The sequence below is a fragment of the Serinus canaria genome, chromosome 1 (assembly GCF_022539315.1).
Source record: "Serinus canaria isolate serCan28SL12 chromosome 1, serCan2020, whole genome shotgun sequence".
Taxonomy (NCBI): Eukaryota; Metazoa; Chordata; class Aves; order Passeriformes; family Fringillidae; genus Serinus; species Serinus canaria.
The window spans coordinates 103,663,409-103,735,497 of NC_066313.1; the positions used below are offsets into that span (position 1 = coordinate 103,663,409).

Sequence of the window (72,089 nt, forward strand, 5' to 3'; positions counted from 1 at the left end):
CAATATCTTGAACACAGTATTTAATGTAAATAACTACACCAAGGTACAAAGACATCTTTCTCTTGATGTTCCTCTCTATCATCTTACTCTTTTCACACCTCAATACTGAACATTATCAATAAAGATAGCAACAGGCTATAGTTCTTCACAAATTCTGTCACTAAACTCTTAAATCTGCACATTTTCAAAAGGAGTAGTTCAGGTTGGCAGCCCCAAAATCAGAGACAGAGAAGCAAATGCTCTGAGAACTGAGGACCATGAGGGGAGCTCATGCTTGAGAGTGCTGGGATTTCTCAATCCTAATGGCACAGCACAAATGTTGACCTCTTCCCATAAGAAAGTGGCATAACAAGTGTATCACACACATCTAGGTCACACATGTGTGTGTGTCTGCCCACAGACAGGGCAGTGACCCACAGGAGCCTGGAGAGGCCTTTGCCTGCAGCTGGCAGGTGGAAAAATGTGATAGCTGAAAAAGAATATGACCTTATAACGATCTGAACTTCTGCAGAAGCTAGAAAAACCCAGACAAGACAAAATTAGTATCTGGGAGACAGTAAGTTATTCCTCTGGATACGGAAGAGGTCCCTCATTTGTCAAGGCAGAGAATTTCTTTCAAAACAGTTTCCTTTTTAGAACAAATTTGATGCCAGTAGAATTTGTGAGCTGGAAAAAGGAGCAAAGTGGTTATCTTTCGCTTCCAGAGTTAAGGAACAGCTTTGAAAAGTACTGGGAAACACTTACACACTCTGCATTCATAAACATGCATGCAATAAACTCCTTTCATTTTTAAAGCCAAGCACTGCCACGTGGGAATTCCACACACTTGGTGGTTTTTATAGCTCATGAAAACATCTGTATTTCCCTCCTTTGTGCACAGATGATTTGAGTCTCACCCAGAATACTGAATAGCGTAGCTATATTGAGTGTAACTCCCTGCTATTGCTGTGCTGCCATGGGATGATCCTCACAGTGGATCCTGCCCAGGCTGGAGCACACAAACACAGCCAGCAAGGATGCCTGGCATCAAAAAAGATAAAAGGATGTCTGGTTTATGAACAATCAGTTTGGAGACAAATGGAGGTTGGAAAAAACGTAAAATCAGTTACCTGGAACAGCAACCAAGCCATGAGGCTTCAGGATCTGTGGTGATGAAAGTCACCCAAGGCTCTCCATGACCACAGATCTCACCATGAAGCAAAGCAAGGCACATACAGAAACTTAATTAGAGGGAAGGATTCACCAGCTCTCATAAAGCACAAGTTCTTCTCTACTGAGTTTTCTCAGACCCTGCTGACTCCCATCAGCCACCTGCAAAGTGTGATTGTGTCACTCTCCCCATCCCTGGGGGCTCAGGGGGCTCCTCCACGTGGATCTGACTGTGGACAGTCACACCAGGCACTCCCCAGCACACAGGGGGCTGCCAAAAGCAACTTCTGTCTTGCAAAATCATTGAATGGCTCAAAAGTAGAGCAATAATTTCAGGCGAAATAAAACATAATCCCCCAAACCTGAAATGTGCAAGACTGGTTTGGGATACTTTAGAGTAATCCAGCAGGGAGCCACTGAGAGTTTGGGATGAATACCTGAGCTGTGACTGTTCTGTCACTGTAACCAAAGCCAGAACTTGGCACCAACTGCAGAACACACTGTTTGTTGGGCTGCACCAGTCTGGAATAAGAACACCACATTCAAACCCATGAAAACTTTCCCCATCTAGAAGTATTCCATATTTTTCCTAAACTTCTTTTCCTAAAATTCTTTTTTAAAAACAAACAAACAAACAAAAAAAAAAACAAACAAAAAAACAAACAAAAAGCACGTGCTGCTTTGCTTTAGTCAAAAGCAAAGCAGCACCTGCATTGCACATCTTTAATTCCCAGGCTTTGTGGCTTAGTTTCTAAAGCAGTAATGGAACCATACTGACTTCACCTTTAAGTAAGCCTGGCAAGAGAGATTTTATTAACTTCAAGAAGGAAGAAGGGACAATGAACCAATGAATTTGTATCTTTAAAATGGAGCTTGCAAAAGCAGCAAATATATGCAAGGTTCTAAGTCTTGCCTATCTCGAAAATTACTTGAAGAGGGTTTTTTTCTTGTTTTTGTTTGGTTTCTTTGGGTTGTTTGTTTATTTTGTTTTTGTTTGGTTGGTTTTTGTGGTTTTGTTGTTGCTGTTGTTGTTGCTGTTTAATTCAATACATTACTGTTTTCTAGAGAAATAGAGTATTTACTGAAGCAGAGTGGTGCCCCTGAAAAAGGCTTTTGCAGGTCTGGTCTGGCTCTACTGTCCAACTAGAACATGTCATAATCACAGACCCTCCAGCTAAAAACTAACAAAGCCCCTTCTTTTACAACTTCACAAGGTTTCCATAAAAATTCAGGTAGCCCACTGAGTACATACTACTTTGAGTGCAGCCATTCAGACAAAACCAGCTATCAACCACCTCCTTTGAAAAAGTGCATTTACAACCAGAGATGGTGCAATAAAGAATGCACAGCACCTACCCATCACAGCATGGACTGTCCTCACCAGAAGCAGCAACACTGCGTTCCAGGAATATTTACCAGACCACAGGACAAACTATCTCTTAAAGAGCCACAGATTTAAGACACAGTTCACTGCTGCCAAAACAAGTTATCCTGAGGAATTAATCAACCAGTTTTATGCAATTCAGGCAGAGCTGCCTCCTCATGACTTCAGGCAAACAACAAACAATGGTGACCACTTGCTAGACTGGTGTCTTTTGGCTCTGCACGGTCTCCATTAGCACAATATACTTTACAGGTATCTCAGTTTTTGTATGGGTTTTTTTTTTAATGTTTCAACTGCAATGATTTCTAAAGTGAAAAAAATGCCTATGTAAAATACAAATGTCTTCTGAAACTCTGATAAAGTCAACTTAGCAAAAGGAATGCAGAATGAAATTCTTACCTGTGTTTCCTGAGTGAAGTGCAGCAGGTTTGAGTGGGAAGGCGCTGAAGGACCTTCAGTGTGTGTGACCAGAACCCAGTGAGGCACAGCTCCGGAGCTCCTGGGCTGAGGGCAGCTGCTGCCATGGAGAACACGACCCTACCAAGTGCCTGCACTCACATTTGGTCACTTCCACCTCTCCCCCCTCTCCCAGAGCAGGGCCTTTCCAAGAGGCTAAGGGCAGAGGGACTCCTGTGCTGCAGGCACTGGGTACTGCAGCCACCATCCAGGCCACAGCCCCGAGGGGATACAGCAGGCAAAGCTGCTCTCGGTAAGGACCTTCTGTCCAAGGCAAGGGAGAAGTGCTGAGACCTCACACTCTGAACATGCCATGTCCTGTTTCCACACCAGCAGCTGCAGAATATCCATCATCTGCATGGGATTCCTGCTCATTCACATGCATGGGAACAGGATTTAGACCCCAGTTCAAGATTCAGCAAATGCCTAACGATCACCAAAACAAAAACCCCAAAAGCCCTGAAACAAACCTGCTACAGCTACAGGTCCAAGTGGGAGACCAGAAACAATCACATGAAGGCCAAAAAAGTCTGTACTTTAAAAAAGTTTCCTACTACATACGAGAACAAATGCAGGATGTGATGTTTGCTTAGTTTTATTAATTTATTTTTGCAGGAATCTGCAACTTGGAGTATGCACTTTCTGGAGGTACCATGCATGCATAGCCTCTGAATGCTTTTATACAATTTCATCTCTTAGTAATAAGTTCATTCACAGCATACACAAATCTAGAATGTAGACACCATATATACAGGATTAAACAAGATCGTGTCTTCTTTTTTTTAATGAAAAAATTTAACAGGGTTTCACACAGCAGGAAGTATGGATTAGATACACTGGTGCCACCATAAATAAATAAGTTTCAAGAACACAGTTTTTTAAAATTGGTTTCAAAGATACTGGAAATCCAGGATTATAATATTGCATTAACTCCACTGATTTCTGATTATTCCAAGAAAAATATCTGCATTTATGGACATATACAGCAAGGAAAGCCCCAACTGAAGAAATGTGGCAAAACTCAGTCATGTCTGGGTTCATGTAAGACTGACTTTTTGAAACAAAAACAAATGCAGCTGCACACAGAGACAGTACTGACTGTGAGATGTGATATCTGTGCATGTCTTCCTTCCTTGTGGGATTTGGAGTCACTGCAGTACAGAGCACATCAATTTTGTGGTACCAAATTGGCTGTTGAATTCTTTATGTCCAACCATCCACTTCTCATCAGGATAGTCACGTTCACATTCTAGGGTACACCACTGGATTTCAAAAGAACTATCATCCTGATGACAAGCTTGTTTTTAACATATTTAATATTCTCACATTCTTTTTAAAAACATTCTTTATTGTTTTTATTTTGTCCCCATTTCAACTCAAGTATTTCTATTTCAGTTTCAAGGGATTTTACAATCAATATTAAATGTAGAAGTATTTAGAAATTGAAAAAGTATTTAGAAATTGAAGTGAGAGATGTATAGCTGGGAGAGATAAAAGTAACTGAGAGAAAAGCTGCGTTTAAAAATAAAAACAAACGTGATTCAGTAGCATATCATAATCCGAAAGTACTGAGACCAGCTCTTTTAAGAATTATTACACCTTTTCACCACACCTCCCATTTTTAAAGGGAAACACACACATACCACAGACACACAGATACACAATTCAATCTGATCTAAGACTACATTTTACAAAGTACTTCCTTTCCTTTTCCTTTCCCACCCCCTTCCTCTTCACCCAAACAAGACTAATAATTACATCAAATTAAAAGTAGATCCAAAGTTCAGGATTCCTTTTGGTTTACTATGTTCTGAATAATCTTCCAAAAGCCCCACTCTAAATAAACTTTTAAAGAACTACAGTAGTATCTTATAATTAAAGGGAATTCATCTTAATAGCACAGTAAATATAAAATAAGCTTTATAAAATTTCAATGAACAGTGAGATCATTTTGAATAACTGAATGTCCAAGTCAGTTACAAACTCTATCAATCTAGTAGCACAGTTGAGGGAAAGCTCAGTCATTAAGGAAAAAAGAAAATACAAGTAGTGCATTAAATCAACATCATCAGCATCCCAACATTCTCTCTCTCACTCACACACACAAGTTTTATACAATACAGTGCATTTTGTTGCCAGCTGACATTAGGGTTTTATGTGCATTCAATAAATATTCCATAAACCAATCTTTTTGGTATAATCTACAATTCAGTTGGGGTTTGAATGGCATCACCTGCTTTCAGAAGGAAAATGGATCTTCCAATAGTCAAAATACAATTACATTCTAACAAACTAGAAATATTCAAGCACCATGTCAAGTCTTTACTATTTAAGTTTGAGTATGGGCATTTACAAGTAAAAGGATACAACAGAAGGGTGTGGTGGTTTTGTTTGTTTGTACAAGCAACAAATGAGAGTAATTGAAATAACAGAGCAAAGTCACTGGTACAAAGGACTTATTTTTCAATTTAATGGCACTCACTCTTCCAATGAGTATCTTGCTGTGGTGGCAGCCCTCCTTCTCTTCCTCTGGTGAAGATGGGACTAAGATTTGCAAGTCTCCATGTAAGGTTATTGCAGTTCAGGGCATTTTTGGACTGAATGCATATTTGCACCTCCTCCTTTGAAAGTAGCATCTATTCTGTCTGAAAATGGCACAACTGTGTTTTTGCATGACACCCTACTCTCATTTGCTGACTGTCACTTCAGTTGCTATCTATCTTTTTTGTAATTCCAGCAAAAACAAATGCTTCTAGAACTTCACCAGAAGTACAAAGGAACAGAAAATTGAAATAATACAATGGCAAAGGCATCAGGATAGAAAAGCCACGAAGTTACTGGTATTGTTTGGAGTCATTCATTATACAGCTGACAACAGCAATGCTTCTGCTCATCTGTTTTCTAGTTCTCAGTTTTGTCAAACTCTCCACTGACACACACAAAATTAATATCTGGCTTTTAATTTCAGCTGACAGTAACTGACAGTGACTTTCTTACCCCCTTCCACATGTGATGAGCTCTCCTCACAGCAGTGTAAATCACTGGGAAGGCAGGAAAACTATCTCTGATGCCTTTGACTTAGTTTTGCTCATTAGTGGTGCACACTGATTGCTGGAGATCTCTTAGCTTATTTTAATTTATCATGAAGATTTAGTGCAAGAACATATTGAAAAATGCCAGATAAAATATTGGTTCCTCATCTAAGATCAACAGTTTGGTTCTTACTGTTGTCTTTATAAACCGTGGGGAAAGAAGACACCAGATTGAGCAATGCAGTCAAGATGAGTTTTTCTCCACCCACCCCTTGCAAATGCTGCTTTATTTTAAATAAAGATTCAGACATATGATTGTTCTACCACAGCTTAGCATGTTATCACACATCGAGTGAACTGTGGTAATTGACAATATGGATGTGGCTGCCATGAGCTAAGAACAACTTAAAATAGTTTCAAAATTTCACGGTAAAGTTAATAGCAAATTTTGCTTTACCAAGTCAATTACCATAATTCAGCTGAAGTGCTTGGCTGCATCTCTGAATTGTGATGAAGTTATACCATAAAAACTCAAATGCACTGTACTAGCCTCTGACCAGTACACAGAACACCCTATTCAGTCACACAGCTGTGACACAGAATCATTCAGCTGCCCAAATCCAAGGTCGATCTCAAAGTATCGAGTGCTTAATTCCAGCAGCCTGAAGCATTCAGACAGATTGAACATCACCTTTAGAATACAGTGTATCATAGGCAGATAAGTACCAGTAGGATTTTCAATTGCAAATCTTGTGTTCTTTAACCTATGACAAATATTTCCTGACCAAAATAGAAAGAATGCAGTGTGTAATTCTTCAGGATCTGGCATCTGCTATTTTGTACAGGCTGGTTTATTAATAATGTGCAAATAAACCTTTACTGAAGAGCTGATTAATCATTTTTCAGCTAACTTTGATTTGGGGCACAAAGTACCTTCTGTGCTGTAAACACCATGAATTCTTCACAAATTGGAAGCTGAAAAGGCCTAAGGAACTGGGTACAAACTCTTCTCAAACACAACCAGGGCTGAGCCCAAGTCTTCCAAATGGAATCTGGAGTAGCCTGTGTTTGGCATATCTCACTGTGCTGCTGCACAGCACAGGCTCAGAAGGTTGTACAGAAAAGCATCCTTTGAGCTTGGAAACACGACGGCCCAATGAAAGCATGCAGCAGGATTTTCATCTGCAATGTGGCAGAATTCATTCTCGGTTTATTACCAGTGTTGACACAGCCAGGTGGGCACTGTACAAGCAAACGGGATTGTAGAAAATTACCTCTGATTATACTCTCTGTAACACTCACACAGTTCCTCACTTAGTCACCTCAGGTCACTATTTCAAACAGCAATTTTTTGTAGACATAAGTTACCCTGAAAAAAAGCAGCAATTACAAATACCCTTCTCCTTGTTTTTTTTATACATTGCAAAATTTATCATTGCATTTACCTGTCTTCTTTTTCAGTAGCTTACAATCTAGAAGCACAGGGAGCCTTTGTTTTCCAGCTAGCTGTGGCCAGGTTAAGTCACCTCTGGCTCTTCAGTTTTTCTGGTTAAGTTTTTCTTCACACCATTACTACAAGTCCTATAATTTTCTTTAAAAAACCAGTAGTTTTGGGTTGGTTGTTTTTAGAGCCACTAAGCAGTAACTATAACCACAGGAATAAACACCAGTAGTTATTTGCTTTCCTGCATACATTCTTCTCAAAATTAATCCTTTTACATTTTCAGGTTTCATTTTCTGCTTTGCTCACTACAATGGGAAGGAATTTAACCCTTAATTTATTTATTTATTTTCTAGTGCAGCAGAAGCAGAAACATCCTAACACATTACCCCCACCCCTTGCAGTATGAAGATTGTTGACTGGCAAAGGCCGGGCAGGTGGACTGAAAGGTTCCCCATGTTTCCTTCTCTTACAGCTGTTGGCTTGAGAGCCTGTGTTCAACCCAGTGCAGCCCTCTCCTGAATTTCAGGTGTATCGTGGCATTTCACACTGTTCACAGCGATTTAGTGCTGGGTGATTTAGAAAGGTGCAGCTACCACAATTCCATGGGGCCCCCTCAAAGTCTTCATCTCTTGGCTGAGTCCGAGGAGTCTGTTTGGAGCTGTTTTGATGCTCTAAAGAAAAGCCAAAAGACAACATTTTATTTCAGAAGAGAAGGATTAATAATCAAGATGACACTACTGAAAGGTCTCCTAATTAAACAGTCTATCTTAAAATGAACATGGAAACCTCTTCCTAAAGCACTTCTAACTGAGTTTGTGAAATCTGAATATTTGAAGTATTTCACTTCTGTGAAGAGCCACTTAACTGTAACACCTTAAAACCAAGAAGAGAACTCATCCCTGTTAGGTCACTGATGCTGCTAAAGGTTTAATAGCTTAAAGTATACAAATTTGTTACTGGCACTGCAGCACCATCCTGTTAAGGTTTACACACAGCAGTCTATTTCCAAATCTTTAACTACAACAACCCTGCTTCACCTGAAAGGGAAAACTACTTCTAACTTAGTTGCTTCAAGCAGTCTGACAAAACATGTATTATTTCTAGCATTAATTCAGGCTGAAAAAGAACACAATCTAAAAATAAAACGACAGGCCTATTTCAAAACAAGACAATTCCTCCTCATGCCTTTGAAGTAGGGATATATGTACATGAATCAGCATTTAAGTCTGTTTTCACTCATAAAATCAGTACATATGCAAATCACACAGTAGGCCTTAACCCACAGAAACACTCAGTTTTCCATGTCTCCTGACACCACCTCAACACCTCAGGTTATCTACCATAAGTAAGGAATACTCCCAGGATGTGGAAACACATTAGAAAATGTTAATATTTATTAACACACACACCTAGAAGGTATGGCTAGGATACACACCTGCTAAACATCTGTGAACTCATGTCTAACAAAGGCCTACAATTTGTAAGTGCACACAAAGGAATTTGCAGTTGCTGCCCCACCTGCCTTAAGAAATGCAGCAGACCATGATGACAACCTTAGTGCAGATAGCACTGAATTATTCAGAGACAAACAAAGGAAATAAAAGTAACCTCTTTGCTTAGATGCAGTCTCCAGGCCAGAAGCTGCACAGTCACATCAGAAGTGCTTGACCTCAACAAATTCCTGGTAAGCCAGGCAGTGTGGGCACTCACTGTGTTCCACTGACTGGCCAGATGGCAGCACAGAGCACACCCTTGTCTGCCCACACCCGTCTGGCTGCCCACGCTTTCAACAGCTCAATATTAAACAATATTTATTATTTAACACAAAAAAAAAAAAAAAAAAAAAAAAAAAAAAAAAAAGAAAAAATTGATGCCTTCATGCAACAATCCAAGCTCTGAATACAGTACAGCAGCCCCACAACTGATCTCTAATAAGCTGGCAGACAAAACCTAGAAGCTTGTTGTACAAATCCTTACAAGGCACTATCTTCCTAACTGCCAAATAAAACAACTCATTGAGTTTTGCACATTATTTTGCTTTGAAATAACACATTAAATATGGTAGTGTAATTAAGAGAGTGTCTTCAAGCACCACAGAGTTAACAACTCCTTAATCAACTGCATGATCACCGCAATTTAAGGTGACTCCACCAGGCACACCATGGCTCACCTGGTGCTACTGCTTTCCTGGACACTACCACCTAACGCAGGGAACTCCTCCCAGTATTATCTTTCCTTTGAGCCACAAGCAGCAGTTCTAGGCCTTCTCTTTCTTTTAAATTTCCACACAGTAATAATTTTATTACATTGAGGAGTAAAACACTTACTTCAAAAGAGAAGGAAAATTTCCTAATATGAATTCAAAATTCACCTACAGAAACCTTTGTGGGGTGTTACTAGCAACCAGAACTCATTTAAAAACTTTGGAGTGTCAGGGAGATCGTAGGATTACTGATTCAGAAGAGCTGCTTCCTTTCCACTACGAAGTGCAGTGCATGCTAGTTACAGCAAGAGGAGACACAATATTATAAATCTTATCACACATAACATTTTCAGGGAAAAGAAAGCTGTTTTTTCTGTGTCAGAGCATAGGATCCCACACTGGCTATTTCAGCTCTTTTTTCTAAAAGGGAATAACTATAATCAAGGTGGTATTAATAGAACATTCATTCACAACAGTCTGACTGAGGAAAACAAGTTGTAGCCAGGATTACTGCACTTATAGAAAAATGTTCTGGTTTGAATTATAGACAGAAAAGTTAAATAACTAGAGCTGCTTCCTGTCACCATGGGAATTGTTTAAAAAAAAAAAAAAACCTCACTTAATGCAGATTTAGTGATAATGCCTGTTTGTTAACCTACCTTTTTTATATGGCTTTGGTGGCACAACAGGACCAGGCTCTATGTTATCATAGAAGTTACATGTGGCTTTCGGATCAAAGTTTCCTGTTAGAAAAGAAAAAAAAAGTGTAACTTGAAGATTATTTAAATGCCTATGCCAGTGACATGAACATCCAAAGGCTTCTTATTATGACATCGTATCTTCCCTTGTTCACAAGTTTTGTCACATATTTTTAGTTTTCTGTCAATCATAGTAATTTTTAGCAGGGCAATCCCATATTGAAAAATCAACTCCAGCTCAACATTTTGCATTGCTGTGAAAACATGTGAAATGTACATCTTCCTACAGGATACTTCCTTGATAAAAAAGGACTGTGCATCTCCTTATCTCTTTGATTCTATCTGAGACAAGTTTCTGCTACAAAAAATACTTTAAAAAAACCTTGTAAATTTCTGTTTGCCATCCTCTTGGTTGCAACTCTTTGTTCAGTTCTGTATTACCTGGCCACAGCCTTTGTCAGCAAAAAGTTAAAATTTTAAGTGAAGGATCTTCACAAAGGAGTAATTTTTTTTAATATGCTCTTGGCATCATCATTTTATGTCACCACTTTCTTGCTAATGGAATTTAACTTGACCAACAGAAGTATTAGCAAGCCAAGTTGATTAGGCTGCAACTGAAAAAACGCCCACCTTTTAGAGGTAAGTTGTCACTGCTAATATAAATTGAACTCTAAAACTCCAGACATTCACATTCAAGCACATGCCATATCAGAACCACAGGATCATTTAGGTTGGAGAAGACCTCAAAGATAATTAAGTCCAACTGCTACCCCAGCACTGCCAAGTCAATCACTAATCCAGGTCCCCAGGAGCTGCATCGATGGGTTTTTTAAATACCTCCAGGGATAGCAAACCTACCACTTCCTAGGCAGTCTGTTCCAATGCTTGACAACTCTTGCCCTGAAGACATTTTCCTAATCTCCAATCTAAACCTGCTCTGGTGCAACTTGAGGATGTTTCCTCTCATCTGCCACTTGTTACCTGGGAGAAGAGACTCCATCTCACCACAGCCTCCTTTCTAATTATTGTAAAGAGCAATGGGGCCCCCCTGAGCCTCCTTTTCTCCAGGCTAAACACAGCTGCCTCAGCCACTTCTCATGGGACTGACTCTACAGAGAGGGACAATCCCTGCCCTGGTCCTGCTGCCACACTATTGCTGATCCAGTCCAGGTGCCATTGGCCTCCCTGGCCCCTGGGAACACCTGGATCATGTTCAGCTGCTGCTGAAGAGCACCCCCAGCTCCTTTTCCTTCAGGCACATTTCCAGCCACTCCTCCCCCAGCCTATAGCTCTGCCTGGGGTTGATATGACACTTTCTGAACCTCATAAAATTGAGCTCGCTCCATTAGTCCAACCTCTGCAGAGCCTTCCTAACCTCCAGCAGACTAACATTTGTGACCATATCCAAATGATGTTTCTTAAAAAGTATCAATTCAATACCTCTAGATTGAAGGAGATCAACTTCTTTCAGTGTACAGTCAACATTTATCTGGAGTTGTCTGTTGAGGCTTCTCAATCTGGTCATTTCCTCAGGCTAGAAAGAAACATCCCAAAATAGTAATTGTGGGAAAATCAGCATCTTATTTGAAAAAGAAATAACATTGCTATATCTTTGTTAACAGCTTTACTAAAAACTGAGTATAGATAAGACACTGAAAGAAGCCCAACTGTTGGGCCCACTAGCTCTAACTCAATTGCCCTCAAAAAACATTCTATTGGTATGTGAGGAGGAAAACAAACAAGTTACTTAATATTAAAATTCATTAGTAAGATGACATAGCTGAAGTCAAGTTTATAAAACCACACACATTACTAAATTCTGTATAAATGGATGACTTCCTACCTGAGTTTGCATCAAGATAATAAAAAACAGAATACAAACTGCAGCCCACATTAACTATTACTTGCTTATAACTGAATAAGGTCAAAAGTTTATTCATTTGCATCAACCCAAGGAGCTCCAAGAAGCCCAACCTTTTAGCTCAGTATATTTAAATCATTCAATGATGAAAGAATGCAATTATTTTTAACAGCATAATCAGTTATTTAAGTGCGTATATTTGCATATCATTAAGAAACCCTAAGTTACTGGAATGGAAAGCTTTCTTAATGCTAGCAGCATCAATCACTAACATATTTTATCCTAGGATACATTCCAGCATCACAGTCACAAAATCACAGAATATTCAAGGTTGCAAGGAACCTCTGGAGATCACCTAGGACTTTGCATCCTAGAAGTTTACCAAGCCTGGCTTCCCCTTGGTGAATCTATGTGACTGCTGCTGACCACTTTTTTGTCCTTCATGTGCCTGGAAATGGTCAGCAGCATTAGCTGCTCAATCACTTTCCCAAGGATCTAAGTGAGGCTGACCAACCTGTAGTGTTCCCTGGGTCCTCCCCTTCTTGCAGACATGAGTGATATTTGCTCTCCTCTAGCCTTTGTGAACTTTCCTAAACACCATTCATGAACCAAAGATTATCTGGAGTGGCCTTACAATGACACCTGCCAGGTCTCTCAGCACTCACAGGTATCTCATCCAGGATTATGACCTCGTGTATGATTGCTTTGCCTAAGCATACCCTGACCTGATTCTCTTCCATTAAGGGTGTACCTTCTTTGCTTTATACTTTGCCCAGGCTCTCTGGGACCTGGGATTCCTGATGGACTGTAAAGACAGAACCAAGAAGTTCATTCAGTATCTCAAGCCTCTTCCATGTCCTTCATAACCATGCCCCCCAACTTGCTAAGCCCACATTTTCACTGGTCTTCCTGCTGTCACCTAGGTAGTAACAGAAGCTTTTCTTTTGGTCTTTGAAATCCTGTGCCAGATTCACTTGGTGTGGTGAATCACAGCCAGCTGGTCTCTGGCTTTCCTAACCTCATTCTGGCACACTCAGTGCCTCTGCGCTTCTCCCAGGTCCATCTTTGCCAAATGCTGCCCTGAAACAGGCGAGACATAGAACAACCACAGCAGTAAAACAGCCAACAGCCCTTCTGTGCTTTCCAGCCTACACATGTGTGCATTGTTTGTGTCAATACAGCCTGTAAGTCTGAGCTGATTTGCTTCACAACTACACATAGTGGAAGCTGTTTTTCAGCCAGATGAATTCCCTTATCAGAGCCACACACATGTTTGGGCTAGAGTCACTTGCAGGTGGAAGTCACACAGATAAGAAGAATCAACAAGGAAAATAGGTGAGTTCCAACTATTTCAGGCAACACTGCCTCTGAAAAGTAATTTGGCAAATCCTGCACATACCAAAAGAGAATTACTGTCTATGAGAAGGAACTATTCAAACAATAAAACAGCTTTTTAAAAACAAAAGGCAAACCTTCCTGCATGAACACCAAGCTCTATATGGCTAAGGCTTATTGAATAGACTTGGACATACTTTTATTGGTTGTTAAGAAACCCAGTATAAAAGCACATGCATACAAGTGCATGTGCTTCTGAAGTTTTGCTGGGAACACCAAGAAAACTGCACACATATCCATTTCATCAACTACAAGAATTAGCTAATGACAAGGACACCTAAAGTGTCCTCAAAGACTGAAGACTTTATACTCAGAATACTTTTTGAAGTATTCAAAAATACCCAGTATTTTTGAACAGTACCTTAGTTTCATCAAAACACAACAAATAAATGTGTATGTTGAATTAAAATACTAACAAATTGCTTACTGTGGGAATTGCAGTTGTACAGCTGACTCTCCGAAGCCGCCTCTGCATCAGATCATGCTCCATGCCATTGACTTCAGTCTTCAGGCGTTCAAGCTCTTCTTTCTCAAGCTTCAGTTCCTTTGCTAATCTCTCCATCCTTGCCCGTTGATGTAACAGCAAGGCTAATGTTTTACATAGAAGAAGTAGTTACTAGCATATAAAAACCTGAACACTGAATTCTTAACGTATGCATAAGATTCATGAGTGACCCTTCTGGAAAAAAAAAGGTGATCACAGACATGCAGCCAAATATCAGTGTGAAGATGCTTTCATGCCAAATGAACTACAATTTAGAACAAAGTTCTTCCAGAATAAAAACACATTTTATACAGTAACTTGAAGTTGTTATTACCATTTTGGTCAAAGCTTCTTTTTTTGCATTTGGTCTTTCTCGTCTCAAAAATACAAAGGCACCTGTACAAGGAGACAGCTTCTCAGGATAAAACAGCAACCTAGTTATACTAATACTGTACTGACAAAAAAAAAAAAAAAAAACAGAGGTAACACACACTTCAAACCTGCAGCTCAACAGCAGCTGACACACCAGCCCTGAGACATTAGCCAAATGTCAGTCCCAAATTTGTTTTTTCCACTGCTATTATAAACTGTAGTATAACTTCTAAGTAGTTTTAGCTTTTCAGGAAATATGTTAATCCTCAATACTGTAAGTTCCTAAGAGTTCAGAGGGAAAACTATGGAGCTTCAACAAAATAAATTACAGTATTCAGAAAATAAAAAGTTGAGTCAGCTCAGGTGCTTCAGATCTTAATTTTATGACAGATTGAATTCTCCAACCTCTCTCTGCTGTTGAGTCACTCCTTCATTTTCATCATAGTACTGAAATTTATGACTCTCAGTCACAAACTGCTGTTGGGCTCCCAACTGCTGTTGGGCTCCAAAGAAAAGAATTTTGACTAGCTAGAAGATAATATTCAGCTTCATAAAGAAGAGTATTTCTCAGTATTTCATCATGGTGCAAAGCTGGCCAAGTCAGTGTGATGCTTAATCCTTTCTGATCAGGCTGGTTTGACCTGATTGAAGTCTGCTAGGACAGAGAAAAATAAGACATTTGATGTGGGTATTCAGACAAACATGCTGCTCATATAACAATGTTCAAAGCAGGGACGCTGTAGAACCTGCAAAATGATACTTTATGAAAAGTCACAGCCAGAACTTGCCCTTTTCTTCATCCCATCCAAAAAGGCAAAGGAAAAGCACATACTATCCAAGAATATTAACATATGAGCTAAAAAGAATTAGAAAAATAAGTAACAAGGTGTCAACTTACTGCAAAGGAAGAATGCCCCAACCTGTTAGAAGCAGATATCACCATTCCACACAAAAATGTAGCACTGTAATTTGGATTTTGTATGGATTCACCAATTCATGGCCAACAAATAAACACCAAAGAGCCTAGCCAAGAATAACACCAGGTGTTTTAACACTACAGGCACCAGAATTATTGAACAGAACTGTTCTTACTTTTTCAAGTAGCATAAGTCATGCAAGCAGGATTAAAAGAACAGATATCAGACGGAATGATTTTCCACTATTGTTACCAAACCCTGTCTCTGTGTGATTCCTTCAACTTAACATGGTGTGACTACATTTCAGAGCTTCACATGATAATCTAGTACAATTCATCACATATGACTCATATTACAAAGAAGCAAAGTACAGAAACTAGAATGAATTTCTGGTTACACTTTTTACAATGGCTCACATTCCAGCAACAATTAAACAAACTTGTTCCTTAAATTAAGCTGTTAAACATACTCTTTTCTAGGACTCCTTTGGGGTAGTAAAGATAAAATGTTTACTCTTCTAATAACTTATTTCGATCAAGAGTTCAGAGTGCAGCAATAAAAAAAAGCTCTGGTTGGTATTGCCACAAATGCAAACACCCCAAAAAGCACATACTAATTGGTTTTATTTGGTTTGCTTTTCAGAGACACAAATCTAGTGGAAGGCACAAAGGCAAAACCAGGTCTTACATTTCAGAATATGTTTTTCACAGTTATGTGAAGCCACTTGCATTTTTCTCACATAAATGACAACCTCCACTGAAGCTGCAATAGTAACATGACAAAGCACAAGGCCTCAGTTACAGACCTACAGGAATTCATTTTAACTGAAGAATTGGGTCTACACAATTTCTAACTGGGTCTACGAGGTACAGAACAGCTTTGGTGATGAGTTAGAAGAGCTCAAAAGGCAGTAGGTGAAATAGGAAATCAAGAACTACAGAGAAGCACTATAAACTCGCATTTCAGCTAACTGAAGTAAAACAAAGGCTAGAAGGAACAACAGAGGAACAGACTCTTCCTTCCAAACAAATCCAGAAAATACCTGTTGCAGGTTATCATTCTGTCATTACCCAAATGACTGGTTTGAATGCTTGCAGATTGATTCACTTGCTTAATTTTAAATGTTTCAAATCTACAAATCTTGGAGCAGATTACTCCAAGAAAGGTAGTTTTCAGCTTAGGGTTAACTTCATCTTTTTTCTCTTTACTGAATTACCAAATTCTTCATTTATATATGGCATTAAAACTACGTTTTATCCCTGTGCAAGCAGAACAGACATCCTAAAATTTGTCTGCCAATCTCCTCGTCCTCTCTGAAAACTCAAACTGGAAGAAGTGAACTTTTGATTTATGTTCTTCAAAATAATTATTTTATTACCTTTAAAAAATATTTGCATTGACAAAGTTTTTTTAGCTGCATTCTTATATCTCTCTCTTCTTTCACCTAATATGCTTTAATCTAAACCAAATGTAGAAGCCAGTGCTTCAGGTGTTCTAAAACACTTGAATATGGAACAAATACAAAACATTATTATAAAAATCCACATGTAATTTTATGACCCAGTTCAATGAAGAATTGACAAAACTGACACACAGTACATGATCAAACTACTATCATTGTTAACTGCAGTGTTTTAAGAAAGTCCCCTAAAATTAGAAGTACGGCTACATTACGACCCTTAGAAATTCTTTATGTATTAGAGTGAAATTTGGCAGTATTTAAAAAAAATCAGAAAAAACTGTCTGATTTTTGACACAGTTTCTATTTTTTTCTGTACAGGTTCAAAAATTCTCACTAAGCAGCAAAATCAAACTGAAAATTCATTTTACAACAACCACAATTTGCAGGGTGTAACATTTACCTTGAGTGTAAGCATAGTCGTCTGATCCAGAACTAGAACTTCTCTGATACTTATGGCTTCCTTTTTCTCCTCCAGATCCTGGGATTACAGAAATAGGCTGAATAGGTTCTGGTGCTGCAGAACGCTCTTCTTGGTCCACTAAATTTAAAAGATTCTCAGTCGGTGCTCGACCTACTGTGATTTTAAAAATGGTTGGGTTTGGCTGAGATACCATTACCCGAGGAGACTGTGTTGGTGCACCTGCAGGTCCAGCTGGTTGAGTGTAGGTAATATATACTGGATTAACACTAAATGGAGGTTTGGGTTGTCCCGACATACCTCTGGATGGAGAGCTTGAAGGAGGAGTAGTGGCTGCATACAGCGGGTGCTGGTTTCGTTGAGATGGTTGATTACTTATAGGTGAAGGGCTTCTGTTCATTGCAGTCCCGGGTCTTTGCGGTGGCTCAACTGTAATTTCTATTTTATTCATGGAACCTTTGGATAAACTAGGTCCAGCAAAAGGAGGAAGGTACGATACAGAGTGACCACCTTGCTTTTGAAAAGTCTGGGATGCTTGCTGATATGGATGGGGTGGGACAGTGGAAGGACTAGGAGGCATGAAAACATGTGAACTCTGGTGACTCAGCTGAGGAGGTTGAACTTGGTGTTGAGGAGAGCCGAAGGGAGAGGGACACTGGGATGCCGGAGGTGATCGAAAAGCCGACTGAGGGATCTGGGGCTGTTTTGGAGAATACTGAGAAGGTTGGTAGTTCTGTTGATGTGGATATACAGGTAGAGGACGAGGAGTATAATGTGGAACTGGGCCCTGTGGCGATGAATGCCACTGTGTATTCTGAGGAGTCTGTCGTCCTGAAGAACTTTGAGATGTTTGTCTAATATAAATAGAGCCAGGAGTCCCATAAAGATTGCTTGGAATCTGTGGAAGAATTTGTAGAGCTCTGGGTACACTCTGTCCAGAGGGGAGGTTTTGTGATACTGTAACAGTAATGGGATTTGTACTGTACCGAGGTATGTGCATATACGTGGGAGGGCCTTGCATAGCAGACGTGTTCATTCCTGGTTGTATGGAAGATGGCTGTGGAGGTGGCTGTGGAGGAGGAGTAGCTGCATTTCTATTCTGGTCATTCACGAAAAATGGATTGTAACTAGGAGAAGCTGCCACGACGGCGGGAGCAGAATGTGGTTCCTGGACTAAGCAAATGAGCTGTTTACCTGCCGTGCGCTGCGGGTCAATGTGTCCATCGCTTGAGCTGTGTACCAGTGTACGACCACCATTAAGTTGAGCTCCATCCCCCGCGTGATAGCTGGTATGAGGATGAATACCCAGATTAATGTGCAAAAGGCTATTTCTATTCATTCTGGTGTCATCAGGGCTGTGGTACTCCATATACAAATACTTGCTGCTCTCCTGTGCGAGGGCTCGACAACAGGCATCGAGGTTGTTGTTGTTCTAGGAGCAAGAAGAGACACCTATTACTGCCACAGAGCACAGCAAAGAGCCAGTGCTCCGTGTTCAACATTCAGCTGAGGCCACAACCAGGCTCAGCCTGGACACAGCTAGGGGTAACATTTCATACACAGGTATTGTGAAATAAAGATGATACTTGCTACATGGTATGTGAGTAATACATAGCTCACATTGCAGCTGGCAAAATGTTCCGGTAACACTAGTTACACTATGACATATCAAAAAAATCAAGTCCAGTTTCAGGAAAGCAATGGTTACAACTCTCTGCATGTTCTTCAAGGAAGTCTGTACAATTAACTATTTCTAATCAACACAAATCAAAATAAATTAGATCAAAATTGCAAACTCTGAAAAAAGCAAAAAAAAAAATGCAGGTAACATTTCAATGTTTATCTGAGTGTTTACTGCTTTCACTTTCAGTTTACTGTTTACCTATTTCTCTTCACCTGGAAGTTTAAAAACCCAGCATTTTAAACCAGCTTTTATTGGCAGAGCAGTATTTAATACCTTAACAATGAAGTCAAAAGTATTGCTTGTAGAAGTCCCAGGGATTCCATAAAGAACAGTACAATTCCAACCAAGTTTAAACTGCCTTTAAGAATTTCAAGCTTAAGGCTAAAAAAGGTTTATTCATACATCAGTGAGAAACCAAATAACCCTTTCAAATGTTTGATTTGTTCTGTGGTGCCAGCAGTTGAAATTATACAGACAATAAATTATGAATCAAATGAGAAATATATTGGGGAATCCCTTTTCCCTTCTTGCCCTTTCCACTAATTTTAGCTTAATGTAGTCTGTTAAAAGAACAACTTTAGCTAATGATAGCTTTTCCAAATGAGTAAATCACTAGAAAGCATTCCAGATGGTGGATTTATGTTGTTCCCCACTTCATCATGTAACAGCCTCCATCAGCTGTGGTTCAGATTTTAATTTAAATAATAGCTAAAGAAAACAAATTTCACTTTAAGTTCAACTAAATCTGGCCCTTAGCACCCTAGCTTTGTTAAACATGTCCCAGAACTGTACCTTCTGTGACAGAGAGCACCTCCTTCCATGGCAAGTGTGTACATATTTATATATGCACATACACCCCTGCCTTCCTCAGTGTGCTAAAATTACCATTCCAAGGAATGGACATTAATAATGGCTGCATTTCTTTATTTCTTTATTTTAATCACTATCACTATATAAATTTGTATGCATATATTACATATATACACATATTGCCTTGAAATACAATTTTCCATAGCCTCTGCCTGAAAAGTCATGTTACATTTCTTTTCTCATGGACTATACCTAGTCAATCTTAATACCAGCGTGAAGATGACTTTCCCAAAATTTCATATGATTTCACTATCAGATGAACTCACATAATCTGTATCTTCTCATATGAAGAGTTACTACTAAACATGACAGCAAAGTGCAGCAGTCACTTCTCCCTGACAACCTCCCTTCATGATGAGCTCTCCTTCTAAACATCATTGATCACTGGGAATATCCAGGCATAGCACTAAAAATTTAAGACCAGAATATGTGGGAACCAGACCTTGTAATAACAACCAGCACCACAATGCCAAGGCAGAAGTCTCAAAAAAGTGAACCACTACCATCAGCCACCTGCCATCTAAACAGAACTTCTTGAACAGAGCCTTCAGTTTCCTTAAGTCACTTGGTCAGGGTGCAGCTAAAGAGAACATTTACAGGACAGGCTCTGATCTGATTTTATCAGGGTATGGAATACCTCTGTCATTTCAAATGACCCTCAATTTTTGACAGGTCTAAAGCTCCAAAGTGAGTTAAATCTAGAGCATTTGTTGCAAATGGTTATTGGAAATCAGCACACGTATCTTTAAAATATAAAGTAGTTTTGGACAAAATCTATACTTAAAAACATAACAAGTATTTGCTGTGCAAAGTTAACTAGCTATCTAGAATGCCATATATGCTTCTGCAGCATTATGGGTTCTTTACTTTTATAAATTTAAAAATGTCTATGACAAACACAGCTCATCAAAAGGCTTGTCTACTTATTACAGAAGATATGACTGTCAGGATAAGTAAAGCTTTAAATTGAAGGACTTCCCCTGCTTTACATTTGTCTGAAAGCAATTAATTTTTATTTGTACGATTTAGAAGACAAAATGCAAAAATTACAACCCCTATTCTAAGTAAACCTACTCATCTGCCAGGCACAGGCAGGACGCAAGAACAGCTTTCCAACCACAGCCATGGCCACCCAAGGCCAAACAATATCTTGCATGTTTCTATTCTATTCTTGATTCCTCCCATTAACTGAAGGTACTCCCAGATAACCACTACTTATTACATTGGTGACTTATTATTATTTCCAATTTCTGATTTGAGATGAAGGTGGAAGGATGAAATGGAAAGGAAAAGGAGTGCAGAGAAAAGAACCACCACCTGACCTAGAAAGACAGAAGTACAACTAAACCTCTAGAGAGCCATGAAAAAAGGGGGAAAACTATCAGATTGCTAAGTCCAACTCCTTATCTTGGCAGTATGAGTGACTGTTTACTAAAACTTCCTCCAATATATCTATGTTATTTATGTAGCTGTCATCAATTAACATCCTATTAGCCACTTTCTTTATTATCTATATACATACAGTCACAGGTCACACAGACAATGAAAAAACATCAGTGCAAAATAACCTCCACAAACCTAAGTGAAGAATGAAAGAATTTTTGTACCTAAAAGACAAGACAGAAATCCAAGTAGTGAAGTCTTCCAACCTTTTAAAATAAAACCAAGAGAATGAAAATCTATGCTCCACGTGTACTAATAAAAAGGGTTTTCATACTGAACTCATAGTTTGTGCCAAAATAAAATCGACTGTTCACCATACCTGAAGCATGCACTGAGACACCACGCCTTCAGGTATCTCAGGGAAACGCTGCCGGAGATCATGGAGTACCTGCACGTCGAGCTGCTGGCTGCCCTGCGCCATGCCAGATGGATGATGTTCCAGATTACCAGAGAACAGAAGTCAACAGGCCTTCCAATGATTGTGGTCTTCTGAGGCTTCTGGCATTTTCTGTAAGAAAGAAAACAATCTTTTAAGCCATCACAACTCTGTCCTTCCCAAACTGCTTGTGTAGAAAAACTACCGTAATGCTTTTTAACTACCAAGAGAGACTGCAGCTTAAACATAAGAGTGGGAATAACCACATCTCAAATGGTAATATTAAAACACTTAACATACCATGGGTATGTCTATATGGCATTGCACTGGAATGTGCTAGTTCAGGTCTTTACTCAGTCCCATTGTAGCACCACGTGTGACTTTAATTATTGTGACCTGCACAAAATAGAACTGTTATATATTTACTCCCAGTGAAATTCTGAAAGGTCTGCAGAAAAAAATGAAGGTATTACCAATTACAGATGTATTATTTACAATATGCTAGAAATAAAAGGCTGGAAAACAAAGTAGCTACTCTATTACCAGGGTTCAAACTCTTTTGTCTTTACATCACTACAAATCCAAGAAGTCAGAAGCAGTTTTTGGGAAACTGAACAAGAATTAACCAGAATTTAAAGAGCGCTTTGCATGATTAGAAAAGCATTTACATAAGATTTTTGTGAAGTACCTGTTACATTCATACTAACATAATGAGTGACAAAAACCAAACCAAACAAAATCCCCTAAACCTCCTTCCATTTCAAAATTTTTGTATTCAACAAAAATATTCTCCCTGAACTTCAATACTCAAGGACTATTGGAAGGCAAATCAGCCTGAGCCAACAAACACTTTTTGCACTTGTGGCTCATGATCACAGCAGTAACCAAAAGGCAGCTGATGTCTAAGCAAAGATTCACAAAAACTTTCCATGAGGTGCTGCATGACACAGCCCCTGTTATACATCTATCACTGCTAAACTTCAAAAACCTTTCCAACAGTACTGCTCAGTGGAATTCTTTACTGCAGAGAATGCACTGCTGTGCTCAAAAAGAAAATGAAAATCAGATGCCAGCTGAGCTGGTGTTTAATAATATATTATCTGCCCAAAGTCCCAAGTTTGAATCATGCTTATCTTGACCCCAGTGCAACTGTGGGTGGCACATGGTGCAGGTATTCAGTCAGCTTTTCATTTGTTCAACTTTCAGCAGCAGCTTCCAGCAGCACAACAGACCAGCAAACACACACATACCTCTAGGCACTAAAATTCCAACAGCTTCCTCTGAAAGTTTATTTTCCTAGGCAAGAAAAAAGAGTATGTATCTTCAAAGAAAAGTGTAAGGTTTAGGGTAAAAAAACCCCACTTTGGTTAAAGTTTTAGAGGTAAAAAAAGCAGGAGTCATGTCAAGTCCAGTCCATGATGTGTGGCTCTGCATGTGGACAGCTCTCAGCTGCCATCAGCATTCACTGAACACCACCTGTGCCCACAGAAAGGATCCCTCTCTGTCCCATCTCATGTATTCCAATACCCAGTATCACATCTGCCACGTCACACACTTTTTCAAGATAAATGAGACAAGTATAAAGAACAGTGAGATATATGAATTATCTTCCTGTGACTTAGGAAATATCACAATACGCTTATATTGTACATCACAACTCATTTCTGTTCACAGTAATGCTTTTTTAAAAAGGAAATTAAGCTTCCAGCAGAAAATTCCTGTCTACACTCACAACAGGGGATCTTTTATAAACCTATTTTTTTTGTAAATGACGAACAAACATTATACTCTGAAAGGCAGAGCATCACAAGAATACTCAAAGAAAACCTGACAGCAATCAAGCTCTATGTCTTTCTACACAACTCTCCTCATCCCAGGAGGCAAAGGCTGAAATGCAGTAATGAAGGAGTACCCTAACAGAATAAATTGCAGTTAAAACTTCTGTGGAATAGCAGATGATGGCATCTGAAACAGGAGCTAATAATTATGAAAATTTCATTTGCATGGACAAGAGCCTTTTCACCATTTCTCTCTTAAAATAAAAGTTTAAATGTAACATGGGTGACTGTAAGTGTAACATGGACTGAAGATCCATCACCAACACATTCACTGTTTTTCTACTATGATTTTAAAATAACAGAAGTTAACTTTTTGTTTTCTAACATTTCCCAAACATGTGTGGTGAGTACAGGTATCATACAAAGTAACTGGCAGTTGCTGACCAACTATGAATTTTATCAAACTTCTAAACACAATGGGTAACAAAGTTCCATTTTTATTTTGAGGAGTCGAAGCTTCCAGCCTTTACACGTGCACAGACAGCCTTAAAAAGCCTACAAGAGACTCAAAATAACTATTGGGGAGCATGAACAAACATACAATCATTCTGAAATCCTTGGATTACATTGCTAAGCTACTGTGAAAATGTGTTGGTTTTTTTTCCCCCTGTAGCCAATACCACAAAATTTTTTTCCCCCCGTAGCCAATACCACAATTTACTATTGTCATTATGTACAAGCCCAGCCTTTTGTCCTGCCTATTGTCCAGCATTTTGTTCAGCTTATTCTACTCGACCTGACTACAACTGACTGCCCATTTTCCACCCTAAGCAGGCAAGAACTGGCTGGAATACAATACTCACTTCCCATGTTGCTCCACAGCACACGGCAGGCAGAGAACCAAGTTATTAAGAGAGCCAAGGGCTTCAGCAAAGGCTACACAGCTGAGATGCTTAGACAAGAACTCCTGCTGAGCCACAACAGGCTAGGAAAGCAATCCTTCAAAGACTTTCTTACACAGTATTCATAGGCTAAGGGACACACTGAGGTGCCTTACATGATCAGCCTCGTAATTACTGAAAGTTCAATGCATCAAAACCCAACCCAACATTTTTTTAAATCAGCTTATATAGAACCATGACACTTAAGATTAAAGTTAAAAATTCAAATTGAGTTGCTTCACACAAAGGATTAACTATGCAAAAATGTGGTTTTTAACATCCCATCCCACACATACCTATTATTTAATAGGCATCAACTATAGCCTTGTAAACATGCCCAGCATCTGACCTGGCTGCAGATGCAATCATGTTGTAATCCCACCTCTAATCCTTGAGCAGCCTCTGGAACCACTGTTACCTTAAATTCAAAGGTGCCTGCCTGCAGTAGAAAATTACATTGGCTGTCATTGTTAAAAATTACAATACTGAAAATGAAGACCTAATTCCAATACAGAAAAGGAAGACAACAGATTTGTACACTAAGTTTGCATTTATTTAACCATTCAAATAAGCAAAAACAATTAACTCATCCCACAAGTGTCACAACACTTACAGCAATCCAGCTAAAACATTGGATTGCTCTTGCAGCAAAGGCAGGCAAATGATTTAATGGTAATATGACACCTTCACAAAAACTTGCTAGCTAGAAGACCTTAAAATCTCAGAAATACAAGAAACGAAACTGTTTTAATAGTGCCAAGAGCAATTTTTCCTCACAACCATCTTCAGTCACACACTCACTGAATAAACATGATTTAAGAGACACCTCAAAGATTATTTTTCCCTGCAACAGTCCAGCTAAAATAATTTTTAGGATTATATATATCTAGGCACAACTCTTCCCCCTCAGAAATTAGAATGCCTCTTTGTTAAGAGAAGTTTTCTTTATTTACACGGTTATACTTCCCACATCTTTGGGGCTGTATTGCTTCACACAGTAGGACAGACACAACAGAACTTTAAGACATTCTGTCAGCTTACACAGACTTATAAAGGTCAATGAAGCAAAATACAAGCAGTCAATGTTTAAAGCTGAGCTCAGCATGCTGCTGACATTGTTCTGAATGACTGACTATGTCAGTAATCCACAGCTTCATGGTTTGGCAAGTTGTCTTCTGATGAACAGTCATTCACTTGTGTAAAAGACCATAAAACCCCTGGATGGTAGCAAGGCAATGTGAAGCACAAAATAGAGGTATATAGCAGAATGAAACTAAAAATAAAGCTGACAAGCTATTGCTGTTGACCAATTGATCTCTTATGGTAAAGTTATACAAGCTCTCCTGACAATTCCATATCCCTGCCCATTTATCCATACAACAGTTACCCAGATGTGTCATGTGATGGCCTAGAACAGCTCCGAGTACTGAAATGGAATGTTAATCATTAAAGTCAGCATGATTAGAATACTGTCATGGATGAAAAAGGAGTGTAGAGCAACAAAATCATTCCTTCACTTGCTTGGGTTTTTTTCCCTCCAGTAGCTTAAACTTAAGCAATGATCAGTTTTGTCCATGTTTGAAACTCTTCCCACAGACTCTATAAATGAGTAATATTGTGATACAGTGTGGTGTGTCTGTATCACACAAAAACAATATATAACTCTGAGGTAACAGAAACCTGGACAGAGGAAACCCATTTCTGGCCGAACAGTGACACTGCCTAGAAACATGACTGAAGCATAAAAAGGTTGAATCTGTGATCTGTGCACAAGCATGTTAATTACACAGGTTGTTAAGAAATTCAAAAAATCATTATCAATCACTGTTACCCCTTAAGCATGTGTTTTGTGTGCCTTAGTATTTGCTTTGCTTTTCCCCCCTTTAATTACACTTTGCCATCCTTACGGGCCATCAACATTGAAATGAACCAGTGTTTAGTATACGGACAGTATGCGGGCCTTTAGAAACATTTAACCAGTGCATCAGCAGAGATGTAGGGGGTGGAAACAGAAAACAGTCACTGTTTTCTCTCTTCCATCTACATCACAGAATTATTAAGGTTGGAACAGACTTTCAAGATCAAGTGTAACCTCTGACTGAATACCACCATGCCCACTAAACTATATCACCAAGTGCCATGTCTACTCATTTTCTGAACACTTCCAGGGATGGTGACTCCAACTTTCCCTGGGCAGCCTGTTCCCATGTTTAATCACTCAGCGAATAAATTTTTCCCAATATCCAACCTGAACCTCCCTGGGCACAACTTGAGGCCAGTTCCCTTTGTTCTACCTCTACTTCTCTGGGAGAAGAGACAAACCCCCACCTGGTCACAACCTCCTTACAGGCGGGAGAAGCAAGCAATAAGGTCCCCCCTGAGGCCTCCTCTCCAGGCTAAACCTGGCTCCCCAGAGCTGCTCCTGAGAATTGTGTTCCAGACCCTTCATCATCTCCATTGCCCTTCTCTGGACATGCTCCAGCACCTCCAGTCCTTGCAATGAGGGATCCAAAACTTGAATTTTCCAACAAAACATTTCTATAGAGACGTTACTTATTTAATTGCTTTGGAAGCAAAAGGGGTGAAACTCATCCCTATCCCATACACAAATCAAACCTCCACAAAGCAGAATTTACTTTTAATAACTACATTACACTGGGAAATAGTAAAAACTGAATTATAATGAGAGGACTACTTAACTGGAACAATGATACTCCTTTTAGCGAGTAGCTAAGAGGTTCTTGGCTAGTAATTCCTCTACTAAGTAATCACAGCACAGTCTGGTTGTGATAAGACTCTCAAAGGTCACCCCAGTTCCAAAGCCCTGCTGAGGGGGCACTAGACCAGGCTGCTCAAAGCCCTGTCCAGCATGACCACTGCTAACAATGGAGCATCACCTGTTTGAGCAGACTGTTCCAGTGCCCCACCACCCTCATAAAAAATGTCTTCCTTATGTTCAATCTAACCTACTGTATTCCCACTTAAAATCATTGCCCCTCATCCTGTCATGACAGACCTTGGCAAGAAGTCTCCCCTAATCTTTCCTCTAAGCCTCTCATACACTGAGAAGCTGCATCACAGCAATAAATACTTCCAAGGAACTGCTGGTTCTCTCACCCCAGTGAGCAAGTAGAAGCAGCTCTCACTACAGAGCAAAGTTACAAAAGAGAAAGTTTCCAAGGCAGGGGGATAGCTCAGGAATGATGCTACTATGCCACAAATATCAGCTTCCAGAAGGGCTCTGCAGAACATAAGGCATAACTACAAGTTGCAAATGCAAGTGAGTCTGTACAGCTCACAGACAATCCTGAGGTTAGCACAAGTATCATGACTGAACCCAAAGCTGTAAGAGGAAGGAACTACCTTCCTTAGGAGGACATATGATCTATGATTTCTGACTGAACACCTGTGAAATAAGGCTGTGGCTGGGAAAAATCCTGCAGGGAACAGTACACTGCCAGATTTCCTAATTCATCAACTTCTGTGTTGGCCCTGATAAAAGCAGTTTAATGATGATGCAAAATTTTTTGGTAGTGATATCCTATTCTGGGAATCAAAATGAACCAGAAAGGATATAAGAAAACGTAAAACTGAGTATATACTAAAAAGCATTGGAGAAGATCTACTGTAAATCCATGGATCATAAACTTCATCTTTTTCTTAATTTTTAAGTACAGTCTGCTATTCATATTTCCAAGTTAAGCAACTAATAGAAGCTGAGGTTTATACAGGAGAGAACTGAGCTAACAAAGTGCAAAAGTACTGGACTATCGTTTCATATACAATCTGTTTGACAAAGTGAGCTTCCATCTCAGAAGTATGAGATTAAAACTTCTCAAAGAAGCAATGTCTCCAAATAACATGGACATTGAGTTATCTGCAGAGCACCAGTCTGAATCTTGACCAGCACAACAGAATTCAATACTGTTCCAGGCTGAGATGCTTAGCAGCTCCTATACAAGGTGATTCTCAGCACTAACTCCTATTCCTACATGACAAATTGATTGCTACTACTGAATCCACCGTAAAACATTTGGAACAGGCTTTGTTCTTTAGGTATATTTAGAAGTCAAAATACAAGTCTCTCCACAAGACACTTCTACAAAATGAATCACTGCAAGTACTTTTGCAGGACTTCAGATCAGTAAGAATTCACTAAAGCCAGAAGTTGCAAAAAGCCTCAAGAGAGAAATCATTTAAAAAAACCCAACCAACCAACCCACCAAATTTGGATTACTCACATTGAACTTGTAAAATTTTGGTGTTATCTACACTCATAAATCAGCTGTTACACGTTTCAATGGCTAATCACAAAATTAGCTTAAATGTGCCCCTCACTTTTCTTTACTTTTTCACTTTGACTCGGGCTTCTCCCTATTAAAAATGACTGCTCTAAACAAACAAATTGTTATCAATAAATCTGAAAGAGGCTCCATTTGCAGAGTAAAAGCTGATTGTCTAAGCCTGCAGATACTTCTATAAAAGGTACACCAATGCACTCCACACATTCAAAACTACACTATTTGAATTTTTAACCAGTTTTTTTTCTTGGGTGGCTCAGAAAACAATTTTATGAAAAAAGCCTGGCCATCCTCTCAGAGTGAGCTGAAGCTGTGCAATAACTACAGAATTTAAATTCACTTAATCATGCTGCAATCCAGCAATAGGATGAGTCATAATAACATAAAATTTGAAAAATAACATCTAATCGCTTATGCTACCACAGAAAATTTCATCTATTTGAATTAAAACTTGAAGTATTAGAACTAAGCAACTACCAAGGCAGAAAGAAGAGGACAAAAGTTCTAAATCAACTGTTTAAATATTAGGTTTCCTGCTTCTGAAATACCCGTAAGACTTTTGTGATGGCTTGCCATAGTAGTGTTGCAAGCAACAGTTTAAAATAAACAGACCAGTCAAGTTTCTCTGTTAAGTCTCTGATTAATTCTTCTATGACAAATCTTGAAAATACTCTATATTCGATACACTGAATCAAAGCTTTCTACTTTGTTGATAACTGCATATATGTAAAAGCTTTACTGGATGCAGACAAATTCTGTAACACACTCTGTCTTAAACATTTACATTTTTCTGCATCACTGAGAAAATGATCACAAAGTATATTTACAACATAAAGTAGAAGTATTCCTTTTCCTGCAGAAACAGGAGAGACTGTAATTATCACTAATTTCAAGTTAAGTGACCTGCGTATGTTTATTAGCAGCCCTTATAAGTGACAGCTCTACAAAAAGCAACATCAATTGCAGACTGTCTGCACACTGGATTCCCTACATTTCTACACCCAGTATGACCAGTTCAGAAAGGCAAAAAGGACATTGGGAAGCACAACATTCAACACTCTCTGGCCTGATGACCACCAGCCTCTCCTAACTCTGGCCATTGAAACTGGAAGAAAAAACCCTAGATTGGAAAGAAGTGGAATGACGGGATGACAGAACTACTTTTCAGGATCCCCAGCAAACACAAATTGATGGAGGACATGACTCTTCACACACACATGAAACTGAGGAGGGAAGCAGACAAGCACATATAAACAGGAACAAAAAGGAAGAAAGCTGACAGAGAAAGAAAACAATGGACAGGAGTCAATACAGAACAACAGTACAGAAAAATACGAACCATACTCACTACAATAGAGAACATCAACTTTCATTTCTAAAATTTAGAATTAAACTTTGGTGGCTTGTGTAGATTTCTTTGACATGAAGAATTGCTATAAAATACAATGAACAAGTTACACAATGTGCCTGTCTTTTCTATCATTCCAGAAGAAATTGTTAACATAAGGAAATGTAACATGGACCTCGCTGATTCTGTGGTATCTTCTGACAAGTCTTTACACAAATACCTGCTCATGGGAGTGCTGCAAGACAGTAACATGAATAGGTTACACACCACGTTATATTACTGTTACTTTTGCCTACTGCAATATAACATATTGACACATTGAGGTTATCCATGATCACACCTGTACATGAAGAGGTGCTCAACCATGTGCCATAGTCAGGAACTGTTGTGCCCAATATCCTTGGGCTGTAAAATAAAAAATTATCAGCCAACAACAAAAATACATACAGACATGCATGTGAATGAGCTATACATGTATATATACAATTGTCATATACACCCTAGATTATGCTTTTTGCATCTTTTTTCTTCTTCTTTTTGCTTTTGGGGGCAGAGAGGGAAGAATGCCTTAAAATTATATTGTTGTTTCTACAACAGACAGTTTCTGCAACATCAGACCACAATCATCTTCTATTAACATTATTTTATCTCATCTTAGCCCCAGATGGACTTTCTGGGGAGATGTGCCTTGGATACTACACGATGCAGACATTTTTAAATACTTTGTTTCTACACTACCTTCAGCATTCTCTATTAAAAAATACTAATGGGATACAAAAAAAAAAAAAAAGTCTGGTGAAAGGAAAGCTGTTTCCCCTCTTTCCATAAGCTTTCCATATGTTACATCTGTTGCAACAAGAAGCATTGGTATGTAAGGGTAGTGTTTAATCAACACTCAGATAAAGCTGTAGCTGTCCCATCTAGGGAACTGATTGAATAGCAAATCTCTATAAGGAAGTTTCAATACTATTTCAGATTCACTTGTTCTATCACGGCCAGAAATAGAAAGAGCCAAGAGAGATAATGGAAAGACCAGAATATGAATACAGTTGTTCATCCTAAAATGCATTCCTGCCAAAATTCTTGTACAGCTTCAGACCTTGAAGAGTATCCAGTATCTTGATAAAAGCTTTAGAGTATCCTCTTCCTACAGAGAGCTTCAAACCAGGTGGGTTTAACACCAGAGAAACTACAGGTAACAGCTGAAAAACTGCAGTCACCTACATTAAACCCTATCATGAACAAAATTAATTTCTGGTAGTCACAGAATTGGTTGGGTCAGAAGGGATTTTAAAGATAACCTAAATCCAAACCCACTGCCATGGGCAATGACACCTTTTCACTATATTTATACAAGCGTGTGTGCATATGTATATATGTTTGTTAATATACTTTTATTATTTATTTCCCTTGTATTTATTGCTTCTGCCAAACTAAAAATCTAGTAGCTACTTGGTAAATTCTTCTGTTCCCAACTCAGTGTAGTATCCAAAGCCTGTATATTTGAAAAAACAATCAATACTTACAGCTAGAATATTCTATTCTAATAATGGAGCAGTCTTCATACTGTCAAATAACTTTCATGCTCTTCTGTGCACACTGGGTACAGTTTTAAACTGACTTTTTTCTAACATTTATTCCAATTTCCTTATTTTTCTAAAATTAAATTGGAAGATGAATGAATTATAATCACTCATAGGTCAGCTATAGTTACATAGAAGCACAAACTCCTCCTAAAACCCACACATTAGCTCTCTCTCCAAGGCTAAGTCATGACTTTGGTAGGTTAACAAAAGCTGTGTTTGCAGTCTGGACCTTAGTTACTCAACTCAGTAAAGGCAGGTTGGAAGTATTCAGGTCATCTGTCATAACATTTGTTTATTTTTGCTGGTCTGACACCAGGCCAGAAAATTTCAAATCCAAGTGATAAGATTAACACAATTCCTGGCTGGAGCATGTGTAACTTTTTACATGCACCTGAGCATAAAAGACCAATTTTGTGATGATGGAGCTGGATGCTTTTTCACAGAGCCTGTGACTGCAACCTATAGCAAGAACATATTGAACAAACCTTTGGCTTTATAAAATCAGCCTTGTAGGATACAAAGTAGAGGGAAAGAGGTCCTTGACTACTAGGCAGTCTTTCCACAGCTGACACTGCACAGCTGGCTGATGGTGAAGTTACAAGTAAATGCCACTTTCATCAGGTAGACATACTGAAAAAAAAAAACGTATAAATCTGAATATGAGACTAAATGAATGAGGCCCATGTTCTGGAACTTTCAGGTAGTACTTGACTCTTCAAAGCATTTCACCCAAAAGTCCCTATTCACAATTTCAAAGGTATCATTTCAAGGTATTTTTACAATACCTTATTTTATTCTACATGACAAATATCCTTCCAAATATAAGTTACACATGCAAGTTAAGCACTTTAAGCAATCAGCATCTCTCTAATGCCAAATCATTTCCACACTGATTTGCCTTACTGTACTCCATTAAGGTTGGTAGGATAAATTGCACTGATTTCATTTCCCTTTTAGGAAGCTATCCTCATAATCCTCCTTTAGAAAAAGAAAAAACCAAAAGGGCTCAAGGGCAGCTTCAACCTAAAATAGTCACTCACTCATTCTTCTCTTCAAGAGGTTTGGATTATTTCACTCCACAAAACCAAAAAGATGCTGTCCAGCAGCTCAAGGTAGGTGCAGCCTCCAAAATCCACATAATTCTTTGTTTTAATAGACCTTGCTCTTCTTTCAGAATTTATCGAGTTTTGTGCGTAACTCAGTAAAGCAATAGCTAAAGAACTGTTGAAACATTCTCTACACTACACTGAGCTTGCTCTGGTATTTGTGCTGTGCTCAGGGCTCTTCACCTCCATCAGAACAGAAGATTGGAACTGACACCCACCCAGCAATTTGAGTGGCTCAGATGCACTACAAGAACGCAAAAACTTTTCTTTCACCTGTTATGCCACAGTGGTTTCCTTTGCTTGGATACTGCAGCAAAGGAAGAGATGTGGTATTAACCAACTCCCAGTTTCTTTACTGTTAAGAAGTGGGAGTGTCCATATGGTCTGTAGAAAGCAACAATGTGGAGCATGCCCAGCTCTTCAATTAGTAATTAAGAATTTCAACCTTTTCAAACCAGTCTTCTCGGTAAACTCCCTTCAGTCTTAGAGGTGCACCATGTACAGAAAACACAGAGGGGAAAAATAAGAAAAAATCAAGGTCATATCTTCCCACAAATACAGTGCAGTCTTACATACAACAGGAGGTTAGACAGCAGAAAAATCTAAAGTTTAAAATAACTTGCTGTCTCCCCCTGGCTGGCCAAGCACAACTGCCACCAGAGCATTCCCCTTAGGCCAGTAAGTGACACAAAATGCCAGCCCTGGACAAAGAAGCACAAAGTGAGAAATGTGTACATTTCTGAATAAAAAAAACTAACCAGCTTATATTAAAATAACATTGTAATCTGATGCCTTGATTCCAAAATCACAGTGCAAGTAGTCACACCCTCTGCTTCACCAAACAGCCCAATGACTCCTTCAGAATTCTCACAACATTACTGCAAACAAACTCGGCTCTAAGAATTTACACAACCCAGACTCAAGTGTGAGCTTTGGGTTCTCTCTGCTTTGAAAGGAGAGAGAGGAGAAGTAAGGAGATGAAAACCTTTGACATTTTTAGTGCTGTTTAGGCACAAGCCTTATTTGATTTGTTCTGAGTCATTCCGCCCCCACAGGATGGAAAGCAATGCTACATGTTCAGTATGTGAATGGACAGATGAGCTGAGCAATACCACAACAGACCTGTTAAGTCTGACTATAAATCATATGCAGATTTTCTGTTCCTTATAACTGCTGGAGAAATATGCAAATTAAGTAATTAGGTACCTCAGAGAAGCATGCTCTTTGATTCAGCATCAGCTTTAAAAAAACAAAGGTAATTCATACTTTAAAAAATCCCAGACAATACAAAAATAATTGGTGCTCATTTTCACGACTATTGCACACCACCATCTTTTTTTATGGTGAACCAAACTCAGTACTATTTAAAGTCTGTGGTTTTATTGGCTGAAAAATGATGAAATCTTTTTTTTAAAAACAATATTTGCTTGAGAACCACAATCAAAAGAATGTCCAGTTACCAGATTTACATGAGAATACCATCTCATCCAACCTGACTGTTTCTCTGTTTTAGCCACCTTCCAAGAAGGGCTACTGGTCTCCAGTCAGGGAATACACAAGACTTTGGATACTCAACACCCACTAATTCTTCATTACTGTCTGCACAGTTTAGCCTATGGAGCTACTCTTAATTCAAATATCTTATTATTTTGTCTAATTTTCAAACGGATTAGAAGTAAATTTCACATAATTTTAAACATTTGCAGAAGACAATGCACATGCAGCTCTGTACATACTTCCTCAAGTACACAACAATCTCTATTACTTTGATTATTTGTCAGATTTCCACACCCAACCATTCTGTTTGATAAGAGCAACTTTTTACATATTTGAGACATTAATGAACTGCACACAGCCCTCAGACAAAACAGCCTAACGAGAAAGTGCCTTTACAATAATATTTCCAAGTACATGTAAGAGTAAATACATTCCTTCTGTGGTTATACATGCTCAATTCAACTGAATCAAGTCCAAAATATATAGAAACACATAAAAAACCCCAAACAGGTGCATGATTAATCCACAGGTTCAAACACTGTAGTACTGACTTTCTACTTATTATTCATTTTATAAACTTTCAACGATATCATGAAAAAAATCATATAGGCAGGATAAAATTCTATTAAAAACTCTCAGTCTGCATTATTTATTACAAAAAGCAACACCTAAAATTCAAATTATTATTTTCAAATAAGAATCAAATATTTGAAGGAAATCTCATTACTAGAAATCAAAAGTATGTGTTTCTAATTTACAAATTTTTTCATACAACTACTTTTACCTAAAGAAAACAAACTGCCAAGTGTATTTTACATATTAAAAGCAGTTTTAAAATTAATAGCGTAAAACAAACGCATCTCTAATGAAGACTATGTAACAAACATGTTCTAGACAGGTCTGAAAGTCAGTAGAAAGACAACTCAGCAGTGAATTCTGGAATATCAGAACTACTAAGATGCTATTGAATGTTACTTCTAGAAAAAAAAATTCTGAAACAACAAAAGTGCAAAATAATTAACAGAAGAAAAAAAAACCACACCAAAAATTACAAACATATCACATTCAAATACCAAGTTTCTTACCAACTTTAACTGGGAACATGGGGGCTGCAATCTAATTCCCTTCTATGCTGAGGCACAGAAATATGCAGTTACAAGGGAAAAGCAACACTGAACATCCAAATTCATCCTTTTTTTTTGTGAAGCATACACAGTCACAACCCAAAACACCAAGGAAACAGCAACCCCAGCAAAAGAGAGGTGTTTTTGATACTGCTGTCGAACACTGAAAAAAACATTTAAAATTTTAAACAAGTGAGTATTAGACACAGAAACCCTTTAACTTCAGGAAATAAGCTGGAGTGGTGGTGGTGGGGGGAATCTTTGTCTAGGGAAATATTTATCATCATAAAATGCTCTCCAATAGCACACACTCTGGGCGCTTCCTCAAGAGAAACTGTCACAAAGGAAGTCTCATCTGGCTGTTTCATAATCACTTTAAACCAGTAGAACACAATAATTCTGAAGAAAGAATTTGCTTCTCCTTTCATTTCAATGCTTGCTCCTCCCAACACACCACCACAAATTTAGAGACCAAATAGTGACATGGACATCACTACAGCTAAACTTTGATTTGCAAACACTACTCACCCAAACTGGATCAGCTTCCTGACTCCCCACAAAACCCCCCAGTATCTTGTGTCATAGACAGAGACAAAACTTTGAGACAGAAGCAGGCAGCCAGGGTGAGAGAGAAAGAAGTGTTAAACCAAAGTGTCAGGACGAGATCTTACCACAAAGACCTCAGAGCAGACTCTTTAGGTAAGGCACAAAAACTTATTGAAAATTAGACTTGCTCATTAAGAGAGCAGTCCAAGTCACAGTCTGAGGCTGAACTCTTTAATTCCATTTGGCAGTTTTCCTGTTATTCACAGGAAGCTCATAGTTGCAAGGAACCATGCAACCAACAGCTCTGGTTGGTCACACTTTGTCCAGTGATTTAGACACTGAAAACATGTAAGATTTGTAAAAGTCTTATTTTCCATGTTAAATGATAGAAAAACCAGCATCTCCTTGAAATCCAGATGATCTATATTCAAGCAAGCCAGAAACCTATGCCTTGGAGTAGTTTTGATTGTTCTCAACTTCCTGAAAACCTGCCTTCCTGAATCTCCATTTTTTTTTTTTATTTGGAAGAACTGGGAAAAATTCTTAGCCTCGACCACAGGACAAACAAAGCCATCAAACCAGATTAGATATAAATCTCAGGGATTAGCAAATACGAAGCACGGAACAAAGAAAATAATCCAAAAGCCAAGGCAAACTATACAAAATATGAATATTGTGATTGAAAAATGTTAGAATTTTGAGATACACAGAACTGATATGAGTTTAATCCAGTATCATATAAGAATTAAAACACATCTAAAGACAAGCTCAGAATCCTCACAGATCCCTCCTGAAAAGTTATTCTGCAGAAAGACTTATTATCACAGTAATATACTCAGAAGTTACTCATCTTTGAGTATTTAATAAAGCTAACACAAATTTGATGTACTTGAATATATGTGTAATAAAAACCTATTATAATTCAACCTTGAGGTTTGCACCTTAGCAAGCTCCTTTCATGTTTAAGTAGTCTTTTTTCATAGCTAGTAAAATCATTAACCATTAAAGGAACCCAAATTAAATACTGCTTACTACAAATGCAACACAGCTGTTAATGCTTTTTAAGAATGCATTATTCAAATAATCACCAAAACACTTTCCAAATGCTTACACCAAAATACAAAAAAAAAAAAAAATCAATTTTTTCGGTAGAGTATTTGTCTACTGGATAGTCTTCTAGTGGCATTCTGCCACACTGTACATGCTATCAGGAAACCAAACAACTAAGATGCTCATAGTACAGAATATGGGATCATTAGTAGTACTGAACAAATAACCCCAAGCATCAAGTTTTTCTCCTTGCTTGACTTTTATTACAGTTTAATAAAAATTAAGATTATTTGTGATTATGTAACATGCTTACATAATTCACAAATGCTACTATACACAGAAATAACTTGCCCTACAAGTCTAAGTATACCATACACTTGCTGGGAAAACAAAACAAACAACACCCTCAACACCCATAAAACCAACTACAGTGAAAAAAACAAAGCAAAACCAAACTCAGAAAAGCAGATAAAAGAAAGCCCTAAGCAAATCTAAATGCATTCCCCTTTAGTATGTAGAGTGTTCACCTTCTGAACAGACTAACAAACCTGGGCCATAAATAGTTTAACCTAAAAAATAAGTGCAGTTTACATAAGCCTGTGGCAGTCAACCATTTTTACTGACGGCACTACAACCAACAGTGGCAAAAAAGTTCAGAGAGTAGAACTTAGGAACTAATTCAAAATACCTATAGTCCTTACTCCAAGGCTGACTAAGTAAGGCTACTGGCAAAGCTTAAACTCAAATATTCCATGAATTGTCAAGTGGATAGAGTAATCCAGGGATTATGCTCAAGAGAAATTATTCAGAGTAACCTTAAAGCAGAAATTTGCTACTGTCACAAGGACACAACTCCTCATAAGACACATCTGTTCTTTCTGGAATCTGTGTTCTAGCATATAATCAAAACATAGGAAGAAGCATATCAAAATGTCAATGTCATAACTACTTTCCTCTCACCTGAATCATAGAAATTCTAACACTTAAACCTATTTCTTTCTTTCTTTTTCTCTTCTTCTGGAGCTCACAAAAACCTTACCTTTCATAACTTTCAAAAAATGAGACATTTAGAGACTTTAGAATCTCTAAACATTCTTTAAACTTCTTTACAGGAAGCAGGACAAAACAATCTATGGTATAGATTTTAACAATATTCAGTGGGGGGGAAGCCCTTAAGCACTGCTTGGTTTTGAGCGATCTTTCTAAAACTCAATTCACAGAACAGAGTCAGACTTCTGATCCTTTCCTATCAGCTCCCCAACACCAGTCCCGATTCAGCTAGTTCTCTGTGCCATCAAGCCCATGAACTGACACCCACAGGGACCATGGCTTCACTGAGCCCATGACTGGCTACAAGAAGTTTTTTGCACCTCATCCAACCACTAGGAGAGTGAGCAGAATCTCTCTCTCTAAAGATATGGATTTCTTAAAAGGTAAGAGAAGTAGGAGCTCTTCTTCCATCTCCTCTGCATTTCCAGGACAGGAATCCTCCATCAGACTGGAGACACCAGTCCACCACTGCTGTGTTTCAACCTCTCCACAACAGACGGACATGAGAACAAACTGCACTGGGATTTCTGAAATCAAAACCCAGGAACTGAACAGTACAGATATGGACCAAGCAGCACAAGCCTCCCTGCCTTGATCACATCTTGGGTAACATATGCTCTTAGGAGAAGTGTCATAAATTTTTGCTACAACTTTTACAGAAAAAATGTCTCAGTTAAGGCAAAGCAGCTTTCAAGTGACTGAGTGTTCCTACAGAAATAGAAGTACTGTTTATCACAGTACCAGAAACGTCTGTGTTGTTGGTACTAGTGCCTCCATGAGTAACAACAACAGAGATCACTGAAGATGCCTCAGTGTCCACATTACTACAAAAAGATGTCACTCACCTGATGGAACTAAGACCATCAAGACCTGCTGCACAGAGTTGCTGAAAAGATTTTTTCTTCTCTTTGGAAAGCTTCAAGTTGTCCTCTACAGAAGCCACTTCCCTCTTACAGACCTCTTACTCCTAGATCAAGGAACTTTATTTCAACACTTAAGTGATTTTTGACTCTCTCTCTTTTTTTTTTTTTTTTGAATATAGTAGATCATGATTTCTAAAGACAGACCAAAATAGCTGATCTTACTCAGGTCTCTCTTAGGCCTAAGGCTACCTTCAGCCTCATTTACCTCAACTCCCAAATCTTGAAAGGGATTGGCAAGTAGAACATTTACTTGATTTGGAACTTTCTTTAAAGAAAAAGAAGCATTTACAGCATCTAGAGGCTGGGCTTCAAAAGCAAAGAGGCAGAGTTCATTTAAGAGAACCTACCTTCTGCCATTTATGAACTTAATTCAGCTGCAATAGATGTGGTACAAATTCTCTTCTCTGTCTGACCTCTCTTCCTTTAAACTGGATATTCCAAGAAAACAATAAGTAAAAAATGTTTGTTCCAGAAAGTGCCAATGAACTCAAACCAACACAGAAGGAAGCTGGATGTAAACAGGGATAATTCTCACTGTCACTGCTTGGTACTGAAACCAGTACACATTGAAAAGTAACAGCTCCAGTGTAAGAACAGGAGAAAGTACAAAACTGCAAACATATTCCTGAGCAATTATTCAAGAAGTACTTACTCACAATGCATGAAGCATTCATCCCAACGAGATTTGTTGTGAAACACCTGTATTAATCATTGATGCTCATGAAGTTGGAACAGCATGCTAATTTTTATAACCACACTTTCACAATGCTGCCCAAAGAGCAAAAATCACAGCATAGATAAAACACTAAACTACCTGTTCTCCTGTGCTGTCCATTTGAAACTAACTAATGAGCAGAAAAAAATCCATGGTAATGTACAAAAGCACTGACAAAAGTTTTAAAATATAATTTCGTCTAAGTGTTCTGAATTAAGCTGCAACATTTACTCAGCAATTACTGAAGTCCCATTTGCAAATCTCCAGATTACCCAGCAGCTAAAACTTGATTTTTACCAGGAAAGAACATCAAGTGACTTTTCAGGAGAATATCCAGCAAATAAATTAAAAGTTTTTAACACATTCAAATCAGCAGTGAGAAGAGGACATTTGATGTAATGCATGCTAGTAGAAATTTAACCTATTCGTATTTTTTTAGCAAATGTGAAGCAACAGAGAAATTGTAACAAATTAACCCTTTGTCTTATCTAGACATGTAATTTCTGATCCAGCATTAGCAGGATTACAGCGATTCCTTCAAGATAAACATAAGAATTCCAAGAAAAAAAAAGCAGGTACACTTTAATGCAATACTTTGCAACAGCCTAGTACCTGGCTTACTATTTCTGCAAGCTGATCTTCAAGAACATCCACATGAAAGCCAAGTTCTATATTTCTTTCATAACTTGCACAACATCTAGGCAAAAAAAAAAGGCAACAAAACCAAACCATCTTCTATTCATCAACTATTATTGATCCAATGCCCAGCACAGAAGAAGAAAACAAATCTGTAACTTTTTCAAGTGCTAAGAAAAAATGCCCCCATCTTGAGTCAAGCCAAAGTATACAAACTCCCCACTGAAGACACAGAATTACACTTGAGGATTTATACCAACGTGACAAATAACATACATAGAACAAGCAAAGCCTTTTGCCAGCCAATTTCTAATGCAGCTGTGACTGTAAACCAGGAAGAGTTGTTCAAACAGATGACCTGGGGGCAAATCACCTCAGAATATAACCAAGGAATAGAAAAATGCTTAAGCGTAAAGCTGCAAGATTAAAATACCAGCACTGCTGTGGTTCTTTTTACCAAATCTGGTAAGAAACAGTCAATACTGAATGCAGTTTATTAAATCATTCCAGTTTTTTTCCTGCCACAACACCCAAGACAAATACTGACAGTAACAGGATTTCTTTTTCTAAAAACTCTCCATTTGTCCCTAGATCAACCATGATTTCACATAAATTGATCCACTTTCCAAATTAATGTACACTTTAGCAGATATGCAATTTCATTTGAAAGAAAGTATTTCATTTTGAGCGTGGAACACGACTGAATCTGCTGAAAGGTGTTTTCCAGAAAGCACTCTAAATGATCCACCAGCAAGCCCACATGCAGGTAGGAAAACATCTGTACTTGAGCTGTGACAGCAAGGCTGCTCAACACTTACTTCCACAGCAGAATTGCCTCTCTCTCTCTTTGTGACTTTGCTATTTGCTTACAAAGCCCCCTGCTTTAAACAACTCTCTGAAAAGAGCAGTAATTTTCCTTACAAAAGAACCAGATTAGGACAAAAACCTGGTAATTCAATGCTTTTAAAACACCACTACTTTGAATTTAGGCCCTTAATAAAATAAAGCCCACCAGAAACTGAAGAACTAATGCTTCTTAAAAACACAAAAGTGTATATAACCTCAACAGAGATGGCATTTTTCATTTTTAATCTCTAGTGTTATGCTGGCTATTTTAAAACAATACTTGATAAGGGAGAAACATTCAACATAGTAATCAATGGGGTGTAAGAATATTGAAATATTATTTCCACAGTGCCATTAAGCTGAGACAGACATTGTGATCTATCTGGTATAATTAATCTTCAAAAAGAAGAAAAGAACAAGAAAAATGCCAAACAGTAAGAACTCACTGAACAACTTGAACTGTTATCAGCAATACTGTGGCATAGTCCCACCGCATTACATACTGAATTTTGTGACATGTATTTCAGCTTCTCAAGTCAATGAAAACACCCCAGTGATGTTTTTTCTGGAAGTTGTGCACGAGTCTCCTGGATACCAATACCACAGTGCCACTTCCTAAACACTGACTGATACAGCACAGAAGTTGCTGACCAACCAGCCTCCCCACACAGAAAAGGAGACACCCAGCATGGATATTCAGTACCACAGAACCACCTACACTATCACCACTTGCCTGGAGCTGGAGAGAGTGTTTTGTTTAAGTATTATGAGCACAGTTTGAAAGCCTTTCAAAGGACAACTTTGACACTTGAAGGTTTGGCAGACTACAAGAAACTATTCTAGCAGTGTTTTCAACCAACACCTTCAACATTTGCACACGTGATTCTAAACAAGTCTTTCAAAACTCATCTTTCCACTTACAGAGAGAGTTTCACATGTGAGAACTGGCATCATGCCATCACCACGCATGCAACTTCTGCAAAGCAGTTCTCAATCATCTCTCACAAAAACAAGACAGTCAATATTGCCTTTTGGACAGTATTTTAATCTATTATGCCCATACAGAAATAAGCCTAGAGAAAATTGGTACGATAGAGAAAACCAAGAGTTCCAACCTGAAAAAAAAAAGGCAATAATAAAAACTTGGCCAGAGATTTGAAAGTAAATCCGTACTATCAGTTTACTGCACTAGGTAGCACCAACATTTCTCTGTTCAGCTTTATTTTTCTGTTAAAGACAGGGACAGGAAAAGATACTGCAAACCACAAGTCACAGATATTTCTACCACGCATCTGGTAGTCAAAAGTAGCCCAAAAGGTGCTTATGGTAATGTTTTGGGCTCTGTATGAAGCCTCTCAGTTTCACACTGTTTTTCACCTGCCTATTAACCATACCACATAACAAAAATAACTTCCACTGCAAACACCTTCAGTTACACTTTCCTTGCACTTATGTGTGAGCACACAGGCACTGTACCTACTTCAGCTCACAGCAGAGGAACAGCAGCATCACAGATGCTCCCAGAGCAGAATGTGTCATAGCACAGTTGAGTTGGATGACTAAGCACACACTCAGACTTGATGTTACCCAAAATTTACTAGATTTGATCATTTACTCAATGACTCGATCACCACTAAAATACCTTTGGTGTCAAAAAAGTATATCAAAGGCTTTTGCTTGTGTTGGTGATTTTGTTGAAACACTGAAGCTATGAAAGTAGAGACTGAAAATCCTCCCAGTTGAAGACAAAATGCTTTGAAAAAGAATTCAAAAAAATATCTTAGGTTTCCTATTTATTATGAACTGCAGTACATACCCCTATAACTCCTGCCCTAACCAAGAATACTTCTCCAGGTCATACTTTGAGGATACTTATGCTGTTTACAATTGCATACAAAATGAATCATCACAGGCTTGGAACCAGGAGAAAGCCTCTACAGACCAGCACAACCAAAAACTTCATTTAAGCCCTACATAATTCTTGAGAGGGGACAGAGGAGAGCTTGCCAGATAACCCAAAGAATCACATCAATGCACTCTCCTGGATGACTTCCACTAGGATTACCTTTTACTCTGCAACTCAACAGAGAGACACCAGCACAGACATCACCAAAGCTGGCTGAGAGTCAGATGTGTTTTCACAATACCTACTCAACTTATCTAGTCTTCCTCAAGATGAAAAATCATGGAAAGAAAAAGGAGCCTCAATGAGATTCAGGAAACAAGAATGGACACAGATCTCACAACACCCTCATTACATTTACCTGCCATCATTATATGTAAAGGTTATGACACAAGATGAAAAACAAAAAACATAATAAAAGTATAATTTCATAATAAGAGTATAATTTCATAATAAGAATACATTATACTCATCTGGCTACCTGTGTTTAAAGCAAAAGATTCAAGATTAAAGGCAGGCTTAAAGGCTGATTTTATTATTCTTTACTAATGTGTGCAAAATTTGGTATGTTGGTAATTTTAAGGACAGAGGCTGTCTATATATACATTAATACAGGTTGTTAAGGCACTCTTCAGATTACTGCTGTCAACAGACACCATTCAGAAGGCAGGACAAAGTGCAAGCTTTAACAAATGTTGTGAAATACTTTATTTTTAAGAATCCTGTTCCTCTCTCTCTACAAAGAGGAAATGAATTTAACATTTCTTCTTTTTACATGAAATATGTTAACAGCAAATATACTTAAGGAGGGGCAGAAGAAAGTATTGCTTTTCTTGCAGAGCTAGAAAACAAAATTAAAGTTACCAGAACAGTGACTGGCCTCTGACCATGAAAGCTTTACCTGTAAGTTTTAAGAGCTCTGTTATACTAAGTCCTCTGGAAATCTTAGTGATCAGGTGCACCTGCTAAAGAACATAAGCCCATAAAGAAATACTACTCAATTTTGTCACAGTAAACACCAGCACTAAAAATAACAAACACATACTGACACATCAGCTGGATAGGTTGACCTGACCACTCTCAAGATTTATTTAGAATTGAAGAATAGTGTCTTCAAACCTGTTAGCACTGAGATCTTCCATAACAGTTTTATGCATGTTTACCTGAACACAGTGTCTTACTTTAAGTTTTTCCATTACTTTCCAAGTGTGGCATACCTAAGCCATTCCATTTTTTTGAACACAGGGAATCTTCACCAAAATCTGAAGTACAGATATTCCCAAACCATCTAAGCAATTGTCTTTCCTCTCCTTATTTTCTCCTTGCCAAAGCCAGGGAAACAACGGCCAATATCATGTTACAAGTTATGTTTGAACAAGGGGAAAAGCACAGCGACTGCACAGTCCTACACTAACACTGAACAGTATAAAGAAGAGCTGCATCCATCCATCATATCCACTTACATTTAAAACCCAAGTAAAAGGAAACTCGAGTTAATTTTTTTCAGAGCCAATACAAGCAGTCGATAAGATCTCAAACCCGACTGAAGCCAAGACTCTGGACAGAGCACAGCCAAGGAAGGCCTTGCTACCTTTGGGGGCCTTCTAGTTCTAGAGCCAAGGCAGCAGCAGCATCGCGCTGCAGTCACGTCCAAGGGGCTGTGGCAGCGTTTACCTGTGATTCCATTTGCTTTTTATTAATTAATTTATTTCTACGCAGCAAGAGCAGCATCAGTGGCCCAGCAGACAGCACAGCCCCTGCTCAGGGGACACCCGCAGGGGATCCCCGGGCACTCCGTCCGCCTCGCTCCGCAAAGGGCTCCAAAAACAAAGACCAAAGTTTTCCCTGCTTGGTGCGTGGGAGTGCGGCAGCAAAACAGGAGCCAGGATCAACACGAGCCGCCTCCCGTCACCACACCCGGGCCCACGCAGGGCAGGACAGCCCCTGCTCCCCGGGGTAGCCCGTCTGTTCCCCCGGGAAGGCTGCAGCCCGCTCCCACACGGGGAGGGGGAGACACCCACAGCCCGCCGGGATGGGCGAGCGGGGGTGCCACCCGAGCTTCCCTCACTGACCCCCAGCAGCGGGGCGGCCCTGCCCGCCCCCAATTCACCCCCCACACCCGTGCCTCACCACCGCCCCCCCTCACCGTGCTGCGCTGGGGGCTCGGCTCCGGCTGCGGCTCCGGCGGCTGCATTCCCGCCCCCCGGCTCTGCCCCGGGCCCCGCTGCGGGGGCCCCCCCGCTCCTCCTGAGGAAGGGGAGAGGGAGAGGCGCGTGGCCCGGCGGGCGGGCGCGGGGAGCGGCGGCTGGAGCAGGGAGCGGGGTCCCCGGGACAGCGCGGCCGGGAAGCGCTTCCGGGCTCAGTGCGGGGCGCTGGGGCCGCCGGGCGGGGCGGGGCCCCGGCTGCGCCCAACGGCATCCGACATGGCGCGGCCCGCGCGCGCCGGACCGCACGGCTCTCGCGAGACTTGGCGGAGGCAGCGGCGGCCGGGTTTGGGGGGAGCGGGGGCGCGAAGGCGCGCGGCAACGAGAGGGAGAAGGCGGAGCAAGGGCGGGGCCGGGGCGGGGCCGGCCCGGGAGAGGCGGGGCCGTGCCCGAGGGGTGGGGCCAGGCCGGTGTGAGGGGGCTCCGCGCTGGGGCTCACTCCCGTCCCTCCTCCGGCCCGGCGCTTGGCCGATTCTCAGCGCCTTTAAACGAAGCTTCCCCGTAGCCAGGGCAAGACACAGTGCTGCGTGCTAGAGGTGACTGGGCACCCTCGCCCCCGGCTTCCCCCTCTAGAGAAGCCTGAGCGTGGTTGGGCAGTGACGGGAACTGAGGTGTTACTGTCTGAGTATTGACAGCAGCGATAAAGGTGTGTGCGCACAGTGGTTGCGGCACAGTTCACAGGATCACAGAATGGGTCAGGTTGGACCACAGTGGGTCATCGGGCCCGGCCTCTCTGCTCAGGCAGGGCCATCCCAGAGCACATGGCTCGGGGCTGTGTCCAGACGGTGCTGGAATGTCTCCAGTGAAGGGGACTCCATGCTCTCCCTGGACGATCTGTTCCAGTGCCTGTTCTTACATGGCACAGGATAGCTATGAGCAGAAAAACGCTGGTGTGCTGTGCTCCTACCCAAATGTCTCATGATCCTGTGCCAGTCCAAGTAATATTTTTGGTCGTTCTGCTTGCAGCATGGACTTGAGGCTGTTTATGATTAATATGGATTGATCCAATGTGAACTTTTAATTGACATCTCTGGAGGCTGAAGTCTTCCTGTTGAGGCAGAGCCTTGTAGATGGTTTAGTGGGTGTGCACTGATTTTTCATCCACACACTGGGCCTTGAGATTACGTTTGGTTTGTACACCAGCATAAACTGGTTTATGCATCTTTTCACAAATCATAAAGACTATTATTTGTATTCTTCAGTGTTTGTGTGTGTTTGCATTTTCTTTCTTTGTTTAAACAGCATCTGTCTTGCGTAGATTTTTTTGTCTTTTTTACTTTTTTGTCTTTTTTGCAGTTTCAGAGCCACAGAAACGCCATTGCACCGATACCGATGAGAGCAGATGCAGAGCCCTGTAAGCACCTTCTGTCTCTCTCTGGTACAGGACTGGAAGTGCAGGGGAGACGTGTGTCTTGTATTGCCATTACTGACTCTCCACGTCATCTTCCGTGTGCAGAGGCCTCAGCTCCTGTGTCAGAGGTTGTGTGAAGTTAATTAAGGAATTCCTGTATTCTGATCCCCACATCGGAAACACGCCAAGCCTGACTAACATTTCTGGAGAAGCAAAACTGGAAGTAAACAGGATCTCGGTGCAACAATACTTTTATCTAAAAGAGTTTGATTCTTATCCTCTGACTGGAACTATTATCAAGATGCTGAAGTGCATTTTCCTCAGCAAAAATCCATAATTTCCAAATACGAGTGTGTGCTGTTAATGCCAATGAATAGTTCCCGTAGCTATATGTAGTCTCACTTAAAATGTAAGAAACAGCCCTTGGTACAACTGTTGATTTTGTGCACATGACAGTCTCTGTGGCCTGACTTACATGTGCTGGCCCTGGCTTCTCCAGCATTTTTTTGTGTTTTAATTCATCCTGTCATTGTTGGTTTCAGATTTTCAAATCAACATCTGAGTCACTTTGTCAGTACTCCTCTGTAAAGTCCTTGCACTACAGCTCCAGTGAGTCCTGGCAAACCACTGTAGCTTCATACAAGTGGGCTCCAAGGCTCCTTTTCACTTCAGAAGCAACCAGTGCTTTGTTTTTGTTTGGAAATGATGCTTTTCCTCTGCAATTCTCTGTAATGGACTAACAGAGGACTGTAATCCAGCAATTGCCTGACTTTTATCCCACTTTCAAAGCAGGAGTGTTCCAACAGAAATTGCAGACACTCAGAATTTTTCATCTACCCTTAGCTAGTTGTATGCTTGAGAGCAGGATTGTGAGACTGGGAAATTAATCGGTCTTGAAACTTCACAATTAATCATAGCGCAGCCGGGGCTGTGCTCAAGAGTTTAAGAAAAAAATCCTTACGGGTATTAGGTGCCTGATTACCCCAGAAATCAAAGGTTGTATATGTTCTAACTTTGCTGAGCACATCTCTGTTAATTTTATTGCTGATCCAGCTTTTCTGTCTCTTAGCCATATGACAACTACAAAAATTGATTATACGGAAAAGTAATGTTAGGAAAGCGCTTAATGCATTTTTAGCTGCTTCTAATGGGATTTAGCAGCTGGAAACAAGGAGAGCTGGCACTGAGTAATCAGGGCTGTTCTTAGACAGCTGTGTGGGAACCAGAGTATCAGGACTCTGAAATAAATCACCATTTTTTTCCTGTATTTTAAAATATGCAATACATGCAAGGAAGAATTTGAAAGCTAGCTCTCAAAACTTGCAGCTCAGATAGTTAACTCAAACTCAAATGGAATTCATTGTTAAATCCAGTTCTGTAATAACTTCTAGATGAAAATGCCCTGGGGTTCTGTGTGAATTTTTTTTTAAATTCAATGCTTATGGCAGTTGCTACTGCCCATTTTTGAAAGGCTTCAGGTCTGGATTTAAATTCCATGCTACATTAATTTTTAAGCAGAACAAAAATGTAGTTATTTCTGCTCCCCTTTTCTCTTTATGAGCCACAATCCAAGAGACCCATTTTCCTATTTTGGAAGAAAGCAATTTTATGCATGTTTGTGCCTAGGAATTGCAGTCAGAAAAACATCTTGTTAAAATGGCCCTTCCATAGGTTTTCTGTCTGAATAGTTCCTATACTCACTTAGCTCCATTTACAAATCAAAAGCATAATTTTCAACATAAACACTGTAAACTGAGTCTTGAATCCCCGTTACACCATGGTCGGTGTTTTGTCTCTGAAATGCACCAGATAAGTTTATTTGGTGATGCCTAAAGGGGAAAACAGCCCCACTATGTGGGAATGGAGTGCATCCCTTTGTCAGAGTCTTAGTAAAAAAATATATTTTTTGGTCCTAAAGTACTTTAGGTATGTAACACTATCATGAGAAAAAAAAAACCCACCCAGGAATGTGTGCCTAAAGTAAGAAGGTACCATTTTTTTCATACTGTTTTCCTTATGGAAGGAAATTACCTTGGGATAAAATCTAAGCAGTCATATATAGGTCTGTGGTAGTACTTTGGGTTAGTGTCAGGTCCTGCTGACCCCTGTGGTAGTCTGTATTCAAAAAATTGCCGAATTTAGGACCTAAGCAGGATTATTTAGGTAGAAGCCTATGGAACTGGAGCTCACAGTCAAGCATATCCTTTCTCTGATAATTTTAATTCTGCTTGCTTATTCTTTAAAAAGTCCTGTGCCATTGGTTTGTAAGTGTGCCTCAATTCTCTGTGTTTCATTACATTTAAAGAATGTATCTTTGGCCTTTCCTCAGCTTTGGGTGAATTATATGCCCTAAAAACAATTTCTAGAGCACAATTCATGTACTGGATTCCAAATTTAATCAAAACATTTTGGAATTACACATAATCCTTTGTACTTTTCCTTCTGCTAAAGCTGTTTGCAAAGCTATTGTAAAGCTGTTTTGACCCTGCTAGATACCCTGGTTATTTTTTCATTTCAAATTGGTCAGCCATGTCACTGAGGCAGCAGTAGAAAATGTTTGTTTTAACAGGGTTCATGGATCAAGAAGTTGAGCTCAAAGAAGATATCTTGGAATTTACTAGTAAACATTGCTATAGTGAAACTGAGAAGTCAAAATAAACCTCTGAGAAAATGGAAAATATTCCAAAGAGCAGTCAAAAATGTTATTGCTTTATCTTTAGGTGGAATCTTTTGCTGCCTTATGGAGATCTAAACAACTACATATTGTTAGACCCTAAGAAAGGTCACCTGACACAGTTTGGGGAACCTGTTGGTGTATGTGTAAGTGTGCATGTGTGTCCAGGAAAGGATAAAGCATTATCCCCCACTATTCCCTCTTCCCTTACTCTCCACTTCAGACATAAAACACTGTGGTCACATCTCTTTTTGTACCAGAACATTTTCAAGGGATGCTTTTTTACTCTGAAGCTCTCTGAGTGACTCCAACAGGCAGGGACAGAACTCTGCTGCTCTTTGGTAATGGTCTTCTGGCCTGGAGAACCAGGCAGACACTGGGAAGAGCCATTGAGCTGCTGCCCAGGGTGCCAGCCCCACCTCTCCGTTTGGCTTCCAGTCATCACTTTTATTTTGCAATTTCTGTAATTAAGTTTGCTGCTTTACAGATTAGTCTGTGACTTGGAAGAACTAGACTTTTTGAAGAATAGGTTCTTCAAAAGCTTGGTTAATATCTTAGGAAAATTTGAAGTGTTCCTTTGCAAAATCTCCTTAACAACTGCAGTCCTGGCATAGTTGTTGTCACTAGAGCTGTTAAGTTGGTGCTGAAAGACTGATGAATTAAATCTGTCATATAAGGGATTGGGACATAAGTGCCTTTCAGTGTTTGAATGGGATATGTAGTGTGAGGAAAGTGAAAAGACATCCTTGTGTGTATGCCTTTTATGAGCATGCATTTTTGTTGCTAGGGTTCAAAGGCTTTAGTGATAATTCAAACAGAATTTGTGATTTTTTTTTTTTTCCTGAAGTGATGTGAAGGCTGTGTTTCTCTTTTGGACTATATATATAAATATAATTGAATCCCTTGGGGGTGTTTTTCATCTCTGTTGTGAAAAACGCCAATCACTTGTTTTTAAAATTTTAAAACTTTAATAGTAATAAAATGGTTATAAAATAGTAATATAATTAGAGTAATAAAAATTTAGACAATTTGGATTAGGGCAATATGAGACAATAAAAACAAAGAGTTACAGACAGTCTGGGTACCTCTTTCTGGGCAAAATAAGCCCGAAAAAGGACCCACGTTAACAGAGGATTAACCCTTAACAACAACAGCCTGTTGCATATTCATACACCTCCTACCTGATGCATAAATTCCATTCAAACACAGGATTCTGTCTGGTCAGTGTCAGCTTCTCTCTCTGAATCCTGACGGCATCTTCATGGCTGAGCAAGGTGGGAAGAAGTTAATTTCTTCTGATAAGAGAGCAATAAATTCTCTTTCTCTGAAAGATTTAGATGTCCTGTGGCTTCTATCCCAGTGCAAGTCCTTTCTTTAAAAAAAGTACCTTACATAGCATAGTTTCTATTTTAACATAATGTTATAACCTAAAACTATATTTAACACACTACTTAAGAAAATTAATACAGCATAACTTTCTAACATAACACATATAATATTAATTTTAATATTTGCAAAAAGCCAATCATAAAATAGCCATTTTTCTCAGCTGTTAATTTTGGTGCTGTGGTCAGATGTAGTTTCTGAATACCTAGAGTTCTCCTGTGGTAGCAGAAATTTAAATGAATTACATCATTTACTCCTTCTGTGCCAGTGCTATTGTGTGGGACCAGTGTATTCTATAAAATGAGCTTCCGGTTTTATCTTAGGTGTGGCTGTCCTTCCGCAGTGCACACAATGCCCCTGCTTTGAGTCCACAGTGCCATTTATGTCTTACATAGATGCACCTAGACTGGGGAGTCTGATTTGTAAAATTGCTTTGAAGGATTTTTAAATTCTTCAGAATAAAAGAAACACATTTGCAAATTACCATAATAGAAGACTCTGTGTGTTCCTTAACTTAGGATGATTTGGTGGTTTGCAGTTCCCTCAGGATGACAGTAACATTTTTGCCTCAGTTCTTGTAATCAGATCTAATAGTATCAGGGTGTTTTTTCCAGTTCCCAGATTTTTCACTGAAGTATGACATTTGAAAAGGAGATAGTGCTTTTGAGTTGTACTGACTGCTTGTCCAAACTCATCATCACATCCTGTCAGTGGCCCAGCCAATGCTCAGTGCTGGCTGAAGAGGAACAGGGACAGATCCAGACCACCACATCACATCACAGATATGGTTGCTAGTGAAAGCAGTCAGAATGATCGGGGCAGAAAAACCCAGTCTGTAGAAACAAAATACTCATCCTTAAGGAAGTGCAAGAGAATTCTGATAGAAAGCATTACTGCCTAAGGATCAAGTGCTCCTTACACTCTTTCTTGCTTTCCTACTCATTTGTTGGGTAAGAGAGATACAAGGGGTGTTACAGCCCTGTGAGTTGTTCCAGAAGGAAGGAACAGTGTGTTTTGGCTGTGAAGTGAATACTTCCTTTTATTCTCTGTTGTTATATTCCTGGAAAGATGCACAAGTGTAATAGAAAATGATTTTCAAACCACACTCTGTGATACCACACAAAGGTACAACCCTGCAGTGGGATATGAGTGAAAACCAACCACTTACATGAGGTTTGGGCAAGGTTCCTGTTTATTATATAAAATGCAACAGATTTCATTCTGTGATTGTTTTGATTGTATTTTATAGCCTGCTATGGAAAGTTCACTTTAGCCATGCTGAAATATTTTGGGCCAGCAGTAAGAGCCTAAGTTGTGTGGGAAAGACTTTCAGCATCAGTCTATTGAGTCAGCACATACAGTATCTTTACTTAGTAAATGATGGGGCATAACCACACCAAGTTTAATCCAGCCAGCATGTAGTTTGACAATCATACAAATATAGCACTGTTGGTTCTAGTGAGGGCTCACAAACTTCATATGTATATATTATAAATCCATACATGTGGGGTTTTCTGCAGGTTTGTAGAGTCAGTGATGAAGTGTGTGCTGCTGAGTCTATAATTACTCCTGTTTCTAGCTACATGAAAGTTAATGTGAGTGTGCCCACTACACCAGAACCAGCTCTTGTGGCAGGGGCATCTGCAGAGAGGCTGCAGTGGTGTCATAGTACAGACTGGGTTAGTAGCCAGAGATTAATGTAATTTATGGCCTACATGTGTTCCTAAATAGTAATGGAGAATTTTGTCTCAAATCACTGGGCAAAGCATATAATTTCTTGGAAAGGAAGTTTTAAGGTAGAGCCCTATAATTAAATATTTAAAAGTGTCTTGCTGTTGATTTGCAGTTTATGACTGTTTTGCAAGTTTATCTTGCAATAGTTCAGAACAGCCTACAATAGTTCTATAACTCAGCAGCACCAATTTTGGAGGAAGACTGGGGTTGAAGAACACTGGTACTTCAGGGAGAGATGAGGCCAAGAAGTTTTTTAAAACTCAACTCACGCTGCAACACTTTATTGAAACAGTTCCCCTCAATTCTTGAGACACTTAACACTTAATTCTGAAGGCATCTGAGATTCCTGTTCCAAACTCTCGTCCCAAGACAATAATCAGTGAAGTACTGGACTCCCATATGTGAGTATTTTACAGGTATAAGGATAATGTAAGGCCAGGGCAGAGCACTGGACTGTTGGTGGTGGTGAACAAGGACTGTGCACAACATGACCTCAGTGATTTTGCAGCTGGGACACCATGGACTGGTGTGTGCAGCAAGGAGAGTTTGCAGAGTCACTCTCAGACATTTCTCACGGGAGTGCTGGGGACAAACAGCTTCTGTTTCCCAAGTGACACCAGGTTGTATGTGGGGTTTTTGCTGTTAGTTAACTTGCTTGCTGGGAACACTAATTTATAAGCAAGGGACTTCTCTTGTCTCCAGACAGCTGAAAAACACTGGCCCTTCTTTGTGTGTGGTGCTGGAGTCAATAGTAGTAGGTGCTTCCAAGACTTCTGGTGTGGTGAACCATAACTGAAGTGGAATGGGAAGTCAGCTGATGAAAAGAAATTACTCTTACATCTGTCTTTTTGCTGAGGTCCTTTTGCTAGCTGCTATGGATTCCTTGGTAGTAACTTTGAATCCATTAAGTATTAAGCCACACAGTATTAATACTGTGATTGTCTTTTGATCCACAGACCATCGACTTTTTCCAGTTACACAACCTAATATAAAGCTTATGAAAACAGAAAACAAATCCTGCTGTCATCAGGTGAAATTAGACTGATATTTCCTTTTTAGGAAATTCCAAATGGTCTGCAGAAAGGTTTTCCCTGAGACACTAATAATAAAGATTCAACACCTTCTGCTCTCTTTGAAAATACACACTCCTGAAATTCATTCCACCATTTTTCTCCTTAATGAATAGAAGTAAATTTTATGAAGACAAGGAAGAATTTCCTGCTGCTGGTTTTCTATGGAATACCTAAGTTTTATAAAATTGGGCAACTATTCTAACATGCATAGCTTAAGATACATTTGTTCTGTACTAATCAAGACTTTCATAGTCCAGCCTTCTGTATTTTTTTCTACACAGGTTGTCAGAGCATGAAAACGAGTTCTGATTAACCTTCTGTCAGGTACTGCAAGAATAAGAACAAGCAAAAAAAGGACAGAAAATTCCAGCAATTCTCCTGAGTTACATGACCAGACAAAATCTGGATGGGTGGGTTTTCTTCAAGCCAGTATTTTGAAAAGACAGGCAAAGTTCACAGGGGGCAGAGGAAAAAAAGGCAACCAGAAAAAAAAAAGAAAAATATGAATGCTGACTTTCAGAGAGGAATCCCTCAGGGAACTACCACCTTTTAAATGAGCCTTTAACTGGACATACAGCTTTCCACCACAGAAGCTGAACATCTTTTCCAAGCAATGCATTTTCCATTGTGTCAAATCTGTGCCAACACAATAGTAAACACAGTGAATGCAATTTAAAAAGAATAAAAGTCTTCATTATTACCATGAAATTAATGGAGAAGAGGAAATAAATACTTCATATTTCAGTCAAATAATATCAGGGAACAAAGTGAAGCAGTAAATGAATCAGGGTAAGTATATCACTTTTCACTAATTAAAAAAAATCATATTTTTCAACATCTGTGAGAATTGTTTTCTTAACAAACACTTCCAATTATATGTGAAACAAGACAGCTGCTCATTTCCAGACAGATAACTATGTATTTTTAATTTATGTTGTCACACAATCCTTTATTGCAGTGAAACACAAAGCATGTTCTTGATTTTTTTCACATCAGACAGCAGCTGACAGCAACTACTATTGTAGGTTTAAAAACTTACTCTTTTGCCTGTCTTGCCCCCAAGGAAATGTTTTGTTTCAGAATCTGCATATGCCTTTGAACATGTACCTTCAGCAATATAAGAGCTGAAATAGTGTTATTCATCCTTGGATTCAAGGATTCCACTCCAAAACTGTTACCCAAAGTTACCAGGCTGCATTGCATGTGGCTTCAAGTGAAAACATTCAGTTTTCCACTAATTGCAAAATACAGCGAAGTTTAAAGAAACAGCTGCTTTTAAAAATGGCTTTTCAAATCCCACTCACACAGGGTCTGCTACTTGTTAGCATTCAAGTCAAGGCGAAATTATCTGTGCTTCCTCTGGCACAGAAGCTAATCCTGGTGCATCGTTTGCATGGGAAGGCAGCCAGGCCCAGGCTCAGACAAAACTGTGCGCGTATCCCCGGAGCGAGCGCTTGCAGGACGCCTGGCCCTGCGCCTTCCTCAGCAACACCATCAATCTTCGGCAAGCCATCAGCATAGGGGAGGCTGAGGCTGGCCTTTACTGCTTCTATTTCCTATCTCATTGCAGTCTTTCAGCCAGAAGATGTGTCTGCCAAGGTGCACATAGAGGGAGCTGGTGTAGTTCCAGGAGTGAGTTTGTGCTATTGAATTCTGTCAGCACTGCAGCTTCACTCACGTAAAAATGTTACCAAAGACAATAACCTTGCAAGGGCTTGTAAAAGCTGTGTGATTTGCTGTTTGGTTTGGTTTTGTGTAAAGATGAGGCAGGTTTTAGGACAATTTTCAAATGGGACCAGAAATAATTATTTTTTAAGTAACTGTAGAAAAATTACATTGTGTACAGAAATTAACTCTTAAACCCATCACAGCTGGTTTTATTTTTAGATTTTTTTAAGGAGCACATTTAAACCTAATACAGCTAGAGATTTTGCACTGATTTGATGTGCACAGACTCAGACCCTTAATATCTGAGAAGAGAATCAAGAGAAAGATATACTCAGTTGAAAGAGAATAAAGCATGCAAAATCTTTCTTCCTAAAGATAATTTTTTTTCTGGCTTTCTTCTCTGTGAGTTATGAACATGAGCAGCTTTTCCTTGCTGCGTCAGTTTTGGTTGTTAATGACAGGAGCCACAGACATCAGAGAAACTTGTACTGTCAATTTGTATTTCCATTTCAGCCCTCTCAGTTGTCATTGTAAGTTGAGAGTCTTATCTAGATTTTACTATGGCATGCTAATACCCCTGTGAAACCAAGTGAAGAGGGAAGAGCAGGTCAAGGTGTCTATGGAGGTAGAATAGAAAAATTCCATAGCCATTTAACACTGGCAAAAAAGAATACAAGGATGGTTTTTCCTTAAATAGGGTGAAAAGTACCTGCATCAGTTCCACCATAGCATTTGTAATACATGTCACCAAATCCTGAAATTGGCTTAGAAATTGTGAGGAAATTTAATTTTTTTCTTGCTTGTGATTTTGCCTGTACAGTTAAATTTGTTATTTAGACATTTGATTTCCAAAACACTTTTTTTTTTTTGTTCTCCAAGTGTTCATTTAAAGCAGACAGTTCAGCGATTGCTTCCTAAACAATACAACAATTGCTTCCTAAACAATAAACAGCAGAAATGTACTTCCTAACAGATCTCCTATTGATCCTTCTTAAAGTATTTTAAGTAGATAATTAACACAGGGTCATTAAAAGTATCTTCAGTCTCTAATTGTACAGGCTATAATTTTTCATAGTAATGTGATTCATTTATCTGAAGTTGTTCAACACATATCTTTGGAACAATTTAATTTGCATGCCTGATTGGTACCGCCTTCCCTCAGTTTCCTTCATTTTGTGAGATGCTCAATTAATCACAAGTCTGAACAGACAGATTCAGGCAGACTCATGGTTTGGAGTACCCCTTGCTCACTGAAATCCTTTATAGGGCTTAGAAAGCACAGTACCCTTAGGGCTAAACCTTCAGTGCAGCAACACAGCCCTAAATTTATAGAGAGCACACCAAAAGGGAGCAATTCCATTACTCTCCAGCAAAAGGAGGCAAGCATCTGTGAAGATGGAGGGATCTGTTAGCCATGTGTATCTTTCCCCACTGCTTTACAGAAGGCTCAGGATATTGACATCCCTGTTCTCCCCATCATGGGCTTCTGTGTGTTCTCTGGAAAAACTCAGCCTCTCACTGCACCTGGGAAGCCGTGGTAATTTTATGGCCACGGTGCTGCAGGAGTCTGAAACTGTGCGGGTTTGGCTCAGCAGAATTGACTTCTGAGTAACAGCTGTATTCTGTGTTACATGAAAAGATGCAGTTTGATAATTTTCATTTGATAAAATGTTTAGTGGGTAAACTAAACATTTAGAGATTAGCACCCTTTTTCTGATAAAATTGCTAGGTGAATGCAGATGAGAAGTATTTCATTTGCTAACCTATCTACATTGTTGCTGTCTAAATGTTTTAACAGAAATACTCTTAATAAGAACATATTTCCTAAGTGACTGTCAGTTTGGTAACAATTCTAATTCAAATCATATAAAACAATGGACCATGTTCTGTATTTAGCCTGGCACGAGGCTCCAGCAGAGAATAAGGTGGACAGAGGTATTTTCATGTTGGCAATGTGCTGTCTGAATTCTGGGCTGGATTTGGTCTCCTTGCTCTAGGCCATAAAGCTCAAGGGTCTAAAGTCATAACTGTATCAAATTCAGAACACATGTAAGAAAAATAAAACTTAGCAGAGCTTGGCACTAATGTATGATGCTTTTGTCATGGGGTCAAAAGTCACTTTTGATTATAGTTTTGATAACTGCGTTGTGATGAACTGTGTTGCCCAAAGAGAAGTCCATTTGTGTATGGGAAAACAAATTGTTCCAGTCATGACTCTTCAGAAACATATTCTGTGCCAGCTCCTGCATTCCCCAGGCCTTTGATACTCACAAATCATTTCAGTAAACCTTATTCCTTCTGGCTTTATTTGATTTTTCTGTGTTGGGATGTATCATAGTGGGTAAATATTGTGCCATTTCTTTGTCCAGTGGTCATTTTCTCTCTGCTTAAAAAAAAATCAGTGAATTTGGTTTTCCTCTTCCATTAGATCATGTAGTGAAGCTTTTGGATCTTCCTCAAGCATCATAATTATACTTTTTAAAAGTTTCTTTGTCACATTAGTTGCTACACACATGTTTCTTTCCATGTTATTTCTAATCCACCCTATCAGAATGACCACAGACTGAAGTATCAATGAAGGAGATGCTGAGGAGGATTGAGAGGAACAGTAGCCAAGAAACTAGCCAGGCTTCCAGTGAAGAGACTGAAATACCAGCCTTCAATATAGAGAGACACTTCTCTTGGACATTTTTAATATTTGTAGGGCTCAAAGATTGGGGTATTTCATTTGTCATCCCCAAAAGTCTCTTGGCAACTAGATTCCCTTCTTATAATTTATATCAGTTCATGACTATTCTGACAAAGACTGAAGACGTAATAAAGAAAAAAAAAGGTTCTTTTTTACAATGTATTTTGTTCACAAGAAAGGGTGCCATGGACTGTACACCCTAGGGCATCCTATAACAAGTTGTATAAGAAATCTGTGGCATGGACAAGAAGCAAATTGAATACATTGTTTCTGTGGCTTTCTCTTCCTTTTGGCAAGGGATGTGTGAAATTCTCACCTGGTAGAGATCCAAAACGTGAGCATCATTAGCAAAAAGGTAGATGTAAATAGCAGAAGCCTTCATTTCCCAACCCAGGTTGTGCAACTTTGCTAAGTCAGAGGACTGAGTTTGTGTGAGGTCTATGATGTATAGAGAGTTATTGGAAATTTTTTACTTTCAAGTGCGGATAATACTTCTGATAGAGTCCAAAACCAAATTCAGAACACCAACATTATCACCACCAAAATAACCCAAACTTCAAGAGAATGCATCTGAGTGGCACTGTGACTTGCACACAAGTGGCTGTCAGCAGATTTGAGTCAAATTTCGTGCTCAGTTACCCAGCTGAACTTAGATATCCATCACCACTTGGACACACACCCTTCTGGGCTGGTTCCTGCCGGCAGTCCCTCCTAGTTCCAGAAGTACGCATTGGGATTGCCTCTTGTCCTAGGGAGACAGGCTGTGGATGTGGGGTGGTTCTCAGGGACTGAATCTGTAGTGATCAGCTGACTCCTTTCTGGTCCTTTCATTGATACTGCAGTCCACTGCACATGGCATCACATCCACATGATAAATCTGGAACGGAGCTGGCTTCCCTGCTATCATTAACTTTGGTTCATCACGATGTTTCAGCGGCCTGCCAAGCTCTCCAGTAGTAATGGGATAAATATAACCGGCTGAAGCAACAGCACGGGGGTAAGCAGCAACTTTATCTTGCCATTTCAACTTTACACTTTGGAAAAGGAATGACTCTTCTGAACAACTATCACAGCAGTTGCTGATATTAGCCTGAGCTGTTGATGGTGACAGGGTTTCCAAAGGAGACTTACGGCATCCCAGTGGATTCACATTTTATATATGTCAGCTTGTAAATGGTTGGAACTTCCTTTTGGCATTACAAGGGATCAGCAGTAAAGAAGCTACATAAGCCAGTTTCTCTCTTGTACTTGGTGCAATTGACTCTTCAGACAACCAGGCCCAAAGTACACATTTAATGCTTTCAGGGCTAGGTTTTTAAATTCATTTTAATGCAACAGCTTTCTTGGGTTTGCCCAGGATTTATACTGATATAAATAAAGGATACCAAATCAGGTTCCCAAAAGTGATTATCAAAGAACTCAATGCTGCAGAAGAAGGGCTAAATACTTCTCTCTAATGCTGTAAACCCAAACTCATACCAACAAATCAAAATAATTTAGTTTGACAGGAAACTATGATACTTAACACAGAATGTGTGTAGGCTCCAGCACCCACTGTGGGAAATCTCTGCTGACTACACTTGTGGCACTGAGAGCAAAATGCGTCCCCTGTATCCTTAAGAGACCAGCAGCCTTGGAACAGCAAATTTGCCTCAGTCTGCAGTCTGTATGTTAAATGAATGAAATTTTATCATATTTCCTCCAAGGGTGCAGATGGCTGGGTAGATGTAGGGTGTACCTGTGCTGCTTGTTAGTCGCTCAAGGATGACACCTTCTATGTTATGCTTGCTGTCGTTGTACATTAATCTACTTTACAGTTTTATGTCAAATACTTTTTTGAAATCCAAGTAGATTATATCCATTAATCACTTTGCCCAGTCTGTGTTCCTTGTGATCTCATCTCTTATTAATATCTTTAGGATCTTGCCTACCACCAAGGTCAAACTGGTCTATAATTTCCTAGCTCCACCCCAGGCCTTTTTAAAGAAGGTTGTGTTTGTGTTATGGCGTCCTTCAGTAGCTGCTTCATTTTCAGAAGGCTACTAAGAATCTTTCACTTGTTTTGTATGGTTTTGATTTTCAAACTTTCTAGAAATACTGAAAATGTTGCTTTTAGTTGCTTTAGTTGGCCCTTTTGGTGTTAAACCTGGACTCTTCACTGCTAAAATCTTTTCACATTTGGCATCGTCTTCTTTCTACACAGAAAGTAGCTCACTTCAGTTTTCATTCACCTCTTTGTAGTGTAAGGTTTCTAAATGCAAATCAAAAAGGCTTCATCCTTTTCTTATTTTCTTTCTGCTTCTGTGAACATGACGATTCTTTTTATGGTCAAAGTGTGGCCAACATACAGGATTGCTTGGGCTATACAAATATCCTTGATTAGATTCTGGTTTTCAGGGGTGGAAATTAAAAAAAAAAAAAATACGACCCAGCTTGTACTTGTATTAATAACTGTCTGGCTTTCATTGTATCCTGTCTTCTCTTTATATACCCATCAAGTTTGAAAGAAGTTCATTAGAGGCTAGACCATTTTACTTTGAAGCCTTCAACACATCCCAGGCATAGCAATGGAATTTAAAAGCAAAAAGAAAGAAAAATTGCAGCACAGTAAACCACTATATACAGATTACAGGCTAAAGCTGATTGAGATGAAGAAAAGTTATCAGACAGAAATAATATTTTAGTACATTCTGTAGGCAAAGTCTTTATCTAGATTGGAGTAATTACAGTTGAGTCGTTGAAAGTGGTGTCCAGAAATTTAATTAAATAAATCCTTGCCAATGGCCTTAACAGAAATCCAAATGGGCTAAAACAGCTATCAGCAGCAAGTGCTGTACCTGTCATAATTAGAACCAAGCTTTGGCTACTGTAATGAGTCACAGAGAGAAGTCTTGACTTCATTTTGTCAAGGGTCTGTGTGACATGAGAGTAAACAGGAGATTTCACTGGAAATCTTTATTTGAAGTCCTTCAAGAGAATGAAAATACATGAAAAAAGAACCATGGAAATTTGCTTTATTTATTTTGAAGGAAAACATCTTGCTGTTCTGAACTGTCTTACCCTGATAATTTCCATCAGTGATATGAGTAAATATAGATATTTGACTTGGTTTAGATTTGGATTCACTCAGTTCTGAGTGAGACTGCCCATTGATGTTGCATGCAGGGCAGTGCAGATGAGGGCACAGAACATGCCATGTACATGGTGTCAGCATTCTCAGCATGTAGCATAGCTTCAAAGGCATGTCACAAATTAAGATCATGTTTAACTTACTGTTGTCTTTGCTGATGCTTATGAAATTTGCCACTAGTGTTACAGCTTTTTTTTTGGGGTTTTTTTTTTTTTTTTTGTTTTGGCACCCAGTCTTTTCATGAAGAAGTTTATATACACAACTTAGTCAAGGATGCAGCATAATGTCTGTAGCTTTTGAAAAGAAATGTGGGTTTTTACTAGCAGTAACTACCAATACGGTGCAGAAGGGAGCATGAGTGGAGTTCTCAGCCTTTTCAGGGAGAGGGAAATGTTTGGACAGGATTGGGAGCCTTCAGTGGATCAACACTTGGTACAAAGCTCGTGTTGCAGACAGGAGTTTGGCTCCTACCACACATGCAATTAGGAGGAGCAAGGACTTTAAAGCAGGAGCAAGATCCATTTGACAAGGTGTGGCAAAAAGAGTGTCTTTGGGAGGCTTCAAACCTAGTGAGAGCAGCTTGAAACTGCTAAGTTACTCTATGATGGAGAGCAAGCATACAGTGTTTAATCTCATAGTGCACCATGTTTAGATTGATTTCAGAGAGGCCACACACTTAAGCTGAAGTATGAGTAGGAGCCATGCCAAAACTGAAACCTAAAATCCCTTACTTTTTCTTTTTTTTTTTCTCTTAAAGAAATGAGTAGCTATATTTCCTTTTCCTTTCCTTTACACAAATACAAATGACCACCTGAGAAAGAGAGGGCATAAACAGCAACTCACGTATTCCCTTGTATTTGCTTAGTATTCACTTGAGGAGCAGAAAAAGGGGCTTCAATCCCTCACGTTGAACGAGCTCAACCCGGTAAAATCAGTGAGTTCCCAAAGCTGCTCTATCACTGCACCCATCAGAGGGCAGCAGAAACTGCAGAACGGGCCACAGATGCTGCTTCGTGGCTTTTAATTTCACACTCAGGAAGAACCAGAAGTGAAAATAAACAATTTAGAAAAAGAAAAGGAAACACTTCAGAAGCACTTCTAGTAAAAGCTAGATTGATGCCTCATTTTGACAGCTTTGAAGTGGTCTAGTGCAATTCTGAGCACAACAATTTCCAACAAAGCAGTGTAACCACCTGTTGGTGAGAGCAGCTATTCTGCATGTGGTAGTTGGAGCATTAGCAGTGAGGATACGAGGCCATGTTAGTATAATGGCAATTAGGGCAAGGATTTGAGTAGTCATTACAATGGCTAAACAAAACATTGTGGTGGAAGAAAACCAGACTGGTTTTTTAACAGATTAATGTTTGGTAGCATGGAATTTCGGATAAATACCTTCAGATAACGAGGGGAAAAATATGTTGCAGTTTGCAACAGGGATATAGAGGTTTGTAGTGACATTCAAATGACACCTGTTGGAAAATAAAAGGATTATTACCCAATTTACAACAATCTAGGGATTTCCAACACTAATGCATTTTCAGAGGTTGCATCCACAATAATAAATGAATGGCATTCAGAAACATTAAAAAGCTAGAATTAACATGGGATACAGAGACTGGCAGCCTAATGATCTCTCCAAATGACCACTGGGACATGCAGAAGGTATGAAATTAGTGGCAGTAGTTTTTATCTGTAGATGACACCTTGAATTAAGTTGGGAGTAGCAAGTAAATATAAATAAATGATGCATTTTTCTTGCTACTTATCTGAGTTATTAATAGTATTTTGAAGTGCCTGAAGTAATTGTCCAAAAGTAAGTAAATCCAGTAAGGTTACTCTGAAATAAACATTGAAAGTATTTCTGTGAGTAAAATTTTATTACTGTGCCAAAGAAGCACCCATGAGGAGAGGGCTTTAAAAGGATGGAAACAGGAGCAGAGCCAAATGCCTGAATAATCTCAGGATTGCACACTAATCTGGACAGCTAGTTCATCTGCTTTAGGAACTTCATGCAAATTCTCACCCAAATCTGATCTGCTTTCCCATCTGAAGAATTTTTGGTGTATAATATGTACAGGCAGAGTCCTGGAAATGGCACAGAAGCCTGTTCTGGCAGCTCTAAAGGAGTGGAGACCAGTTAGTTGAAATGATTCAAGCAGCCTCTCTTCACTTCTTCCCTCAAGCAAAACCACAAATCGGAGCTCAAGGAGAAAAAAGCAAGAGATCCTTCCTCAGAGACAAGGAAGGTCTTTTTTGCAGGGGGTTTACAACCCTTACTGCTTCAGGAGTGTACCACTCACTCATGGCTTAGCTGACCTTGTTTCTTTTAAAAATCACATCCATCATTGTAGAGCCTTCATGCTTTGTGTTGGATCAGGCAGGTGAATTCACTTCTCCATCCAAGGCAGCACCACAATGATCTCCCAAACTAAGAAAAATGCAGAATATTATTACAAGGGAGAAGGAATTGAGGAAAAAAAAAACCCACTAAGGCATGCCAAATTTAGGGTTTCTCAATTGTGCTTTTTCTTTGAATTTTTAAAATATATTGAGAATGTGTAATGCGTGGGGTTGAGGCAGAAGTGTATCCAAACCCAATTTAGCAGAAACTGTTTCCACAAGAAATGTTGTTCATTCTCACATAATTTGTCCAGATGCTGTGAATTTAGGAGGGGGACTTCTCTTTGTGATTTTTGCTTCTGGGGAAAGGCAGGAGCTGGCAGTTCACTCTTCCATCTGATTGCTGACATCTGAGAACTGGGTGGCGAGTGACGTTATTTCTCATAAAAGCCAGATGCAGTTCAAAGATGCTGCCAATAAACAGTTAATTCAGTTTGCTGATGTGTTTTTTTTTCCTCACACGGTGGTACATCACACTGCTTTGAATATTCATTCCCTTCATTTTCAGCTCTGAGTAAATGAGCACATGAGTTTTCACTGTCTGTAATTTATGTAATTACCTTTGTCATTTGGATAAGATTTAAGTAGATGAAAGGATTGAAGAGAGGATAAGGGGTTTTTTATTAAAGTTTTAACAATAAAAGTAAACCTGTGATTTTAGTAAAGGAAAACAACAGACATTCTTTGTCATCACACTCAAGGGCAGCCCTTGGAGGCTGCAAGCAGAACTAGCAAGAATGATGTTGTCAGTGCTATCATGAGTGGAAGAAGGAGAAGCATGTAGAATTATTATTTCCCCTGAAGACTCAAAACAAAAACTAGTTTAAAGCTGATTATGCTTTAGTTTTTTTTTTTCAAAAGGATCTGAAAGACAAATAGAAAGCAGGCCTTGGACAGCAGCATTTGCTCCAGAAATGACACTCATAGATATTGGTAAAGTATCTCACAAATGTCTTGTGTTGTACTAGCACCTTGTGCATCCAGTGCTGATTTTGCATACTTCCAGGTCCATCTAGAATCAGGTTTGTGTCATTTTAGTTATTATTTTAATAAAAACTGAAATAGCCATGCTAGGTAGCCCCTGGTGTAAATACTGCTGTAAATGAATAATGGTGATTAGATTAGCAGAAACAATTCTCTCATGGAAGGATATTGTTAGCTCAGCACAGCTAAACTAATAGGAATTTTCTGTATTGGAAAAACCTTTGAAAAGTGTGAGGAGGTCCTGGAGGCCAATGTATCTTCAATCATTTTACAGTTCCTATCAGGGACTGTATTTTACTGCCAATCCTCACTCAGTGTTTTGTCAGCATTTCCTCACTACTGTTAAACCTGTTGACTTCACTGACCCAGGCACTCTTGGCAAAGAATCCAGGAAGCAATTTGCTTTATCCAGAACTTAGTCTCAATGAAGCTGTATGAGAAATGGTCATCATTTGTGCTGCCTCTCTCTTAGCATCTTTGATGAAACTCATCTGATCAGTCTGTAACTGCACAACTGCACCAATGGCCTAAGGTTAAACCTTAGGCCATTGGTGGGGCTGACACAGGCAGCATAAGGCAAAGAAGAGTGGGGAAAGAGATGAAACAGAGAGAGCTACAGGGAGGAATTGAGAATGAAGAAGAGGAATGACTGCAGTTTGTGAATTTGTAAACTTTCCTGCCTCAACCTCAAAACTTAAAATTGAATGTATTTTAAATCCAATACATAACAAATATGTTTCTATCACTGCCTCATCACGTTTCCTTAATTAGCAGGTCATAAAGTTTTGTTCCTGAAGAAGCTTGTCTCTCACTTTCAAATAAATTTGTACATCACTAAGTACTTCATAGATCGGAAGTCAGTAGGGGTTAGGAAAATGTATACCAGGGCCTTTAATTTCTTCATGGTTAAATGAACAGTAATGAATTCAGAGGCCAAAAAAAGCAAAATGAAAGGAATTATCACTTGAAGTGGAAGAGTTTTTAGTCATGCAATAGATACACAGGCACAAAGACTATGACAATCTTTTTCTTAGCCTCTCAGAAAAAGCATTTTAAAAGTGAATACTATTTGTGACAGAAAAATGGACAGGCTAGTTCTTTTTTTTTTTCCATAATATCTATTATCTTCTTCCAACCTGGGCAAATATTGCTGTTGATCCTGTAGCTCTGAGTTCACTAGGCAAGGTAATACCAGTGAATTAACCCGTGAGACCCACAGGCATGGATTTTCTGGCTTTTTAGTAATTTTCCAACTGAAAAGTTTTCTGGAGCTGTTCTATGAAATTGCACTGTCTCCCTCTAGTGACTGCTTCTGTCTGGCATCTCAGGTGGAATTCTCAAAGGCTTTTTTTACAGCTTGTCTTGCAGTCTGGAACCACCCCATCAATGCCCCAGCACTCGACTGCTTTTATTGTGCCTGTTAGGTTTGAAGAGTTGGAACTGCAACTGTTAGTGGGGCCAAGTCAGGTCTAGGAATTCTGTCTTGCACCACAAAAAAATCCAGCGCTGTGACACTCCAGCAGTCCTTGAGCCAGGGAGCAGAGGCACCCCATGGAGCAGGTGCACTGCAGCCTCTGGATTTCTTTCAGTGTCAGAAAGTGAAAATAAACAATTGAACATCAAACTGAAGGACCACACGCTGCTGGCCAGCAGATGCCAGGTTCCATAGCTCAGAACATTGAAACCCAAAGTGTTTTCATTGTGATCTTGAATTGCAAAGTGGGTGGCAGACATCTGCTCTCACCCAGGAGCCCTAAGTTTGCAGTTCAGCAGGTAACACGTGCTCCATTTACTCCAGTGATTTTAACTCTTTGCCATTTGGGTCATACACCAAGCTCCTCAGCATCCTGCTGCAATAATATTGACTGTTGTTCTCCTGTATCTGTTAGAAATTTTATTGTTGACAGGAACCAACTGGAATCTGAATGTATGGGCTGTTCCTATGTCTGTATTGATAGGATTCCATTTGCTGGATTTCAGTCCTGCCTGATTTAGGGCTCCTGCAAATCAGCCACCTGAACTGGCTTGAATTGGGTAATTTTCTGATGTCCCCATCCACCCCAAGCTTTTGTAGTGGATATGGCTTCATGCACATGGCAGGGGGGGATTTGAAAGAGATAAAGGATCATTTTCCCCTCGTTCCTTATCACAGGCATCACTCTCTGTATTTCCATTTCCATTTCCTTCAGGAGATGTAATTAGTTTTTTAATCCAGACAGTGCTGGGAGATTAGCTGTCTGCTTCAGCATCATCTCTACCTTTTTTTCCAATTTCTGTTTTTTCTCAGTTTCTTCCTGTAACTGTTTCTGCACCTGCCTCAATAACAGTAATAATTCAGCTGCTTTCCTTCCTTTCCTGACCTCAAGAGAAAAATGCTTCCCTGTTTCTTCACACTCCTCCTCTCCAGCAACATTTTGTTCTAATTTGTCCATTTGTTATTGGTCCTTGAGACTCAGCAGAGAATTAACTCTTTGTTGACAGAGTAGAAGTCAGACAAAGATTGCCTAACCTAACACCACTAAGTGCCACATCCAGTCTTTTCTTAAACACCTCCAGGGCTGCTGACTCCCTCACCTCCCTGGGCAGCCCACCCCAATGCCCAATGACTCTTTCTGAGAAGAACTTTTTCCTAATGTCCAGCCTAAACCTTCCCTGGTGCACCTTAGGAATATGTTCTCTTGTCCTGTCACAGGTTGCCTGGGAGAAGAGACTGACCCCCACCTGGCTACACCCTCCTTCCAGGGAGGAAGTGTGAGGAACAGCCCTGCCAACAGCAACCTGAGAGCAGGACGAGGAGGAGGAGCAGGAGGAGGAAGATGAGGTAGAGTATGATAAGGTCTCCCCTGAGCCTCCTTTTCTCCAGGCTGAACAGCCCCAGCTCACTCAGCTGCTCCTTGTAGGACTTGTGTTCTAGACCCTTCACCAGCCTTGTTCCCCTCCTCTGGATATGCTCCAGCATGTGCTGCTGAATTCAGCATTCCCAGCATGGGGATTCCCTGTTTCCCTTCAGGCTGCTCCTTTTAGGAGGGTGGTCCCATAAACTGGGACACCCAAAGGCCTGCAGAAGCCATTGCATCACCTATTTCTGATCACTGGATCTTGACCCACAGCTGAAGCCTCAGGCACCTCTGGGCACAGTTTGATGGGTGCTGGGTGACCCCCCTGTGCACACAGAGCTCCTGCTTTTCTCCCTGCACTCCCAAAGTGGGAGCACTGCCTGTGTTGAGTTTGTGAAGGTCCCCAGGATCAGGTGAGAGATGAGAATCTGACTCCATATTCTCAGAAGGCTGATTTATTAATTTATGACATTATGTTATATTAAAGAAGGCTATACTAAAACTATGCTAAAGAAAGAGAAAGGATACAGACAGAAGGCTTGACAAGAATGATCATGAAAAACTCATGACTGACTCCTCAGAGTCTGACACAGCTGATGGTGATTGGTCATTAAGTAAAAACTATTCACACGAAACCAACCAAACATGCACCTGTTGGTAAACAATCTCCAGCCAAATTCCAAAGCAGCAAAACAGAGAGAAAATGAGATAATATTGTTTTTTCTCTGAGGCTTCTCATCTTCCCAGGAAAAGAAATCCTGGCAAAGGGATTTTTCAGAAAATATGACAGGGACATGCCTGTGTCTGCCAGGCTGCTGAGAAGTCCCTCTTGGCAGAGTTGTGTCTTTGGCCCAGGTGTCCAAGCCTGGCAGAGGTGGAGCTGCAGGGGAGGCCTGGGAGAAGAGGGAAAATGCTGCAAGGGGGAGTGAGGAGGGAGGAAAGAAGTGTGAGGAACAGCCCTGCCAACAATAGCCTGAGAGCGGGATGAGAAGGAGGAGCAGGAAGAGGAGGAGGAAGATGAGGTGCTCCCAGCACCAGAGTAGGGATCTGTGCATCTGTTACAGAGCTTCCATGCTGGAGCACAGGGACATTTCCTGAAGAATGTGTGGCCCATGCAGTGTCCCTGAGGCAGCAGGTTTATCCTGAAGCACTACAGCCCTGGGAAGGGGCCCCATGCCAGAGCAGGGGACAAGTATGATGAGGATGGAGCAGGTGGAGTGTTCCCCTGCATCCAGGGTCCCAGGGAAAAGAGATCAGCACCTCCCTCTCCACCTCCCCTCCTCAGCAAGATGTAAAGAGTGGTGAGATCACCCCTGAGCTTGTTCTTCTCCAGATTAACCCCCTCATGCTCCCTCATCACTCCTCATAAAGCAGCCCCAGTGCTGAGCCCTGGGAACATCCCTGGTGTCTGTCCCAGCTGGATGTGACTCCATTCCCCACCTTCTCTGGCCCTGGCCCCACAGCCAGTGTTTTACCCAGCAAAGAGCACACCATGAGCAGTCAGTTTCTCCAGGAGGTTGCTGTTAAAACAGCGTTAAAGACTTGACTAAACTCCAGGGAATCGAGACTCTCAGCCTTTCTCTCATCTGCTGAGTGAGTCCTCTCGTCCTGGGAGGAGATCAGGGTACTGCAGCAGGTCTTACATTAAGGACCTCACTGCCTTCCTCCTCTTCCTTTGTCACTGTCACTTTTCCCCTATCCAGTAAAGGCTGGAGGTTCTCCTGAGCCCTCCTTTTGTTGCTAATGTAGTAATAGAAACAGTTGTTCTTGTCTTTTTAGGGCACTGGCCAAATTAACAGCCAGACATTGTCCAGTCAGACATTGGCCTTTGATTTCCTCTCTGCCCCACACCACAAAGGCTGTGTAGCCTTCCCAAGTGGCTGTCCCTTCCTCCAAAGGTTATAAACTCTCTGGTTCCATGTGAGTTCCACCTGAGTTCCATCCAGAGCCCCAGCTGACTGCAAAACTGTCACTGGGGGGCTCTGGTGACATCAGAGGGGACAAGTGCCCAGCTGCCCCATGCAGCTGCAATGCAGCTCACATTTGCCCATTTTCAACCTGTGCTCAGCACTCCAAACCTGCCTAGCTCTGAAGAGCAAAAGGAGTGTGTGTGCAGCGTTCCTGAGCTGACCTTTCTGAGTTCAGATGTGTGCAAAAACAAATTAGAAAATGAAGAAGGCGGCAGGAAGTGCTGGGTTATCCAGTAGTGTATTGTTGTGATCTCCACTGAGAGATTTCTGCAGTGTATTGAAAGAGGAGAAGAGTAAATGTCAGATCTTGAAAAAGAACATCCTCACCCTATCTTCAGAAAGTTCATTTTAGAGAAAGGAGTCATGAACTGAAAAGCATTAGAATCAATGGATAGTCCAGTAGTTGGTCTCATTAACCAAATCCCCCTCTCAGCAGCAGTGGCTGTAAGCCTGCAGTGACCTTCAGCCCTAGCTGTGTGCTGTAGGCATGAAAACAGAGTTTGGATGACTGCTTTAGCTGCTTTTATAGATTTTATACTGTGTTTTAAGAAGCACATGGGTCTTGAATTACTAAATGAAAAACATTAAGTAAAAAAAGAATTTTGCCTGTTACCTGCCTTCTCTTTACCTTTTTTTGATTTTTTTTTCTATTTAGCTGTTTATACATGGTCTCACCTCAAAACTGTATGAGAAGATATTTTCAACGTCCTTTGTTAAACTGATGTTTGTGCTGTGTACTTTGCAATCTGTGTCAGTAGAGTACAGCATCACATAAATCATCCATCCTCTGCTACCTGGGTGCTTCTGACAGAAATGGTGGCATGCAATGACATTTTCAGACACTTTCAATAGAGGAGTGTAAAATCATTTGTATATCTGTTCTTTCAGAACAAGATTAAGGAAAAAGCCTAACATGGGAAAGCATTTTTACTCTGAGCTTCTGATTTTTCTATGTTAGCAGTGGAAAGTAGACACAACTTGCATTTCTAGCATGTATCAAATTCTGAGCATTTGGAGACAGATTGGTACTCTTGGAGAAGTTCCACTCATTTATAGAAATTCAGTTCTGAAAAATGTCTCAATAATCAGGGAGGAAGGCTAAGGCCATTTGCTACACAGACTCTTCTGAAACTGGATGAGTGCGTTTGGCCACAGCTCCCAAGCCCCATATCAGGAGTGGAGGTCCAAACAGGGTGCAGTTTAGCTTTCTCCTTGGCCTCACATGCATGTGTTCATTTCTCAGGTTCCCCAGTTTAGGTGTATCAACTGTGATTGAGCAATAAATAATAAGTAATAAACAATATTTGGCAGCAGTTTCACGTGCAAAGCACATTGCCAAAAGGCAGCATTGCCTCAGTTTCCCAGGTGAGAAGCCACTGAGGGCAGAGAGCAGTCAGTGGGAGTACAGTCTGGATTTCCTGAGCCAGACAAGAGAATCATTTCCCAGTCCTAATGTGCTTTCTGTGTTTTTCTGTAAAAAAATGCTGGCAATGCTTTTTGTGCTGTGCCCCTCTGAAGAACTTCATGTGTGCTCATCCCTAATTTAAGCAATCTCTTGACAGAAACCAGAGTGCCAAACTCTGAAAAGCTTTGTAAGCTGCCAGTGCTGTCTGGCTGCCTTGTCCTGCTGGACCACATCAGTATGCTGGATCAGCTTCTGGAGCAAGAATTCTTCCTTTTATGAGGAAGCATACTTGCAGTTGCAGAGTTTGTTCCCTTTTCCCTGACAACTTGAGGCTGTAGCACGGTTTCCCATGAATTGAAGTGGAATCCAAAGCAAGATATAAAGCATTTATGCAGTCTGTATGTTCCCCAGCTCTCTTCTGTGTTTTATTTCTCTTTCAGGTTTACTTGACATTTCTGACTCCTTGCAAAAAATAGTTTCTCTTCAATAAAAGAAAATCTGATGGTAGACTGAGACTCAGGAGTTCTGAGCTGTATGGTGTCAAGTGAAACTGGGCATACTGGGTCATCATGGACGTGCTACTTGTGAGAGACTGAAAACCTGAAAGAGTTAATGTAAACTTGAAGGAATTAATTATCAAACACTTCACAGAAGAGAAAGGGAATGTTACCATACCAATGAGACAAAGTGGGGTTAGAAAAGAGGGTCTTGTGGAGGTAGGATAGCATTTTTTGGGGATGAACTTCCTTGGTAACTATCTCTAAAAACAAGTTTGAGACAGCATTGCATTTGGCTCTCTGACAGGGAGGAGGGGAATTTAAACCACAAGAGCTCCCTACCCCCTTCCAGGTTCAAGAATAACAAAATGTGCCTATGCTACAAATAGCCCAACTGAGGGGGCTGTGTGTGTACCCACCATCCAGAGGAACTGGAACCCTGGTGGTGACCCAGATCTTTCTTCTCTACCTCTGTTTTTCTATCTTTGCTTCTTCCCTTCTTCCACTTCTTAAAAGTTTAATTAGTTGCTGCCATGGACTATTCAGAAATGTTTAAATCATGTTTGGAAAATTCACTGTCAACCCCCTAATGAGTCTTTATCAGCCATAAACAAACTCTGCTGTTTCAATGCTCACCACTTACAGCACTTGAGTGGGTAGATTTTCCTGGCAGTGATCAGGACACACTGCTGACACCAGCATGACCCTTTCTGTCATACTTCATTTTTTTTTTACAACCAACACTTTCCCTTAATTCCCTGAAACAGCTGGATCACAGAGACTTAAGCTTAAAATCAACAATAATGACAACTCAAAGCAAGGCTCCAGTCTTGAAATTTTTGGTGCAAATGCTAAAGCTTACTAAATGCATCTAGAAAAGACATTTAAGTCTGACAACATTACCTAGGGGAAGGACTGCTAGGCACAATGATGACCTTGGGTTTCAGTGACCAATTCACACTTGAAAAGAGCAGTTGCAAGGAACTTGAACTAAAACCAAAATCAATTGGCCTATTCATTACACCACTAGGGAAAACAGCTCGGGGAGGATGAAATGGGAAAGACCAAAGGAGGGTGTTAAGCCTGACA

At 39.8% G+C, this 72,089-nt stretch overlaps 1 protein-coding gene across 5 annotated transcripts; it reads right to left on the reverse strand.

The window, feature by feature from the left end:
* Positions 1-3,568: 3,568 nt before the first annotated feature.
* Positions 3,569-45,364, reverse strand: TAB3 (TGF-beta activated kinase 1 (MAP3K7) binding protein 3). 5 transcript variants are annotated; one of them, XM_030234416.2, is made up of 8 exons: positions 45,145-45,362; positions 21,592-21,780; positions 17,576-18,707; positions 17,258-17,431; positions 14,050-14,210; positions 11,807-11,900; positions 10,328-10,411; positions 3,569-8,136 (listed from the first exon to the last, which is right to left on the reverse strand). In XM_030234416.2, exons 2-8 carry the CDS (start codon positions 21,691-21,693, stop codon positions 7,988-7,990), a joined length of 1,896 nt encoding a protein of 631 aa, XP_030090276.1. In that variant the 5' UTR covers positions 21,694-21,780; positions 45,145-45,362; the 3' UTR covers positions 3,569-7,987. The 5 variants fall into 5 exon arrangements, 4 of the variants coding, with proteins under 4 accessions (XP_030090276.1, XP_030090277.1, XP_050827924.1 ...); XM_030234417.2 differs by having other exon boundaries at positions 17,258-17,395; positions 45,145-45,361; XM_050971967.1 differs by having other exon boundaries at positions 17,258-17,335; positions 45,145-45,360.
* Positions 45,365-72,089: the final 26,725 nt, after the last annotated feature.

What these genes read in the sequence shown, in the direction of transcription:
- TAB3 (XM_030234415.2), bottom strand. Translation starts at nt 21,693, where the DNA reads ATGGCGCAGGGCAGCCAGCAGCTCGACGTGCAGGTACTCCATGATCTC. An exon ending in TGATCTCCTTCAATCTAGAG is followed by an intron (nt 10,412 to 11,806) that starts GTATTGAATTGA and finishes CTTTTCTAACAG; the next exon opens with GAAACTTTGATCCGAAAGCC. An exon ending in ACCAAAGCCATATAAAAAAG is followed by an intron (nt 8,137 to 10,327) that starts GTAGGTTAACAA and finishes GCTTTTCTTTAG; the next exon opens with AGCATCAAAACAGCTCCAAA.